Raw genomic sequence first — 67,500 nt, 5'->3', positions numbered from 1 at the left:
CTTAACATCTACCTAACTGCCTCTACCATAACGCCTACCTACCTGTCTCTACCATAACACCTGCCTACCTACCTCTTCCTTAAACCTACCTATCTACTTTAGTACTCCAAGACTTAATCTACTTACCCGCTTACGTACCCTCTGGTCTACCTTCTTCTTTACCTATCTACTGCCTACTACAACACCTCCCATCACTACATCATAACACCACTACGCATCAAACCAATACCCACCACAACTTCTACAATAACGCCACTACAACACCATCCATTACCACACTATCCACCACACCACCACTTACTACAATACTCACCATCACACACCACACCACCACACATCACAACACTCGCCACCACATACCACAGCACTCACCACCACACATCACCCATCACACCACCACCCACCACACCATCCACCACAACACTCACCAACACCACAATACATCACACCATCACATACCACAACACCACATCCACCACCACCACAACACCCAATACAAACCACATTATCCACCACAACACCACATCAATACCCACCACCACAACCCACCCCGACACCCACACCCAATTCACTCTAACCAAAAGTAAGCCTCCCATCTCTCCACCATGTATACTGAGTCACAAGAAAAGATTAACACTAGAATACGCTGCTAGTCAAGAGGAATGAAAAAACAGCCTAATAGTAACCAGGAAAAAACATATAAAAAAAATAAGATACGTATTTTTTTCAGAGGATACGAAAATAGGTGATCCCAGGGTAAAATAAATGTGTCCAAGTCAGAAAAAATATAAGTTACGTATCGTCCTCATAGGAATAAACATGAATTGAAAGTTGTGTTCAATTTATTATTATTATTATTATTATTATTATTATTACTACTACTACTACTACTACTACTACTACTACTGTACTATTATTATTATTATTATTATTATGATTAGCCCACTTTTAACTGAGACTGGGAAACGAACGAGGCTAGGTACATCATCCATTGTGACGTGTGGAAATGTTGAGAGAGAGAGAGAGAGAGAGAGAGAGGTTAGAGCTTGAATCTTTAATCTCTAACGTTTACGGCTACACACTCTCTTTAAATGGTATCCTGTAAAGCCCAAAACGTGAGAGGAAATCAAGGATTCACGCTCTAACCTGTCTCTCTCTCTCTCTCTCTCTCTCTCTCTCTCGAACGAGATTATCTTTTCAACTGTTTACCAAGAGACATACTTCCTTCAAAGAAACAAAACAAAACAACAACACTAACTTCTATCTCTCCCTGTCTCTTGGAATATTAACATTAGTGCAAAGAAATAAAATCGCTTGGAATGAACAGGTAAGGAGGCGACCCGACCAATTTTACCTGGAACATATTGGCTGTCTGGCCATATCAAGAGGGCACCGTGCAAGCTCTCTCTCTCTCTCTCTCTCTCTCTCTCTCTCTCTCTCTCTGTGTGCTCGCTTCCTATCGGGTTCACATTTCAGACGAACCCGGGACCACCACCACAACAACAAATAACAACAACAACAACAACAATAATAATAATAATATAAATAATAATAATAATGAGAATAAAATCGTCCGGCGTTAACTGGCAATACTAGAGTTCTCCCTACCATTTACTGGCAACATTTTCGCTCTAAGTCCATATTAAGGACTGACGGGGAGGCATCAAAGTATTTCCCACCCCTTCCCCCCTCCTCTCTCTCTCTCTCTCTCTCTCTCTCTCTCTCTCAAGGGGGCGCCATCCCGACTTGAAGCCTATTTATGAAGGTTAGGAAGGCCACGTCTCTCTCTCTCTCTCTCTCTCTCTCTCTCTCTCTCTCTATGGGTGTTCTCCCATCCCTCCCCCTACCTATATCTATCTATCTATCTATCTTTCTATCTCTATATATATCCACTCATTTATCACTCTGCCTATTTGTGGACGTGTTCTCCTCCCCCTCTCTCTCATTCTCTTTTTCTGTGTGTGTGTGTGTGTGTGTGTGTGTGTGTGTGTGTGTGTGTGTGTGTGTGTGTGTGTGTGTGTGTGTGTGTGTGTGTGTGTGTGTGTGTGTGTGTGTGTGTGTGTGTGTGTGTGTGTGTGTGTGTGTACTTAAGAACGCAGAAACTGTCCTAAAAGTTATCTTAATTCATACTGCAATATCTCCTACTTAACGCACACTTACCTACTTTGCATGAGACTCTGCGGGCATTAAGTAGACACAGTACGAAATTATCTATTGGCTACTTACGTCAATTGTAGAAAGTACTTACAATAATATCTTTTAAGTGGGAGTTGGAGTGATGATGATGATGATGATTATTATTATTATTATTACTTCCGCCAAGGAGGTTATGTTTTCACCTCTGTCCGTTTGTTTGTTGGTTGGTTTGTGAGCAAGATTACACAAAACTACTAGACGGATTTTCACGAAACTTGGTAGAACAATGGGTCTTGGGCCAGAATACACTCCATTAAATTTTGGAGCCGATCCGGATAAAGGTGCGGATCCAGGATTTTTTTTCACTTTCTTTAAAATTGCGAGACAGGGTGTTTTTCGACATATTCGTAAATTTTTCAGTGAATATTGTATGCATGTCGATGGCGGGGGTATGAGCTCTACTGAGTGTCATTCTAGTTATTATTATTATTATTATTATTATTACTCATCGATATCTGCGTCAACATTATTAAATTCCCTGTATATACGTCAAAGCTGTTATTAACTAGAGAGGTTATGTATGGCTCAGTGGTATTGTATTCGCCTCCCGACCACCGCGTACCCTGAACCTAGGATTGAACCTGAGCTGTGGCGGATAACTGGTGGATGGAGTACGTGAAGTCGTTCCTTCATATGCTAACACGTGTACGTACCCCGTCGTTTATATGCTGGAAACACACACACACACACACACACACACACACACACACACACACACACACACACACACACACACACACAGAGTTACGAGTACATTCAAAGCTTCGTCAAAACATAATATAATTTTTTCTCCGTAAGGTCGGTTTGTCTTTCCTTCGTGCTATTAAAAAAAAAAAAAAAACACCATTCATTACTTACTTTTTCCTGTCGGCTGTACAGCAGCTAAGTGAAGTAAACCTGGGAGCACTGTAGTTCCCCTTACCTGTAAAGACAATAATAATAATAATAATAATAATAATAAATGTCAGGACTCCATATTATGATAATACAACTAACAGACAGATAGATAGATAGACAGAAGCACCAGCCAGGGTGTGAGACAGGAAGTGTGTCAGCGAGAATCAACCAAAAGGAAATGAGTTCAGCAAATACTTAATCAACATTATGCCAGTGGGCACCGGAAGCACTACATACACACAGACATACAGGGTTCTAGGAGCTTCCACGACAATGCAGCCCACGTGACACGAGCCCTGCCAAACGAGAATGTAGGAAATAGAGATCAGACAGGGGCAAGCCATAGAACCGACAGCTCGTGGCGAGAGGAAATAAGAAGATAGGTCGACGAGACTTGGTAAATTACGTCCCTGTGTAATACATACTCTGCTCAACTTAGACTTTCCTTGAAGATAATAAATCAAGATCAACTCCCTGTATTCAATTTTAACTCCTCCTGCCTTCGATTAGCACAATAACCAAAACTCAAGACTTACATATTACAAGACCAAAGAATCACAATAATAATAATAATAATAATAATAATAATAATAATAGTTATCATCATACATGGACGTAATAATAAAGTATGAAGACGTCATCGTACTGAAAAAGTTAATAAATACTAATAAAAATAAATAAAAGTTAATAAACACCAATAAAAATGAATAATGGAAATTAATACATACCAATAAAACACAAATAAAAGGTTAATAAATACCAAATAAAAATACTAAATACCAATACATAGACATCTACGTTAATAAGTACTAATAAAAATAATACCAATGGAAATACAAATGAGTTTAATAAATACCAGAATAAATAATAAATACCACTAAAATTACAAATACTACAGGTTAATGAAGAATAATAAAAATACAAATCCTAGAGGTTAATAAAGATCAATAAAAAATAAATAATCATCCACGTGTCCCTCTAAATAAACAGGAAATAAAACGCAGTAAGTAATAACACGAAAAGGATTAAAAAATAAATCACATTCTCCGTCTCACGATTAAATTGGGCTTGAATGGAAACCTCTTGTGAAAAAATAGTTTAAAAAAAAAAGACTAATATATGGAAAAAGGAGGTATATTAAGAGTTCAAAATGAAACACACACACACACACACACACACACAAAGAATACATTGAGAAAAAGGAGGAGGATACTGTGCAGAAAAATGTGAAAAAGAAATTAAAAAAAAAAAAAGGGTACATATATAGAAAGAGGGGGGAATATTGTGAGGAAGAATTTACAGTAAAAGGAAATAAAAAAAAGAACATGTACAGGAAAAAAGATATATACAAGAAGAGAAGGTACTGAAGGTAAGGAAAACAAAGAGAATTACTAAGAAAGGGGTATGCACAGAAAATAAGCAAGGAGTATGCATAGAAAATAAGCAAGGGGTATGCATAGAAAATAAGCAAGGGGTATGCATAGAAAATAAGCAAGGGGTATGCATAGAAAATAAGCAACGAGTAGCCTTAAAAAAAATAAGGACGTGTGTTAATGAGATGATTACAGAGGAAACAGAAAGCAAAGAGCATGAGTTAAAAAAAAAAAAATCTCTTGAAGTGAAGGTCTTTAAGAGAAAACACGAAGCAAGAGGACACATGAATTAAATATCAGTATTGAAAAAGGGTGAGGCCTCTAGCAGTAAAGGGCTTCAACGAAAAACTCAGCCAGGAAAAAAATAGCACGAAAAAAGCAAGAAAAAAATACGAGACTAAGACCTCTTGTCGTAAAGCGAAATATAATGGAAAGAAAATGCATTTAAAAAGAAGAGGAGCATAAAAAATAAAATGTGGGATGTGTGTGTTGCCCTGTTTGCGTAAAGGGAAATTGAATGAGAAACCTATGCATAAAAAAGGGGGGGAAAACATAACAAAGAAGAAAAAAAGGAAAAAAAGGAAAACATGTGGGGTGTTTGTGTTGCGCTGGTGTAAGCATAAAGGAAAATGCAATGAAAAAATTATGCGTTTAAAAAGGGGAGGCAATCCTTAAATAAATGAATGAATAATGAATAAATAAAGTGTGGGTGTTTGTGTTGCCCTGGTGTGAGCGTAAAGTGAAATACAATGAACTGAGTATGCATTTAAAACGGGAGTGGGGAACCTTCCTCCTATTAAGGGCCATTAGGATAGTTTCAACATCATTCGTGGGCCATACAAAATTATCAACTTAAAATCAACTGTAGCCCAGTACATTATATATATATATATATATATATATATATATATATATATATATATATTCGTTCATGAGTCTATGAAACTGCATTTATGAATTACCTCGCGGGCCTGATCAAATGGTCTTGCGGGCCTTATACGGCCCAGAGGCCGGATGTTCTCCACCCATGATTTAAAAAGAGAAGCAAACTATAAATGGTAAAATAAATAAATAAATACACATAAATACATACATTCACACACACGAATAAATAAAAAAAATAAAAATAGTACAGGTGTTTGTGGTGTCGTGGTGTAAGCTTTCCAGGTGAGCTTACGGGAGCAGCATCCCCGGGGAGATGAGAGGGATCAGGGCATCATCAGGTGGTGGGCGGAAGCTTACCTGAAGACTACGCACCCCCTCCCCCCACTCCACCCCCCCATTGTCCACCTCTTCCACCCCTTTTCTCCCCCCACCTCCCACCAACCCCTATCCTCCCCACCAATCTTCCCTTACCCCCTCCTCCCCATCACCACCCCTTTTCTCCACTCCCTCTACCCTCATTATCTCCCCCACCATCCCCCTTCACACTTCCCCCCACTCCATCCCCAATATCCCCTCCCCCCACCAACCCTTATCCTCACCACAATCTTTCCTTACCCCCTCCTCCCCATCACCACCCCCCTTCTCCTTCTCCTCCACCCTCATTATCTCCCCCACCATTATCCCCCTTCACCCCTCACTCACTCTACCCCCACTGATCTCCCCCTCCCACCCCTTCTATCCCCCCCCTCCTCCCACCAACCCTTATCCTTCCCCCAGCCTTTCCTTACCCCCTCCTCCCCATCACCACCCCCCTTCTCCTCCCCCTCCACCCTCATTATCTCCCCCACCACCCCTCCCCTCTACCCGCCTCATACTAAGGGCCACGTCTTCGTGGGCTTGGGAGACTCACAACCCACCTCTTCCTTAGCGAGTTCTTTCTTCATCTTAAGCTCATTTTACTTAGCACAATCACTTAGTCTATTTATTTCTTTAAATTTTCATACTTCACTCAGCACTAACAACTTCCTTGGCGTTTTTTTTTTTTTTTTGCATAATTTACTAGGTATCGTCTCTCTCTCTCTCTCTCTCTCTCTCTCTCTCTCTCTCTCTCTCTCTCTCTCTCTCTCTCATATTTCACCTGGCACGTGTATCTTTCTAAACAGATTTTTATTTTTTTTAGTCTGTTACATTTCACTTGATCTTTAAATACGTGGGGGAAAAAGAGAGAGAGAGAGAGAGAGAGAGAGAGAGAGAGAGAGACAGCAACAAACTGAATAATCTAACAGCAACAACAACAACAACAACATCAATAACAACATCAAGGCGGGAAGATCAAAGGCTAAGAAATATATCTCATCCCTCACCTATAAATATGAGAGAGAGAGAGAGAGAGAGAGAGAGAGAGAGAGAGAGAGAGAGAGAGAGAGAGATGGGGAAAATAATTAAGAAAAGGATGAGAGAGGGATGAAAGACAGAAGGGTATGGATGAATGAACACAGATAATTGGATATAGATGGACAGATAGACAGACAGACAGATGACAGATAGAATGATAGATAGACAGATATATAGATACACAGACAGACAGAAGAGATGGACAGATAGACAGATGATAATTACAGATAAGACAGACTCAGAGAAAGAGACTGATAAGAAGAGATATAAACAGATAGATATAGAGGCAGAGAGAAAGACAGAAATAGATAAACAGGCATATAGGCAAAGATGTTTATAAAGAGTAAGAAAGACATAGTTAATTAAAGAACAGATAAGAATTGGTCATGTGGAGAGGATGGAGGGTGAAAGACTGACGAGGAGAGTGTATGTGAGTGAGGTGGAGGGGGGAAGAGGGAGGGGGAGGCCGAGGATGAGATGGAGGGATGGGGTGGAGAGGTATATGAGAGAGGGGTGTGTGAGTTGGGAGCAGGGCAGTGAAATGGCGGGGGACTGGACGACGCGGAGGCGATTTGTTTGTGGCCACCCCAAACGGGATTAAGGCGTCTGGCAATAGATAGATAGATAACAATTTACAATAAACAATAAAATTAAACACTCACAGACCATAATAAAGAAACAGAATAACTGACAGGAAAATAAAGGCGAAATGGGAGAAGAAATAATGAAGATAAAAGGAGAGATAAAGATGAGATAAATGAATGACGATGAAGAGAGATAAATGAAGGAAAATGAGAGATAAATGAAAGGAGATGAAGAGAGATAAATGAAGGAAAATGAGAGATAAATGAAAGACGATGAAGAGAGATAAATGAAGGAAAATGAGAGATAAATGAAAGGAGATGAAGAGGGATAAATGAAAGAAAATGAAGAGATAAATGAAAGATGAAGAGAGATAAATGAAAGAAAATGAGAGATAAATAAAAGATATGAAAAGAGATAAGGAATGTGAAAGACGACGAGAAGACAGATAAATGAAAGAAGATCTATCTATCTATCTATCTATCTATTGCCAGACGCCTCAATCCCGTTTGGGGTGGCCACAAACAAATCGCCTCCAAGTCGCCCTGTCCCCCGCCATTTCACTGCCCTGCTCCCAACTCACACCCCCCTCTCTCATATACCTCTCCACCCCATCCCTCCATCTCATCCTCGGTCTCCCCCTTCCTCTTCCACCCTCCACCTCACTCACATACACTCTCTTCGTCAATCTTTCACCCTCCATCCTCTCCACATGGCCAAACCACCTCAGTGTGTTCCTCACAACGCTTCCTATCACATCCACATCCACACCACAACGCTCCTTTATATCCTCATTCGTCAGCCTGTCTCTCCACGTGACTCCACAGGCTCCTCTTAAATAACTCATTTCCACTGCTCTCACTCTTGACTTGTGTCCTTCCAACAATGTCCAAGCTTCACTTCCGTACGTTAGAGTTGGTATCACAATACTGTCATGTAGTAACTTTTTTACTTCCATGCTCACTTCCCTGTTTTCTATCACTGCTTTTATGAGGAACCAGCAACCTTTCTTCCCTGCTGTACCCTTCAAGCACTTCACCCCTCCAAACCTCCATCCTTACTCATCACACTACCCAAATACTTAAACGTACTCACATTTTCCACCCTCACCATCCAACCTCGCTGTACATTCACTGACTTCACCTCTCTCAAAGACCATCACTTTACTCTTCCCTACATTCACCTTTAGGTTCCGTTTCTTACACACTTCTCAAACTCATCCACCAAGCCCAAGTCTTTGTAGCTCCCTTCGTCTTCACTCAACAACACAGTATCATCTGCAAACAACAGTACAGGAGTTTCCAAACACTATCCCTTCTCTCACCAGGGCCACTCCAACATCCACTACCCTACCTTGTACCTCTTTATTACCCCATCCATGTACAGATTGAACAACCATGGAGACATGACACATCCCTGTTTCAAACCAACTTTCACAGAGAAAATTCACACTTAGTTCACCATCCACACGCACTGCAGCCTTCAAAATTCCACCATCTTACATACTCTTCACAGCATTCAACAACTTCCCATCTACCCATATATTCTTAACACTTTCCACAATCCTTGTCTATCCACCCTGTCATATGCTTTCTCCAAATCCAGGTTGAAAGCCGATACAACTTCTTTCCCTTCTAGAAACTTTTCCACACTAAAGATCTAAGAATGAATATCTGATCTACACAACCTCTTCCCTTCCCTTCCTAAAGCCTCCCTGTTCTTCTCCAACTAATTTCTCTGTTCTATCTCTAACTCTGTCTATAAGTAACCTACAATACACTTTTTCCTATAACACTAAGAAGACAAATGTCGCTATGATTACCACACACTTCTTTTTTCCCTTTCCTTTTGTACAAGGGAATAATTATACCTGACTTCCAGTCCTCCGGGACTCTACCAATCTCCCAGACCAATCTGCACATCTTCCACATCCACTCTACTACTATCTCTTCCCCATGCTTCAGCATTTCATCACACACTCCATCAACTCCTGAGGCTTTCCCCATTTTGATTTCTTCATTGCTTCCACAACTTCCATCCTACTGATTTCTTCCTGTCTTCTCACCTCTCCCTCCTTCTCCCAGCCATTCCCCAGCCACTTATACTGCATTACTTCCATCCTCCACGTTCAACAATTCTCTTGGCAAGTGTTCTCTCCATCTGCTCACTTTTTCTCCCTTCTCCACTAGTAATCTACCATTTTTATCTTTCTTTCACTCCCCTGCTAACTTCACTTCCACCCTGTCTTACTCTTTTCACTTCTCTCCAGAACATTTTCTTACACAGTCCCTCCACTTTACTCAAATTCCTTCCAAATTCCTCATCCTCTCTTCTTACTCTCTTCTTACTAATCTTTTCACCTCTCTCTTCCTTTCCACATATAACTCTCTTCCGCCTTCAACTTCTTCCACGCCCCCTATTTCTCATCCATTCATTGTATGCTTTCTTCTTTGTGCCACAGCCTGTTTCACCTCTTCAGTCCACCACGCTGTTGTTCCTTGCATTTCCCTCCGTCTTCTTCTTCCTTCCACACACTACATCACATGCTGCACATATTTCTTCTGTAAATATCTTACACACACCTTCCACGTAAACTCCCCATCTGCTCCAATTCATATTTGCCCAATCGCTCCTCCACTTCTATACTACTTCCGTCTTTTTCTCATCCTCTCAGAACCTTCCACTCTCCTTGCAACTACTCCTTCCTCTCGTCTTTCCTTCTTCTATTCCTCCATCTTACTTGCAACCTAATTCTGGCCACCACCAAGTAGTGGTCAGAAAGTCCACTCCCCAACCTCCTATACACTCTTGCATCCTTTTACACATCTTCGCATCCTTTCATCCACACACACATAATCAATCATTGCCTTTCCTTTCATTCAGTTCACCACCCACACCCTTCCTCATCACTCGCCATGTATACCTGTGGATCATTTTATGCCTGAAGAGGGTATTGGTATTTATTATTACCAACTTCCCCCCTCCCAGCACAAATGTCCACTAGCGCACTCCCATTCTCATCTATCTCAGCAGGCACACCCCACTCACCAACTATTCCATCCACCTTCACATTACCAACTTTACCATTCATATCACCAATCAAAAACACTCTCTCACTCCTTCCAAACTTTTCCATGCACACTTCCACATTTGTCCAGAACTCTTCTCTCACTCTTCTAGCACGATCTTGCGTTGCGCATACACACACAATAATCGCTCACATTTGTATTCCAACTTTCAACTTTACCCACACAATCCTTGACCCAACTGATCCATACTGTCTTATGCTCTTCTTCCATCTTTTTACTCACAACTATACACTCCTTCCTTTGCCCTCTCATTCTCATCTACTCCTGCACATATACCCCATCCATACTCCCATTCTCTCACACTTTCTCCTCTCCATTTTGTTTCAGTTATTCCACATACATCCACTTTCGCATCCTCAAGCACCTGGGATGAGGTAAATGAAAGAGAAGAGATAAAGATAAGAGACATAAATGAGAGATAGGAAGAGAGGTAATGAAAGAAGATGAGAGATAAATGAAAGAAGATGAGAGATAAATGAAAGAAGATGAGAAGAGAGATAAATGAAAGATAAGAGATAAATGAAAGGAAGAGAGAGAATGAAAGATAAGAAGAGATAAGGAACGTGAAAGAAAATGAGAAGAGAGATAAATGAAAAATATGAAGAGATAAAACGAAAGAAGATGAAAATATAAAAGAAAGAAAAGAAGGATGATAATGAAAGATAAGAAGAGAGATTTATGAAAGAAGATGAAGAGAGATAAATTAAAGAAGATGAGAAGAGATATAAAGAAGATGAGAAGAGATAAAGAAGAAGAGAAGAGAGATAAAAGAAGATGAGAAGAGAGAGAAATTAGAGTAAAAGGGAAAAATGATAAATGAAAGAAGACGAAAAGAAAGACAAAAAAATAAAGTTAAAAAAAAAAAGAAAAATCAATAGAGGAAACGATGGTGGAAAAGGCTGGTGCTAATTGGACTTATTGAGAGAGAGAGAGAGAGAGAGAGAGAGAGAGAGAGACTAAAAAGAAGAGAAGTGAAGAGGCACGAATGAAGAGAAAACGTAGGAGGAAAGAGAAGGAAAGAGGAGAGGAAACAGAACAGGGAAGGAAAGAGAGAAAAGGATGAGAGAGAACTGGAGAGAAAAGAGGAGAGAGGAAAGAAAACCAGATAAACAAAGGGAGAGGAAACAGAAGAGGAAGGAAGAAAGAGAGGAGAATCGAATCAAGAGAGGAATGGGAGGAGAAAAGTGAAGGAGAGAGGAGAGAAAAGAGGAAGAAAGAGGAGTGCGAAGAGAGAGGTGAAGGAAAGTGAGGAGAGAAAGTATAAAAGAGGAGGAAAGAGGAGTGGGAAGAGAGAAGTGAAGGAGAAAGGAGGGAAAATATTGGAGAGAAGAGGAGGAAAGAGGAATGGGAAGAGAGAAGAGAAGGAGGGAGGAGAGAAATATAAGAGCGAAGAGGGGAAAAAGAGGAAGAAAGAGGAATGGGAAGAGAGAAGTGAAGGAGGGAGGAGAGAAAATATGAAAGAGGAGGAAAGAGGACTGGGAAGAAGTCAAGAGGCCAGCTATAATATTTTCAGGAACATTCATGGCACGCGAGGCTAAAATAATTCACGGGCGAAAAAGACAGCACCAGAGAGAGAGAGAGAGAGAGAGAGAGAGAAAGAGAGAGGAAAAGATAAAAATGTTCTCAGAAGGGAAAAACAATAAAATAAGAAGGAGGAAGAGGAAAAAAGAAAGAAAAAAGAATATCAGGAAAATAAAAATGATACTAATGAAGAAGAAGAACAAGAAGCGAAGAAAGAATGCTAAACAGAAACCAGAATTCCACTCAGCACAGCCACACATCACCCACAAGGAGCAATAACTGAACAGGGTGCTTCTGGTACACCCTGCAAGGAACTCCAAGGAACTCTACGCTTGCTAATCTCCATATTTCTAGGACTAACTGAAACAAAACAAACTCTACGGTGGCTGATTTCCATATTTCAAAATACTCTACGGTGACTAATCTCCATATTTCTAGGACTGACTTCAGGAAACTACGCTAGCTGATCTCCAAATACTTCTAGGATCGACTTCGAAAAACTCTACGGTGGGTATTCTCCATATTTCTAGGATCGGCTTGAGAAACCCTGTACTATGTGTCTAGATTACGATTTGCCATGAACTGTGCAAGTATTACCAATTGGTTAGGGATCCGGGGGCTGGAATGGTGTGTGAGTGAATGTGTGGCCTCTCTCTCTCTCTCTGCAGTAGGGGCCCGGGGCTAGGTTACTCAGTCCCGACATTTAAGGCAAGAATGACCAGTACATAAAGTAGGGATGGAAAGCAGATAATTAAGGTAAGAAAAACAGGAAAGGAAAAAACATGGAAAAGAAACACAGAAATTTTGAGGAAAAGAAAGAAGGGAAAAGAAGTGGGTAAGAGAAAGAGGAAATAAGAAAGGAAAAATGGGGGAAAGAAAACATGAGAAACAGGGGAAACTGAAGAAAGGAAAGAAGGACGAAGTACGCAGGACTGAGAGGAAACAGAAAAGGAGAAGAAATTGGAAAAGATAAGAGGAAAGAACAGAAAGAGGGAAAGCTGAAGAAATATGAAAGAAGGGTGAAATGAAAGGGAAAGACACGAAGTATATAAAATACACTGGAACAGACCGCTGAAGATGAAATGGGGGGAAAGGAGGAAGGATGAATGTTAAGAGGGAAGAAGGTTGAATGTTATGAAGGAAGAAGGTTGAATGTTATGAAGGAAGAAGGATGAATGTTATGAAGGAGGAAGGGTGAATGTTATGAAGGAAGAAGGATGAATATTATGAAGAAGGATGAATACTGAGAAGAAAATATTAATGGATAGGCTAACAAGACAACTGAATCCCTTCTACTCATAAAGGGGTCAATATTAACACTCTCAGGCTCCTATGACTCACTCTCAGCTGAATATAATCGTCTTGGTTGTAATAAGAAAAAAGGAAACTATTTGAAAGTTAATGGACAATCTGAAAGGAAAAAGAAAGAGAGAGAGAGAGAGAGAGAGAGAGAGAGAGAGAGAGTATATTGGAATCAGACTGAGAGGAACGTGTAAGGCATGCAAAAGGGTTAGAGAGAGAGAGAGAGAGAGAGAGAGTATATGTGTATGTGTGTGTGTGTGTGTGTGTGTAAGTGTCCGTGTGTGTGCTACGTTACAAACCACACAAACCCAAGGTCCTTGCTACCTGCTCTGGCCTTCCTACCGGTAACGTACAAAGAATCGTATCATTATCGCTAAAACGGAGTCCGGAAAGGTATGGTCAATTCTCCAACTAATTAAAGCCAATTTCTGAACACCTGTGGGTATAGGTGAGAGTAGGGCCCGTATTCTGGACCAAGGAGGCTCCCTGGCACCTTTTCCTTAGCGATTTATTTTACAAACTACCCATTAATAGCACGTTTTTCTTTTTCTTTTCTGTTTCTCCTTGTATCTCATTAGTGTCGACACAGATGGCATGAATAACACACAAGAATACAGTAACGGGGCAGAGGCAAAAATAAATCGGTAAGGAAGAGGTGTTAGGAAGGTCAAACTTTATTTATTTTTATTTTCCATCATGTTTCCGTTGTTGTTATTATTATTATTATTATTATTATTATTATTATTATTTCGAACTTGTCTTCCTCTCCCAGTCTCCTGTTTTATATAATGTCCAATACTCTCAACAGCAAGTATATTTTCATTGAGGGAACTGGCCCACTACCACAACCAGTACACTAAGTCGCGAGGGCATGAAATCTACAAACCCTTAAGGGGTAGGAATAAGTCTCCTTGGTTACAGGTGAAATTAACCCTCTACTCTGGGAACACCTGTGGCCTTGAACCGGACTGCAAGGGTCTAGGGATCTCTAGGCCAGGTGAGAGTAAAGATGATATAATTAGAGAGGTTGGACAATTATAATTAAGAACAGGATAATAAAATAATAAATTAGTCACCCATAAAGCCAAGGATAATAATAATAATAATAATAATAATAATAATGTCACCCATAAAACCAGACTCCCAGAAAACGTAAACACACACACACACACACACACACACACACACACACACACACATACAAAATGGACACGGTTGTAAGGGAAACTATTATAAAATCGTATCGGAAAGAAGTCAAAAAAAAATAAAAAAAATAAAAAATAATAAAAACGAAGAACTGACAGGAAAAACAGACCCGAGGAAAGACGAACGGTGGAAGAAAGGAAATAACGAGGAAGAGAATAAGTGAAGCGAAAGATGGAGATATATATGAGACAGAAGAGAGAGGGAGAGAAAAGAAGAAAGAGGCAGAACGGAAAAACTAAAAAGAAAAAGAGGAGGGAAAATACGAGACAGGGGAGTGGAAGATAGAAAGGAAGGAAAGATCAAGGAGAAAAAATAAAGGAGAAACGTGAGAGAGAGAGAGAGAGAGAGAGAGAGAGAGAGAGAGAGAGAGGGAGGGAGAGAGAGAGAGAGCACAAGACGGAGAAAAGTCAAGGAAGCGGAAAAACAAGAGGTAAAAGAATGGGATATTCTCTCTCTCTCTCAATTTGCCATCCATTTCTTAATATTAAAGCCAGTAAGTCATGTGTGATCTGTGTGACTCTCCTCTCTCTCTCTCTCTCTCTCATTTACGCCTTCCGTGCCTGTCTGCCCTTTTCACTCTCCTAATTCCTACCTCCCTCCCTCCTTCTTTTTCCTCTTTCCTCCCTCCTCTCCTTTCTTCCCAATTATTCTTTCTTCCTACGTTTACTCCTCCCTTTCTTAACATCCTTTCTTTCTTTCATTCAGTATATTTCCCTCTTTATTCTCTCTCTTCTTTTCCCTTTCTTTTCTTCCTATCTCACAATACTTTCTCCTTCTCACTTCTTTCCCTTGATGCTCTTCTCTACTTTCCTACTTTTTTCCCTCCTACTTCTTCCCCACCTGCCTTCCTTCCTTCCTTCTCCCTACCTCTTGTTTCTTCTCTCTCCCTCCCTCCTTCCCTTCCATCATTCCCCTCATCTCCTGTTCCGCCTTCCTTCCTTCTCACTCTATTCATATTCTTTACTCTCTGTTCCTTCTTCCTTCCTCCCTGCCTTCTCTCTCTCTCTCTCTCTCTCTCTCTCGCTCTCTCTCCCTATCTCCTTCGCCAAGTCCCCCCCAATCCTCCTTCATTACAATTCTCCTTCCTCATTTCGAATTTTCCTCACATCTCTTTCAAGACATATCTGGACTCCCTCCCTCCCAAGTCGAGCGTCCTTGCGTTTCTCTTCCCTCCTGCTTTCCCTCTATCTATCTATCCATCTGTTTATCTACCTACCTACCTTCCTATCTATCTGTCCATCTATCTATCTATCTATCTATCTATAGCCAGACGCCTTTATCCTGTATGGGGTGGTCACAGGAATGCCTCTTTGTCACCTTAACCGCTGTCTCCAACTTATTTCTCTCTCTCTCTCTCTCTCTCTCTCTCTCTCTCTCTCTCTCTCTCTCTCTCTCTCTCTCTCTCTCTCTCTCTCTCTCTCTCCACCCTAACCCTCCACCTCATACTGTCTCTCCCTCTCCCCATCCCCCTCCACTTCACTCACATACACTCTCCAAGTCAGTCTTTGTTTCTCTTTTATATCCAAGTCTCCGTTTTCCCTTCCTCTTTGTCCACGTCCCCTCTCCCTTCCCTCTCCCCCTCCTCTTAGACAAACGCCCGTCTTCCTCTTTCCCCGTAACTTCCTCTTCCTCTTCCTCTTCCTTCTTTCAGTGTCCTTTCTAGCCTCTCCCGTTCCTTTCTCCAGTCTCAAGGCCTTCTATTGCCACTATTTCCACTACTATTACCATCACAACCACCATCACTATCACCATCACTGCTACCAATATCATCAGAACCACCATCGCCACTACCACTATCATCACAACCACCATTACTACAACCACCATCACCACCACCATCACAACCACTGTCGCTACTACCATCACAACCACCATCACCACTACCATCACAACCACCATCACAATCACCATCACCACTGGCATCACAATCACCATCACCACTGGCATCACAATCACTATCACCATTACCACTACCACCACTATCATTACTATATCTACCACGATCACCACAACCACCATCACAACCATTATCATCACTATAAAGGACAAACACACATACCATTACATATATATACTGTATACGGTATACTATTTCCCCGTTCCTCATCTTCCCCTCTTCCTCCCTCGTCCCTCCCTCCCCTTCCCTCCCTCCTTCCTCCGTCACTCCTTCACTCCCCGTCCCCCCTTCCATCCCTACCCCATTCCTTCCTTCTTCCTCCACTCGCCCATCTTTCCCTCCTTCTTCCTTCCTGCCCCTTCCTCCTTCCTTCTCTTTTCCTCCCCCTCCCTCCTTCCCTCCCATGTTTCTCCCTTTCCCTCCTTCCACATCCCTCCTTCACTTCCTTCTCCCTGCCTCCTTCCTCCTCCGCCGGCAGAAGGAAGGCGGATATTCAATAACATCCAGACAGGAGCACCAGAAATCAAGGAGAGGAGAGTTGGAGAGAGGGACAGAATGAGAGACGGTGTGAGACAGGGGAGGAAAGGGAGTAGGGAAAGACTGAGGAGGAGAGGAAAGAGGGGGGAAGGGGAGGAAGAAAAGACGAAAGAGGGGAGAGTATGGGGAAGGGGGAAGAGGAAACAGTGGAAGGATGAGGAGGAAGAAGAGGAGGAAGAGGGTAGAGTGAGGAGGAATGGGGAGAGGGGAGAGGAAGAAATGGAAAAGAAAAGGGAAGAGTGGAGGAAGATGAAAGAGACGGTAAATGAGGAAGGAGGGGGGACGGGACGACAGTGGAGGGGTGGGGAGGAAGATGAGGAGGGAATGGAGGATGAGGAAGAAAGAGGAGGGAAAGGAGGAAGAGGAAGAAAGAAGAGGGAAAGGAGGAAGAGGAAGAAAGAGGAGGGAAGAGTGAAGTACAGGAAGAAGAGGAGAGAAGAGAGATTGAGGGGGTAGGAAGAAGAAAAAGCAAACGGGGAGAAAGAGGAAGAGTGGAGGAGAAGGGAGTAAAGGGTGAGAAGGAAAGGTGGGAGGGGGAAGGGAGGAAACCGTGGATGGATGGGGAGGAAGAAGAGGGAAAGGGGTACACAGTAAGGAGGAAAGGTGGGGAGGAGAAGGGAAGAAAGGGGGAGGGGGAGGAGAAGAAAGACAGAAGGAGGCGGGGCGGAGGAGAGAGGAGTGAGTGGAGGGATGAGTAGGGGGAGGGGGGGGAAAGGGAGGAGAGATGGGAAGGGGGTAATAAATTAGGATGAAAGAGGGGGGAGAAAGTGGCAGAAATGAAAGAAAGGAATAGGAGGGGATAGATGAAGAGGAAAAGGAGAATGTGGAGGAGGGAGAGTGGAGGCAGGGAGAAAGAAACAGGGGAAGGGAGAATGGGGTAGAGAGATGAAAGAGGGGAATAAAGGAGGAGGAAGTGGAAGAAGGAAAAGAGAGGGGAAAAGAGGACAGAGGGAGAAGGAAACTGAAAGTCGAAAGGAAGAGAAAAAGGAAGTATAGAGGAAGGGGATGGGGGGGGGAGTGAAAGAAGAAGGGAAAATAGATGAGGTAGGAGCTGAGGGGGAGAATGGAAGAAGGGAATGGAGGGGGGGAGAGTTGAGGAAGATGAAGGAGGAGGGAAGGGAGAAGAGTGGGGGAATGGGGGGAGTGGAGGAAGGGTAAGGGATGGGGGTTGGGGAGTGGGTGCAAAACAATCAATAAAGCCTGTTGATATCCTGTGCAGCCGAAGCCACTACGCACAACTAAGAATCCCTGCACGAACCCTCTTCACCACGACTTCAGAGGCACCCCGGCACCCCGCAAGGGCCGTGTTCTCGTGGGTTTAGGAGGCTCCCAGGGCATCTCTATAAACTGAAGCAGTGAACCTTCCAGCAAGTCAGTACACAGGTCCCAACCCTGTGTGTGAGGATGTGGGTTCGCTCCATCTTGTTACGGGCACATTGAAATCTCCCATAATTACAGTATTCTGGAAGCAACAGACTTCGGCAATTTGTTGATACAGGCTTGTACTTAATCTGTTGCCAGTCACTCTTCCGCAGCAGTTCACTTATGCTGATGGCACGTTAACACCCTTGGCTCGATGGCGTCAGGGTTCGAATCCTGGTGTGAGCAGCTGACCTCACTCGACTCAGGTTTGTTTGTGGATTGATGGGGAAAATGATTACCTTGGCTAACACCTGGTGGAGGTAACTGTGGTAACCTGGATGATGCAGTGGCCTGCTATCCCAGGACACTGGGTGAATAATCCGCCACAGACTCAAAGGTCCAAGTTACAGAAATGAGCACCGTGGCTAAGTGTGTCACGGCGTCTACCCCCCACCCTTACCTTAACTATTATACTGTAAAGTTCATTCAGTTTAAGAGACTAACAGCTTTTAACAAAATCTCACCTACACTGAATCAAGTCATCTGGAGATACCGTAGCAAGAATAAAATAAGAAAAGCCGTAACTGCAGTGAGGGAGTAACTGTCCTCTTGCACGCGGTCCATGCATGCCAGACAATTTTACGCCCTTTCAGCTCCTGGTTCCTTCTGTCTGCATAACGAAAGACACATAATTTTAAGAGACGCAATATCCGAGTTCAGCGGTCTTAGTACCTACGCTGGGCATCTATTGGGATATTTGCCTTACACACTAACCCCGACCCACTGAAAAGATATCACACGCAGAGTTATAGGCATTTGATTGGCGTAAAAACTATTAAGGATTTACATACATAACATCCGCCTTGTTACAAAATAATAATAATATAAAATTATAGTAATAATGGCAGTAGCATTGTTATCATTATTATTATTATTATTATTATTATTGTTGTTGTTGTTATCATTATTATTATTATAATTATAATAATAATAATAATTATTATTATTATTGTTATCAATAGCAGTAATGGTAGTAGTAGTAGTAGTTATTGTTGCTGCTGTTGTAGTTAACTGTAATGGAGATTTGTTAATGGTAAAAACCGTACGATCTTTTATAACGTTTACGATAAAACCTGGATACGATAATCTATAACAACCCTGACCTCATCCGCCTTAGTACCTCCCTTCAGTACTTCTCAGGATACTTTCCTTACACAGTAACCCCGACCCACCCAATGGAAAACACTCATAACATTCTCTAGTGCTCGTAAAGTGAAAAGAGTACAAAGTTACGTAAGCAGGCGGTACTGAGGAGGGGGGAGGAGGTGCCTTGCTACTGCCTACCGCTAAAAGAATACCTGTTTGTCTGTCAATATACCTGTCTGTTTACTTACCTGTCTGTTTCTGTGGATGTGTTATTATTCATGGTCATCTTCCTCCCTACCTACTTATGTCTGTCTCTGTATCTACCTGTCTATTGCTTCAGCCTACCTACCTTCCTACCTGCCTGTCATCCTGTCTGTCTACCTACAGTATATACCCACCTACCTATTTATGTGTCTATATATATCTACCTGTCTAGTGCTTCAACCTACCTACCTTTCTACCTGCCTGCCATTCTGTCTACCTATCTTCCCACCCACCTACCTACCTACCTACCTACTTCTACCTGAACCAGCCATCTTCCCTCTCGTTATGCCCTTATTAACCGTTTCAACATAATTACGCTTTTTTCGACCTTATACACTTGCTACTTAGAGACGATTTTACTCAGGTCACTCGTACTGAAGGGGTTAAAGAGCTTATGGTAGTTTCTTCAGTACTGTGATGTATTCTGTGTTTTATTTTTGCTACTGCTGGACTTTTTTTTATTTAACTGCGAGAGAGAAAGAGAGAGAGAGAGAGAGAGAGAGAGAGAGAGAGAGAGAGAGAGAGAGAGAGAGAGAGAGAGCAATATGCTGTTTTGTCCGACGTTTTTTCCCTTTCCAATCCCTTGAGTTTTCCACAGAGAGAGAGAGAGAGAGAGAGAGAGAGAGAGAGAGAGAAAGAGAGAGAGAGAGTGAATATCTCATACCTAAGACATAAAAAACAATCGCAATTAACTGTACATCACCGTATTACTACTACATTATTTTATTTTCCTTCATTATCTCTCTCTCTCTCTTACTTCTACATTATTTTATTTTCCTTCATTCTCTCTCTCTCTTACTTCTACATTATTTGATTTTCCTTCATTTTTTTTTTCTCTCTCTCTCTGGCTCGAAAGGTGTGATCTGTTAATGGAGGCGTTAACATGGCCAATCACAGTCGACACCTCTGATGCTTCTGACTGACGGAGGGAAAACAGAGGGAAGTGGGAGGAAATGGGGCCTCTCTCTCTCTCTCTCTCTCTCTCTCTCAGCAGAAAGTGGGAGAAATTGGGGCCTCTCTCTCTCTCTCTCTCTCTCTCTCTCCTTTAAAATTCAGGGGAGTGGAAAGGAAAAAACGACGGAGTACAAAACAGCCTCTCTCTCTCTCTCTCTCTCTCTCTCTCTCTCTCTCTCTCAGTACCAAACGCAGGCAGAAAAAAACACTGAAAACACACAGACCCATTTGCGACAGAGAAACAACACAGAGAGAGAGAGAGAGAGAGAGAGAGAGAGAGAGAGAGAGAGAGAGAGAAGGTCAAAGTTATCATAAAGAGAGGTTTTTCATGCCTGCAGCGCCTCCTCCACAACATTAAGAGATTGAGGGGCCGCGTTCTCGTGGGATTAGGAGGCTCCGTAGCACCTCTTCACCTGCGATTTATTATGTGGACAGGACCGTAAAATCTCCTGTATTGAACGTTATTTGTCCTCATGGGTTTAGAAGTCTCCCTAGCACCTCTTCACCTGCGATTTATTATTTACACTGCCCCGTAAATTATCCTGTACTGAACGTTATGTCCTCGTGGGATTAGGAGGTTCCCTAGCACCACTTCACCAGCGATTTATTATGCAGAATGGATAGTAAAATCTCCTGCACTGAATGTTATTTGTCCTCGAGGAATCAGGAGGCTCCCTAGTCACCTCTTCACAAGCGATTTATTACGTATACTGCCCCGTAAATTCTCATGAACTGAACCCTATTTATCAACATATCTAATAAATTCTTTAGTTGGATTAAAGTTAGCAAAATCGCCTGAAGGTAACAATAACAAACTTTAATCTTAAAAATGGAGGTCACGGGATTGAAGAGAAGAGGGAAGAAGAGGAAGGCTACAGGGTGGGTACGGACGGAGGAAGGCTACAGGGTGGGTACGGACGGAGGAAGGCTACAGGGTGGGTACGGACGGACGAAGGCTACAGGGTGGGTACGGACGGACGAAGGCTACAGAGTGGGTACGGACGGACGAAGGCTACAGGGTGGGTACGGACGGGGCCCAAGGCGATACCCGGCCATATTAAAAGCTTGGAAAAATATAATTACGCTAGACCCCAGGGTACTTAGAGAGAGAGAGAGAGAAAAAAGGAACTCATCATTACCCACCCCTCCAGCAAGAGGCAAAATCCATTCATATTAAAACCAGAAAATACAGCAATTCTATGAAGCTCCAGGGTACTCTAAAGAAAGGAGGAACTCTACATTATATATTTCTTTATTTCCTACAGAATGGGTGAGCTGGGGGGGGGGCCTGGGAATTAAAGCTTATATCTCCAGCTTCTTCAGTATGGGAGTGGGTGGGGGTCTAAGGATATAAGCTTACCGAAGGCTTGAACTGTAAGTGGGTGGGGGTGTGGTTCAGTTTATTGGGTAGTTTGAGTTTATGGTTTTCTCAAGTTTTGCGTGTGTGTGTGTGTGTGTGTGTGTGTGTGTGTGTGTGTGTGTGTGTGTGTGTGTGTGTGTGTGTGTGTGTGTGTGTGTGTGTGTGTGTGTGTGTGTGTGTGTGTGTGTGTGTGTGTGTGTGTGTGTGTGTGTGTGTGTGTGTGTGTGTGTGTGTGTGTGCGCGAGGGCGTGGGTGTTTGTATACATGCTCGTCTCCCATCCTCTCCACCCTCTCTGTCCAGCACTAACTTCATTACCCCCTCGGCCACCAGCGCCCCGTCCTCGGCCCACCTGGGAATGCGAGGACGACAACACACGAGACCAGGCGTGTGTAGGGATCCGCGAGAGTCACAATGTATTGCCCATTTTAATTTTCTTTCTTGTTTTCCCTCTGATCACTCTTTCTATTCTGTCTTTCTTTCTTTCCTTCTTTTCTTTTTTCTTTCTTCATTGACTGACTGAACGATTTTCTTTTTTTTCCATCGTTCTGTTTGACCTCGCATAACTGCATCAAGTGTTGCTCATTTATTTCAGACTTCTTTCTTCTCTTTCTCTTTGTTGACTGATTGACTGCCTAATTAACTAACTGACTGGGTAATTAAGTGACTGACTGATTGGGTGATTAACTGCCTGGCTCATTTTTCCGACCAGCGCTATGTCTGGCTCCACGTAACTCCCTTTTTTTCAATACCTCATTTTCTCTCTCTCTCTCTTTTTCATCCTTTGTTTTTTTCATTTTTTCATGTATAATTTATTCTGGAAATCTTGGTGGCTCGGTGGAAACGTTTTTGCCTGCCGATCTACATGTGTCCCTGAGTTTGCGGCCCGGAATACAAGCCATTTCGGACTTCCTCAACTTCCATCTCATCCCCTTTCCCTATCCCTCCTTCCATTCTCACAACTATTCTTCTTCCCCTTTCCCTCTTTCCTCTCTCCTATCCACCTTCCCCAACTGTCCTTCCCTTCTCAAAACTACTCTCTCTCTCTCTCTCTCTCTCTCTCTCTCTCTCTCTCGGTCGCTTCGAGCATCCTCCCCTTCTCCTTCCTTCCTCCCTATCCCCCACCCCCTCCCCTTCCCTCACCCCTCCCCTTCTTTCTCCTCCCCTCCCCCTCCTCCCTCCCCTTCTTTCCCCTTCCCCTCCCCCCTCCCCTTCTTTCTCCTCCCCTCCCCCTCCTCCCTCCCCTTCTTTCCCCTCCCTCTCCCCCCTCCCCTCCCCACACACCAGTTGCCCTGCACTTTAATTAGGTGATAATGTGACAGGATGAATAGGGCAATAACAATGAACTTCGCCTCTTTCCCTAGTGTCTCTAACCCCTACTCTCTCTCCTTCTCTCTCTCTATCTATCTATTATCACACACACACACACACACACACACACACACACACACACACACACACACACACACACACACACACTTTACTCCTGTCATTCCCCCTATCCTCATTCACCAGAACACCCACCTCCTCTATTCCTGCCAGATAAACAATGGGTGGGGGTGTGAGTGGTGGGGTATATTGTGGCCTGTCAGTGCCATCCCCCTCACCCACACCCTCACCGTCTTGAGCCCACAGCGTCTTGAGTGCACCCTACCCATTCCTGGTGGAGACGTCCAGCCCGTGGTCCAGCCTCTTCATTCATCACAACAATCTCTCTCGTGTTTATATATATATATTGGTCTACAACTATCCTAACTTCGCGTCTGTCTGTAAAGTGAACTCTCTACGAAGCATCAGGTAAGAACAGTACAATAAACTCCAAAACCAAATGTTGTTAGGGAATCGTTTGAGTGTGCTAAAATAAATAAGTAAATAAATAAGTTAAGTAATGAAATCCAGAAAAATCACACTATGCCCTCTAGAAATTTAAAATAAAATAACAGTCAAATACAGGGGGATGACTGAATATCTGAACGTTCTTTACAGCTGTGAACCATAGACCCAGGGCAAAGGTTACTCAGACAAAAAGTGTTGTTTTGTTTTTTAGGGGTTACTTTTGCCATATTTAAGGCTGTGGCCATGGCAAAGCGAGACCAAGGGCTTCTCGTGTGTGTGTGTGTGTGTGTGTGTGTGTGTGTGTGTGTGTGTGTGTGTGTGTGTGTGTGTGTGTGTGTGTGTGTGTGTGTGTGTGTGTGTGTGTGTGTGTGTGTGAGAGAGAGAGAGAGAGAGAGAGAGAGAGACCCCTATACCTGTTACCTGGTCACCTGTGCCGCCCTGCCAACAAGCCAATATACAGGTTAATGACAACGTTTACATCACACCCGACGCAACACCAAGGCCCGTTTCGATGAACCGCTGGGCCATGGGTGTGTGTGTGTGTGTGTGTGTGTGTGTGTGTGTGTGTGTGTGTGTGTGTGTGTGTGTGTGTGTGTGCAATAAAAAGACAGCAATAGTGTGCAATGGGGAGCAATATTGCCAATAAAATCACGGGTGTGGCTATGGGCCCTTTACTCGACGACTTAGGAGGCTCCCAGCTGAATTTTCCCTCATCTGTTATTTTTGTTTTTATGTACTTTAATTATCTGAAAAGGGAAAAATGAAAAGGGTACTGTTTTAATTTCATCACGTAACTGTTAAGGACATAAGCCTGTATTTCGTTTCTTAGTGACCAGCGACGGAAATATTATACAGAAAAGTTGTTTGAAAATACGAAACAAAGTCGTAGAATGCATCAAAATAATCGAGGGATATTACGGATCAAAGCTGAACGTTCAAAATTCAAAACGTTCTAGAGACAGACTTCGGGTGCTCTTTTTGTCCAGGATATTAATTCCTTTGTTTAATTATTCATCTTTTTTGATCGACAGGTTGCATAAATAACACAGACGAGAATGCCAACGTCCCATATATGAAACTGAAATATACGTAATCTAACTTGCGCCACATTTTCGCCCATTTGCAGCTTACGTCACACAGGTCAGTAGCAGAAAAAGACAATGCTACTCCTCTACATCCATTCCATAGCACTTCTTCGTAACGAGCATCATATTCCAGTGTTGTCTTAATTCAGCTCAGTATCCAAGATGGCGAGACTGTAGGCCAAGTTAGAGTTAAAGTTATATAGCAGACAAAAGGTTCTACACAGCCTCCTAAGCCCACGGGAAACCAGCCCTGTGTCGGTGAAAGGTCTGACCCCACATACACGCCACACCACACAACCCCAGCGTGTGAAATAGAGCTTACAGTTGTCCACGATTTCATTACGTAGTGACAACAGAATCACGCGTGTGGTTGCGTCTGGCACTGCACCCACATATGCATACACACATATACATACATTTACTCACATTTATACATACATACACACATTCAAGACAAAAATAAAGAACTATAACATACACACGCACAAGGTAAAGATAAATTACTATCTCACACACACACACACACACACACACACACACACACACACACACACACACACACACACATACACACACACACACACCATCCTGAAACAAAGCCGACATTTTACACAGGATTTTCGGGAGAGTGTTGACTTTTTCCTCTCGTGCCCCTTCGCTAGGATGTACAGCTCCGTTTTCTACACCGTCGGATTGAGATGGAGGGGGTTGGAATGGAGACGGTGAAGGGGGTGTGGGGAGGGTGAGGTTTAGGGGTCCCGCCTTGTCACCCTTCCTTGAAATATGGAGGGGGTTTGAAAGGAGAGGATGAGGTGTGGGGGGCAACCTTCTTTGTCACCCTTCCTGTGTATATAATTCTTTCGTCCTAAATCGACCCAGATTTTCGTCCTTTATCCGCTAATTTCACGCAGCTCAACAGACGAAAAAGATAACATACACGCAGCTCAACGAACGAAAAAGACAGACCATACATCCTTTCCATAGCACCTCTTCGTGACTAGCATCATATTCTAGTGTTTATGTATTGTTACAACCTAGTTTTCAAGACGGAGAGATGACAATTTTAGGCCAAGTTAGAAAGATAAATAGGAACAGTTTTATAGCAACATAACACACAGCGTAGGGTTAAAAAAGTGCTAATATTTTCTCTATTTTGGTTGTGAATAGCCTGGTAAGAGAGAGAGAGAGAGAGAGAGAGAGAGAGAGAGAGAGAGAGAGAGAGAGAGAGAGAGAGAGAGAGAGAGAAGCAATCTTATAACATAGGACCGTATTATATCGGATCGTCGCAACTCAACCTCAGTGATTCATTTCATTACACCCTGCCAAACTGCTCTTGCTATCCTCTCCATGGGCCAAATAGTACTGTATATTATGCTACGTATTATTTAGCAGTCCCATGTGTTAATTCTTAGTCCGAACCTCCTTTATAAGATACACAAAATCGTATATCAAGGGACAGGGAGAGGGAGGGGGAGGCCAAGGATGAGATGGAGGAATGGAGTGGAGATGTGTATGAGAGAGGGGGGTGCGAGCTGGAAGCAGGGCAGTGAAATGGCGGGGGACAGGGCGACATGGAGGCGATTTGTTTGTGGCCACCCGTTACGGGATTAGGGCGTCTGGCGATAGATAGACAGATGGATAGAGAGAGACCAGGCGTAAAACAGATAAGGTATCATCGTTGTGAAGGGAATAGTGGGGAATGTTTTTAACCCCTTCACCACCAAAAATCTGTACGTTAAACAGGTATTTAAAAAAAAAAAAAAAAAAAAAAAAAAAAAAGCATCCACAAAGAAAACCAGAACAATCACGAGACGGGGGCCAACCGTCAGCTTGGGGTGTATATACCGGAATACATTGAAAGAGAGATATTTTACTCCAACCCACGACCTCCATGCTCGAACCTGACCTAGATATAGTAACACACACACAGACACACACAGACACACACACACACACACACACACACACACACGACAAAAAAAAAACACTGCCTCTCTTCTCCCCTACACGCTCTGTCAAACGTCGCCATGGTACTGAAAGAGTTAAGAATATCCACCTCCTTCAGCCACCTTAAACTGCTGCCTTCCTCACCTGAGCCACCTGGTATGTTTGCAATGTAACTTAAACTACTTCCCATGCCTAAATCTTTCTCCTCATACTTCACTTACCTTCCGAAATCTTTCCTCACAGTTCACTTATCTTTCTCCTCACACTTCGCTTTTCATTCTCCTCACACTTAACTTATCTAAATCTTTCTCCTCACGCTTCACTTATCTTCCCAAATCTTTCTCCTCACACTTCCCATACCTAAATCTTTCTCCTCACACTTCACTTACCTAAATCTTTCTCCTCACACTTCACTTATCGTCCAAAATCTTCCTTCTCACACTTCCCATATCTAAATCTTTCTCCTCACACTTCCCATACCTAAATCTTTCTCCTCACACTTATCACTTACCTAAATCTTTCTCCTCACACTTCACATACCTCTCTCTGGTCTTTCCGCTGTCTCCACCTCACCCCTTCTCCCTTAACCCCTTCACTTCGATTATTTTTTCTTCCTGCTACCACTGGACGATTTGATTAGGCTCAGGAAAGAGGTCTAACAATGAAGGGGTTAATAAAGGCTACATCTAATCCCTCCAGTTAAAAAAAAAAATCTCTCCTAGGGGTTTAATGATGTCTCTTTTGATCTCTCTCGGTCGAAAAGTCTCTCCAAGTTGAATAAAATCGTCAAAAAAAAAATGCCAACTGTATTTTCCTCCAATTAACACCAGACGATTTTATTCAGCTGGGAGTGATAGTCTTAGGAATCTGTCAGTTTTTTTTCTTTTTCTTATTTTTAATCTTCTCTTCAGTCTCTCAATGTTTGCATCTCACCAGCATGTCTCTTTAGCCTTGTTTGCTCACACTGTTTACTAATCTGCCCTCCTCTCTCTCTCTCTCTCTCTCTCTCTCTCTCTCTCTCTCTCTCTCTCTCTCTCTCTCTCTCTCTCTCTCTCTCTCTCATCGCCTTTACACCCTGCCTTTTAGCTTCTGTTTCCTCTTCCTCTTTCCACTCGCCCTCTTCTCCCTCCCTCCCTTCCCTTCATCCCTCCCTGTATTCTCTCCCTCTCCCTTCTCCCATTTCCTCCCTTTCAGGCTGGCCCGTCCTGCCTAACCTCTCACCTTTCATTTAGGGACACTGAGAGAGAGAGAGAGAGAGAGAGAGAGAGAGAGAGAGAGAGAGAGAGAGAGAGAGAGAGAGAGCGTCCCCTACTCCAACACAAACCCTCCTCCCCACTCCTGCATCAAACACACCCTACTCTCCATCCACTCTCAATACAATGTCAGGTATAGGGAAATTCCGTAATACCTCTTCCTCAGCGATTTATTCAACAGATTACCTTTCACTATCCCCTTGTATGTTACTGATTAAAACTATGTAGATATCAAAACCGTAAAATTAACATAGGAGAGAATGATAAGGTGCGATGTGTTCTATAAAAAGCGAAAGAAGAGGTGGTAATGTGCTATCGATAGTCAGGATAAGGATCTGAGTTAGTAGTAGTAGTAGTAGTGGTAGAAGTAGTAGCAGTAGTAGTAGTAGTAGTAATAGTAGTAGTAACAGTAGTAGTAGTACCATTATTATTACCGGATTATTATTATTATTATTATTATTATCTATCTATCTATCTATCTATTGCCAGACGCCTCAATCCCGTTTGGGGTGGCCACAAACAAATCGCCTCCAAGTCGCCCTGTCCCCCGCCATTTCACTGCCCTGCTCCCAACTCACACCCCCCTCTCTCATATACCTCTCCACCCCATCCCTCCATCTCATCCTCGGCCTCCCCCTCCCTCTTCCCCCCTCCACCTCACTCACATACACTCTCTTTCCCTACTAATTCTTTCGTCCCTTATACACAGACTAAAAATGAAAATCCAAGGACAGAAAACAAGGATTCCAGGTTTATATCACAAAATTCTCTGGAAATTCCCACCCACATTTCACTCGTCGGGAGAGAGAGAGAGAGAGAGAGAGAGAGAAAGGGAGGGGGGGGGGACATGAATAGGTACCTGCCTGTTCTAATAAAGTGCTTCATAATCCACCCCCCTACAGGCTCTCTCTCTCTCTCTCTCTCTCTCTCTCTCTCTCTCTCTCTCTCTCAACATTGTTATATCGACTCACCGTCAACTAACATTCGCCATCCTCTTTTCTTTACCGCCCGCCTTTATTCACTTTTATGCTCCACATGGTTTTCCTTTCATCTGATTTACCCTCACTCACTCCCACCTCTCTCTCTCTCTCTCTCTCTCTCACACACACACACACACGCACACACGCAATCCAAAATTCCACGGAGTTCCACGTAAACTTTTCATATGATTCACAGGAAAATCGTGAAAATGTCTCTGCTAAGCCTCACCAACTCTTTTTCTTTCTCTCCCCTCCTCCCACGCACGGACGTCTGGCAGGGGCGCGGTACGACAACGCGGGCGATGGTAAACAAAGCAGCGCTGTGGTGGCGGGCGTAGGAGGTAAGTCAACGCCAGGAAATTAGTAGTGTTTTGTTGAGGATTAAATATTTCCAGTTGCTGCCGTGAATAGCTGATTACCAATACGTCAAAAGGCGATGTTAAGCTGTGAGGTTTTCAGTAATGCCGATGATTTTAGCTCAGATTTTTAAAGTTGCAACTCATTTTCGTCCTCCTTTCAGGTGGACGATACTTCAGACGCGTGTGGGAGAGGAGGGAGAGGTGTGAGGAAAGGAGAGGGAGAGAGTAAGGAAGGGGAAGGGAGCAATAGGTGAGGGAGGGGGAGTCAGGGGGTAGGAGGGTGAGGAAGGGGTAACTGGAGGGGAAGGGGGATAGAGGGGTAGAGGAAGTGAAAGGGAGCGGGAGGTGGAAAGAATAGGGAGAAAGGTAGCGAGAGGAAGAGTGGAGGGAAGCAAGAAGGGGAGCTAGAGGATAAGGGGGAAAGAAGGTCAGTGGGGCGAGAGGGGAAGGGTGTTAGAGGAGAAGGGAGAGCTAGGAGAGGGGGAGAGAGTGGAGGTGGGGTTAGGACTGGGGGGAACCTAGTGAAACGGGGCGGGTGTGTCCTGTCTGGTGGAATATTGAACCTCTGGGCTTTTGAAGGTTGGAGTTTATTTAATAAGGGGCCCGTGCCGAGGGCTGTGTGGGCTTGGGTATATGGGTCGGCCACAAAGGAGTCTGGTACTGCGATGAGTGTGTAGGCTTCCGTAGATGGGTTGGTTGTAGAAAAATCTTAGTAGTGATGTATATGATGTGAATGTAGGGTTTTATGTACGGAGTGGACATAAAAAAAACTCTAGAACCAATGTAAACAGGGATGAGGAAGAACAGTTTAACATCGATAAGAACTACAAAATAATAACTAAAAGAATACGGATCACCTTGTTTTTAGAGTAACATAATGGCAAGGAGATAGTACGGAACAGGTAAATTTCAAAGAGTAACTAACACGAGAGGTTGAAAAATCAGGAAAAAATAATAAACCGCAGCCGGACAAGGTTACAAAGGCAAAAAAAAGTAGTAGAGGGGGAGGAGTAAGGGCGGTGAAGGGTAGGGGAGGACTGCAAGAGGCTCCTAAGGTCTGCCAAAGCTACCCGTACGGATCACAAGAAGCATCAAGACGTGGATCAAGGCGGCTGGCTGAGTACTGCAAAGAAATTCTAAACTCTCCACCCACCAGGCGTCAAAAAGCATCAAGAGACCAAGTAAGAGAGGAAGGGCTTCTGAGAACGGAAAAGGAAAAAGAAAAAAGACCCACACAAACAAGAGGAAGTGGACCAAGGGCTAGAGGAAGGCTGCCAGGTGGTCTACTAGGGGGTCTGCTGAGGGCTACAGGAACCTCCACCCCCTAGAACCCACTTCAAGAGGTGGACTAAGAAGATTCAGGGTGTGGGCTGCTAAGGGAAGGTCAGGGCTTCAGGGGACTTCAAAGGGGCTGGCAAAATTACAAGGAGTGGTTGTGGTAGGGGGTAGGGGAGATAAAGGGAGGGGCTACAAGGGCGTGGGTACAAAGGGTGGTTGTAGGAGGGGGTAAGGGGGATACAAGGAAGGGCTACAAGGGCGTGGGTACAAGGGGTGGCTGTGGGAGGGGGTAGGGGGGATAAAGGGAGGGGTGTCGGTGGATGGAGCTGTGTGGGGGATGCTTCACTAGAACACCTGACGGGCGGCCACTCACAGCCAAGGGCGACATGAAGGCCAGACACTTCGCCAGGCGCTTCTCTTTACAGGTAAGTTTATTTTACCTTTATTACCACCTTTTTTTGCTCTACAGGTAACTTTATTTATTGTCTATACAGGTAATTTTATTAATTGTCTACACAGGTAACTTTATTTTTGCATTATTACTGAGTCTTTCCGTAACAATGAATGTCTTTAACCACTTACGGTAACCAGTATAAGTAGGGCCACATACTTATAAATCACCCTACATTACCTCTCCATCCAATTTGGTGCCCCAGTAAATACACAGATGAATAAATAGATAAATTGTTGAGGTAGATGGAGTCCTTGCTTAACAGATAATAGAACAAAAATGGATGCTATATGCCCTCCTTTAATGGCGAGTAAATACGCACAGGTAGACAGGTAAACGACGGCGCTTTACCTGGCTGTGGTGACCGCCGTGAATCATAGAGTAGGTCAGCATGAAAGAGAGAGAGAGAGAGAGAGAGAGAGAGAGAGAGAGAGAGAGAGAGACAGACAGACAGACAGACAGACAGACAGACCTCTCTCTCTCTCTCTCTCTCTCTCTCTCTCTCTCAGAAGAAGGCTTTATTACAGTACCTCGCTCTCTTTCAGGAAGTCTAATTCTACGATACTGACACGCAGTTAGATTGGCAGGTAGACAGAAAACGTGTGTGTGTGTGTGTGTGTGTGTGTGTGTGTGTGTGTGTGTGTGTGTGCGCCATATATCAGTGACTGATCCCTCCCCCCATTAATAATAAGCTAGTAAGAAATGCGATGATGATGATGATGATGATGACGATTTCTTACTCTCCCTTTTCGAGTTCTAAACTGGGATGGAAAAAAAAAGGCATAATAATAATAATAATAATAATAATAATAATAACAACTCTCTCCCTCTGTCCCCACCAGCCAGCCACCAGCAGCAGAGACGATGGCGGCGGCGGCGGTGGTGGTAGCGGTGGGATCACAAGAGACACCCCGGCACACAGTCACGGTGCCGCGGCGGGTACGAGTAACACTGGAGCCACGGGTGCAGGTACGTACCGGTATTATTTTTATATTATTTTCACGCTTATTAATGCATTCTAAAGAGGTCTGGGTGGTGGTGGTGGTGGTGGTGATGATGATGATGACGATGATGATGATGATGATGATGATATACTTTTTTTGGGGGAGGGGTCGTTTTAGGCTAAAGTTCCTCCACCTTGACCCCTTCTCTCACAAAATACTCTTATTCTTGCTACCTTCAAACAATTTCATTTACAGCTTGGGGCAGTCTTTTCAAACAAGGGGGGGAGGGGTAGATATATACTTCATCTGTATCCTTAACTAGAGCTAAATAAAATAGTTGAATAATATTGTCTAGAGGTAGTGTAATGAAGATAAAAACATGTCATTGGTTTGAAAAGGTTAATGATGGAAAGCTTCGTCAAATTCAACAGCAGAATGGGACAATGCTACGACTCTAAATGCCTTCCATAACACTTCTTCGTGACTAGCACCACACTCAACTGTTGAACTCTTATCTGCAGGACCGTATTCATGAAGTATCCTGGCAAATTTCTACGGTAAACGAGTCCCCTGAGCAAATAATTATGAAAAGATGTCATTATGTTTCGTCTTTTTCACGTTATCATTTATTCTAATATATTTTTGAAGTGTTCGGTAGGTGAAGAAGTTGAAATAAAAAATGGCCAATACAACATATCCAAGAAAGTTTGTGAATACTGGGCACAGGTATTCAACTTCCTTTGTCTTAATTAGCAGGTGTTCCTTAGTCTTAATGAACAGGTGTTCCTTTGCCTTAATTAATAAATGTTTCTTTGTCTCAACAGGTGTTTCTGTCTTAATTAACAGATGTTTCTTTGTCTTAACAGGTGTTCCTGTATTAATTAACAGATGTTCCTTTGTCTAAATTAACGTTTTCCTTTGTCTTAATTAACAGGTGTTCCTGTCTTAAATAACAGGTGTCTGTTTTAACAGGTGTCCCTTTGTCTTAACAGGTGTTCTGTTTTAATTAACAGGTGTTCCTTTATCTTAACATGTGTTTCTTTATCTTAACAGGTGTTCCTGTCTTAATTAACAGGTGTTCCTTTGCCTTAATTTACAGGTGCAGAGGAGGAGACGCCCAAGAGCCGTCGATATCGCGTGGTTGTGATGGGCGCTGCTAAGGTGGGCAAGACGGCCATCATTAACCAGTTTCTCTACGACTCCTTCACATATAAGTACACCAGGACCGTGGAGGAGATGCACCACGGCGAGTATGAGGTGAGGAGACAGACAGATAGATAGATAGATAGACAGATAGATGGCTGGATCAATAGGGAGAAAAATCATCAACCAGTTTCCTGTATGTCACCTTTCGCACACACCTGGACCGTGAAGACGTACACCACAGTGAGTATGAGAGAGAGAGAGAGAGAGAGAGAGTCGATCCTACCACATCCACAACACACATCCAAGAATCAAAGTCCACATATTATCACACATTCCACCCAATATTAAATGAATGAAATGTCCCCACTTTTTTATCACTCTCTCTCTCTGATCACGGCTGACAGAAAACTAATTTATTCCATCTCTCTCATCACTCGAATTTCAATGCATTTTTCTCCTCGATCATTTTTTTTGAGTTATGAATTTTCCTCTTCACTCTGACTTCATTTTTTTTGGTCACTTTTTCCCCCTATACTCTTTCTCCCTCTTTATTCCCTCTCTCTCATCACTCGAATTTCAATGCATTTTTTCGTTCGATCTTTTTTTGAGTTATAAATATTACTTTTCTTTTTTTTCTTACCCGGGCCCCAATTTTTTCACTCTTTTTTCCCCTCGTGGTCTTTCCCCCTCTTCATCCCTCTTTCCTTTCTTGAGTGGAATGTCCTCTTTCATCCCTTGTGTGTTTTATTTCCTCTCGTGTTGCATATTCTTGTTTCTTTCCCTCTCATCATTCTTATAAATTTCCACTTTCCCCTCCTCCCCCTTCGTGTTCTTTCCCCCTCTTCATTCTTCCCTTTCTCGGATCTCTTGTTTTTTTTTTTATCATGTGTGATTTTTTTTTCTTTTTTCCCCCCAATTCCTCGTCCTCTTTCCTTCCTCTTCATTCTTCTCATTCCTCCTCCTTCTCATCCACGTGTTTCAATTTCCTCTGGTGCTATTTACCTATTCCTTCTTCCTCATTATTACAGAACGCTTCATTTATTTATCTACTATTCTTTTATCTGTTTATCTGTCCATATCTACCAATCTATCTATCTGTCTATTCACCCATTTATTTATTTTTGCCTCGTCATTTTCGTGTAATAAAATTTTCCCCTTTTCCCCCGACCTCTCGTATTTTTTCTCCCTCTCCATTCCTCTCCCTCCTCGCGAGTGGAATACCTCCTTTCATCCCAGGGCTCTTTAATTCCCTCCCCTTATTTACCTCCTCAAAATCAAAATGCCGAAAATACCTTATCAAGATTTTCATTTAATATTTAACCCCTTCTGCCCGAAGATATATTTTTCATTGCTCGCTAGTTAATATTCTGGTGCTCTAGAGGGACGCCTTCATGTGGTGGCACTGATATAACCGTGTAACTCCATTGCCCGGTTAGCCTATATCCCCTGAAAGGACGATGGTGGACTGCAGGAGGAGGGTAACTTCAGCCTGCAGTTCGCTGGGTTTCCGTTTCCAATGAGCCTGGGGTTACTACTTCTACTATTACTACTACTATTATTATTATTATTGTTGTTATTATTATTATTATCATTATTATTATTATTATTATTATTATTATTATTATTATTACTACTATTATTATTATTGTTATTATTATTATTATTATTAGTAGTAGTAGTACTACTACTACTACTACTACTGCTGCTGTTACTGCTGGCTTGTATCGAAAGGTTAACACTGGAAAATGGCGGTAGTCATGAAGAAGTGCTATGATTAGGATATAGAGGTGTATTCTTCCCTTTCTGCCAATGAGTTACGTGGAATAAGATGCAAAAGGACGCAAACCTGGGCCAGGCTAAGGTAAAAGGACTATAGTTAAATTAAAGAGTAGAGTAAATATAAACCATCTCAAAATCATCTCATCACGACCCCTATTCAGTAGTCGGCCCACAACACGAGAGGATTCGAGGACCGAGGTTGCACAGGATTGCAGAAGGGATATGCAAATGAGAGGCCTGAGAGAGAGACAGACAGACAGACAGACAGACAGACAGACAGACAGACAGACAGACAAACACACAGACAGACAGACAGACATCAGGGGGGAAAAGGCAAGGGGGGAAGGAGAAAGTAGGGAAAACAAAGGTAATGCAAGGAAATAAAGGAAATGGGAAGAAAGAAGGAAATGAAAAGGAGAGGAAAAGAAATGCAATGAGGAAACGGAAAGGAAGGGAAAAAGAGGAAATGAAAAAATGTAAACACAAGAAGGAAAGTAATAACAAAACAACACAACGAAATGAGGAGAGGAAAAACGAATTAATAAAACGGATAAAAAAACAACGAAAAGGCAAGAAAATGAAAAGGGATGAGAGACAGACAGACAGACAGAGACATAAAGAGAGAGAGAGAGAGAGAGAGAGAGAGAAAAATGAAAAGAAAGAGAGAAGGGGCGAATCCCAAGCCTCCAAGGGGTCATAAACTCACTGAGGAATCCGAAATCAAGGAGAAAGGTCAAGGGTCATAAAAATATCACGTCATAAAAACGTCACAGGTCATTAAAAGGTCAGAGGTCATTAAAGAGTCACATCACTAAAAGGTCACGGGTCATAAAAACGTCACAGGTCATTAAAGGGTCACATCACTAAAAGGTCACAGGTAATAAAAACGTCACAGGTCATTAAGAGGTCAAAGGTTATTAAAGGGTCACACTAAAACGTCACAGGTCATAAAAGGGTCACACTCATATTTTTGACAATACTGGCATCTCAAAAGTTTAATTACATATATATTACAAACACCCCATACTTTAACTGGACCATATGAAGAGGTCAACTGCCTCATATAGTCAGCCAATTACCTTATTTTGGGGGCCTGTGGGCATCTCAAAATTTCAATTACCTTTAAAGTGGCGAGAAAAAAGTCAATGAAAAATCCAAAACCAGAAAAAAAGGCCATACGTCATATATATAATGAAGTAAAACAAAAACAAAAAATCAATCTTGGGCTTCTTCCCGTCTCAAAATTTTAGTTATCTTAAAAATGGTTCATAGATTCATTGGAGAATTAAAAAGCGGGGAAAATCATCAAGGGTGAAGAAATGGTCACTCGTGTGTGTGTGTGTGTGTGTGTGTGTGTGTGTGTGTGTGTGTGTGTGTGTGTGTGTGTGTGTGTGTGTGTGTGTGTGTGTGTGTGTGTGTGTGTGGTTTATTCTGCTGTGTGTTTTACGTTTCTTTAATTTCCTGTGTGTGTGTGTGTGTGTGTGTGTGTGTGTGTGTGTGTGTGTGTGTGTGTGTGTGTGTGTGTGTGTGTGTGTGTGTGTGTGTGTGTGTGTTCTGCCGTGTATGTTTTATGCGTTAATAATTTCCTCTGTGTGTGTGTGTGTGTGTGTGTGTGTGTGTGTGTGTGTGTGTGTGTGTGTGTGTGTGTGTGTGTGTGTGTGTGTGTGTGTGTGACATATAATCAAGGAGGCAGCAAAGGTCACAGGTCGTAAAAGGTCACATTCGGACTAAAGCCTCCTAAAACTCTGGGATATATTTTCGGCTCAAATATCAAAGGAAAAATATAAAAGAAAAGTAAAAAGAAGAGAGAGAGAGAGAGAGAGAGAGAGAGAGAGATAGATAGATAGATAGAGAGAGAGAGAGAGAGAGAGAGAGAGAGAGAGAGAGAGAGAGAGAAGAAAATACAAAGAAAAAATGTATTGTCTGTCAGAGTTTACTTTCATCATATTTATGCTTTTTCCCTTCACCATTATCATCATCACCATCATCATCACAATCCTCCTCCTCCTCATCATCATCATCACCATTCTCCTCCTCCTTACCATCATCATCATCATCATCACCATCCTCCTCCTCATCATCATCATCACCATTCTCCTCCTCCTCATCATCATCACCATCATCATCATCATAACCTTATTTCCACTCATTATATTGGGTGGGCAGGTTTCACACACATAAATAAATAAATTAACAAATAACCAATAAATGCAACAGCTCTATTATTAAAGTACCCTGATAATTCTCTCTCTCTCTCTCTCTCTCTCTCTCTCTCTCTCTCTCTCTCTCTCTCTCAGGTTATTCATTCTTAAAACTTCTGCAATTTGAGATTAAGTCTTCTTATTAATATTCACGCCAGACCACTTGGTAAAGACCGTAAAAACTGTGTGGTCTGTACCTGTGTAACTTTCTCTCTCTCTCTCTCTCTCTCCCAATGTACATCTATCTATCTATATATCTATTTATCAACCTATATCCATATCCATCCAATCATTCAAATATCCATCTGTCTATCTATCCACATCCATCCAATTATCTATCTATCAATTTCTATCTATCTCTCATCCACGTCTTGTCTCTCTGCTAATTACGTTTTCTTTAGTTCTTTCTCATCACATTCCCTGTCCATTTGTCTTACACGCTCTCATTTCCATCCCTTGTACACCTCCACTTCAATCTGATTAGTTTCTCTCTCTCTCTCTCTCTCTCTCGTTCTTCCACTTCAATGATTAATTTCTCTCTCTCTCTCTCTTTCTCTCTCTCGTTCATCCACTTCAATGATTAATTTCTCTCTCTCTCTCTCTCTCTCTCTCTCTCTCTCTCTCTCTCTCTCTCTCTCTCTCTCTCTCTCTCTCGTTCATCCACTTCAATAATTAATTTCTCTCTCTCTCGTTCTTCTCCAATGATTACTTTCTCTCTCTCTCTCTCTCTCTCTCTCTCTCTCTCTCTCTCTCTCTCTCGGTCCAATTTTCTACCTGCTCGCACTGACCACTCTCTCTTCCCCTCTCTTACTTTTTCAATTTTCTGCCTTTGTTCTTCTCTCCTCTTCTCCTCCTCTTTTTACATCTCTCTCTCTCTCTCTCTCTCTCTCTCTCTTCCAGTCCTATACCACTCAGCTCTTCCTTCCTATTTTTCTCCATTTCCCACCTCGTCTCTGTTCTCTCCTGCAAATAGTGCTTTTTTTTTTTTATTCTCTCTCTCTCTCTCTCTCTCTCTCTCTCTCTCTCTCTCTCTCTCTCTCTAACAAGGAGCATCCAAGCCTAATTCCCCTTTTACGATTCTCCCCCTCTCTCTCTCTCTTTTCTTTTCTTTTTTTTTTTTTTTGCACATCCTCTCCTCTCCTCCTCCACCTCACTCTTTCTTACTTTCTCTCCCTCGCCTGCCCTTTCCTTTCTTCTCTTCCTTCCCTCTCTGTTCCTCTTTTCAGCTCTTCTCAAATCTCTTCTTTCCAACTCTCTATTTCTTTCTCACTACCTCTTACCTCTCCCCTCTCCTCCAATCCTCTCTTCACTCTTTTCTACCCTGTCCCCTTTCTCTCTTTACACCACTCCCTCTCCTTTCTTCGTCAGTCCTCTCCTTAGGTCCCTTCTCCTCTCTTTTTCCCAGCGTCCCTCTCTTCTCCCTAACATTTCCTCTCCTCACTTCTCTTTTCTCTTCTTTGTATCCTCCTATTCTACCACTCTCTTATCTTCTACCATTCTTCCCTTTCCTATTTCTACCATTTTATTCTCATTTCTTAAGCTACCCTCCCTCTCTCTCTCTTTCTACCACTCTCCTCTCTTTTGTTCTTCAACCCTCTCCTCTCTTCTCCCTCTCTCTCTCTCTTTCTAACACTCTCCTCTCCTTTCTTCTTCAACCCTCTCCTCTCCTCTCCTCTCCAAGCCTGCCTCTCATTCTGCCATGGAGTCCTGAGCATCACACTATATGCATATCACACACGACAGAATACTGACGACCACTCTGCCTTTACCCCCATCCAAGGCACAGGGGAAAATAGTCTTAGAACTACATCAACTCTCTCTCTCTCCCTCCCTCCCTCTCTCTCTCTCTCTCTCTCTCTCAGCTCACAACACTCCACCCCCTCCATTCCACCTTATCCTGCAATTCCCCTCGCCTCATTCTCCTGATCCTTCTCCTTTTCTCCTCCTTCCCTCACTCCCTCAAGAAACGCGGTTTTTGAGAGGAGCCTTCTCACTAAGGTATTAAGTGCTGTCTAAGGTCTTGAATATTTTACTAGCTTATGGATTTTACCTCTCTCTCTCTCTCTCTCTCTCTCTCTCTCTCTCTCAACAATCCTTCACAACACACTCACTCTCCCAACAATGCCATATACGTACAAACACACACACACACACACACACACACAGAGGTAGGCAAACAGACACAGACATACAGACAGACGCAATAACATGGTACACTTAAATATTCGCCTCATATATTAAGATGAATTTTAAACCTCTTTCCTGGGGTGGGTTTCTCTGAGCCAAATCATCCAACGCGGGCAAAAATAAAAATAGATACATAGATAGGCAGACAGATAGATAGATAGATAGATAGATATGTAGACTGGTAGAAAGACGGATAGATACAGAAACAAGATGGGCGAGAGAGAGAGAGAGAGAGAGAGAGAGAGAGAGAGAGAGAGAGAGAGAGAGAGAGAGAGAGAGAGACAGACAGACAGACAGACAGAGACAGAGAGACAGACAGACAGACAGAGACAGACAGACAGACAGACAGAGACAGACAGAAGGAGAGAGAGAGAGGGGGGTGCAGATATACAGACAGACAGACAGAAACAGAGAGAGACAGAGAGATAGAGAGGCAGATAGACAGACAGATACAAATAGACAGAGATTCATATACAGGTAAATACCACGTTAATCCTTCCACCTGAGGCGCTAATATCACCTATCAAGGGAGGAACCGCCATGTTATGCTGTGTTGAGGCTGGAATTATTACTGTTTGTACTCATGTATATATCTGGTAGCGTTTAATGGTGAGGCAATGCACGGCTGGTCTAATTTTGATATACACAGGCCTTGGGTTCCTTCTTCCCTTGCATTATAAAAAGAAAATGATGATGGGTTTGCTGTCTATATTTCCTGCTTCTGTATGCTACTCACCCCATTTGTAGTTGTGGGTAAAGGAGGAAGAAGACGAAGAAGAAGAAGAAATGATGATGAAAATGGAGAAGAAGAAAATGAGAAGATGATAAAAGAAAAGGAAGAGAAGAGGGAGGAGGAGAAACAAAAAAAAAAAAAAAATGGTGATGGTGATGCAATGCTATACCATTTTTGCTTCCTGCCTTCCCCCATTTATTTTTGATGGGAGAAATTGAAAGAAAGCAGGCAGCTCTCCCCATTTTCTCTTCCCGCACCACACGTTCCCATTTTCTCTGAGGGGCCGGACAGGTGGAATTAGGGGGTGACTCATCCAGCCCTCACCACCCCAATCCCGCCCAGACTCTCCCTGCCAATCATTCTTCCTCGCAGCTCTTTCATATCCCGCCTCCCTACGGTGTTTCGCTTGGATATTGATTTTCAGAGATAAATGGAAGTATCCTTTTCACGGCTGCGATGTCGATCTAATGAATAAGATGGCCTGGTTTTAGTCTGAGTGTAATAAATCATCATCATCACCATCATTATCATCATCTAGTTTTGGTTTGAAATGAATAAGCAAGAAAATATAATCATCTTCATCATCACCATCATCTTCAGTCACAAATACTTTTCTTTACCACATGACATGTAGATAATACTTTAATAATCCACCGACTCCACAAGATTGTCTATTTTTTAAAACTGAATGAACTAGTTGCCTACGAGCATCTATCTATCTGTCCATCTATCTATCCATCAATCCATATAAAGAATAGTTCAGCAAAATACTATTAATACATGTACAACCTTCCCTCCCTTTGCCCTTTAAACTCTCAATCCTTTCTTCCTACCTACCACTCTCTCTCTCTCAATGCACCTCCTTCCTCCCATTCCTTGCGCTTCCCTTTCACCACTTCCTCCTCTCCTCCCTCCTCTTACAACTACCTTCATACCTCGTTATTCTCAACCTTCAATATCAGTCTCTTTCAATCTTCGCACCCGCCTCCCTCTCTCCCTCCCCTTCCTTCCTCCTCACTAGTTACCTACTCTCACCAATTTACTTACCCACTTTCCTCGCTTCATTTACACCCCCCCCCCCTCTCTCTGTGCACATATATAGAAATCGATATATAGATAGATGGAGACAGAGATAATACACAGATCTATCTATGTATCTGTTTAGCGACATATCCATCCATCTCTCTATCTATCTATCAGACTCTGCTTTCCTGTCCTATTATTGGGAAAACACCATGCTGAAGCACGGGGAAGAGATAGTAGTAGAATGGATGTGGAAGATGTGCAGATTGGCCTGGGAGGAAGGTAGAGTCCCGGAGGATTGGAAGTCAGGTATAATTATTCCCTTGTACAAAGGAAAAGGGGAAAAAGAAGTGTGTGGTAATCATAGGGGCATTTGTCTTCTTAGTATAATAGGAAAAGTGTATGGTAGGATACTTATAGACAGAGTTAGAGAAAGAACAGAGAAATTAGTTGGAGAAGAACAGGGAGGCTTTAGGAAGGGAAGAGGTTGTGTAGATCAGATATTCATTCTTAGATCTTTAGTGGAAAAGTTTCTAGAGAAGGGAAAGAAGTTGTATGCGGCTTTCATGGATTTGGAGAAAGCATATGACAGGGTGGATAGACAAGGATTGTGGAAAGTGTTAAGAATATATGGAATAGATGGGAAGTTGTTGAATGCTGTGAAGAGTATGTACGACGGTGCGAAGGCTGCAGTGCGTGTGGATGGTGAACTAAGTGAATTTTTCTCATTGAAAGTTGGTTTGAAACAGGGATGTGTCATGTCTCCATGGTTGTTCAATCTGTACATGGATGGGGTAATAAAAGAGGTACAAGGTAGGGTAGTGGATGTTGGAGTGGCCCTGGTGAGAGAGGATAGTGTTTGGAAACTCCCTGTACTGTTGTTTGCAGATGATACTGTGTTGTTGAGTGAAGACGAAGGGGAGCTGCAAGGCTTGGTGGATGAGTTTGAGAGAGTGTGTAAGAAACGGAACCTAAAGGTGAATGTAGGGAAGAGTAAAGTGATGGTCTTTGAGAGAGGTGAAGTTAGTGAATGTACAGCGAGGCTGGATGGTGGGGAATTGGAAAATGTGAGTACGTTTAAGTATTTGGGTAGTGTGATGAGTAAGGATGGAGGTTTGGAGGATGAAGTGCTTGAAAGGGTACAGCAGGGAAGAAAGGTTGCTGGTTCTTTGAAAGCAGTGATAAGAAACAGGGAAGTGAGCATGGAAGTGAAAAAGTTACTACATGACAGTATTGTGATACCAACTCTAACGTACGGAAGTGAAGCTTGGACATTGTTGGAAGGACACAAGTCAAGAGTGAGAGCAGTGGAAATGAGTTATTTAAGAGGAGCCTGTGGAGTCACATGGAGAGACAGGCTGACGAATGAGGATGTAAAGGAGCGTTGTGGTGTGGATGTGGATGTGATAGGAAGCGTTATGAGGAACACACTGAGGTGGTTTGGCCATGTGGAGAGGATGGAGGGTGAAAGACTAACGAAGAGAGTGTATGTGAGTGAGGTGGAGGGGGGAAGAGGGAGGGGGAGGCAGAGGATGAGATGGAGGGATGGGGTGGAGAGGTATATGAGAGAGGGGGGTGTGAGCTGGGAGCAGGGCAGTGAAATGGCGGGGGACAGGGTGACTTGGAGACGATTTGTTTGTGGCCACCCCAAACGGGATTGAGGCGTCTGGCAATAGATAGATAGATAGACCAGCAAAGTATCTATATTAAAATCGTAAGGCTGCCGTGGTGTGTGTATTCATGAATCTCTCTCTCTCTCTCTCTCTCTCTCTCTCCAGGTGCCCATAACATTATTCACGCTTGACTTCAGTCGGCCTTATTAACCTTCCCTGCCTTCCGAACATCCCTTTCAACACCACTCTCCCTCTTCTCTCCATCTTCCTTCTCTCTCTCTCTGTCTCTCTCTACCACTATCTTCATTTCAGTCTTTTTTATCCCTCTCCACTATTTCCAATCTTCTCCCTCTCTTCTGCTTTTCCTCTCCTCCACTCCTACCCATCTCTCCCTTCTCTCTTCTTACTCCCCACCTCTCCCACTTCTCCCTGTCTCTTCTTTTTCCCATCTCCACGTTACTCCTCTTTCTCTCCTACCCTCTAACTTTCTCCATTTCTCTCATTCACTCCTGTTTTACTATCCTTTTCCTAGACTTCTGTAATTAGATGGAACCGTAAGGACTGATTGGTCTGTTTAACTATGTAACTTTATATAACACTTCATTTTCCCCTCTCTCTCTCTCTCTCTCTCTCTCTCTCTCTCTCTCTCTCTCTCTCTCTCTCTCTCTCTCTCCCTCCCTCCCTCCCTCCCTCCCTCCCTCCCTCCCTCCCTCTCTCTCTCCCTCCCTCCCTCCCTCCCTCCCTCCCTCCCTCTCTCTCTCTCTCTCTCTCTCTCTCTCTCTCTCTCTAAGTAACATGGAACATCAGGGCCGAAATCTCCATTTACGATCTTTCTTCTCTCATTCTCCTCCTTCTGTCTGTCTGTCTGTCTGTCTGTCTCTCTCTCTCTCTCTCTCTCTCTCCCCCTCTCCCTGGTGGCGGGAATGTCCAATATATAGGGCATCTGGGACACTGTCTGGACGATACCACAGCTCCTTCCCTTAGTCTACTTTCTTTAATCTCTCTCTCTCTCAATCTGTCTATTTATACCTCTATCTCCTTTACTCATTCGTTCTTAACTTTGTGTCTTCCATCCCCCCCCCCTCGCTGTCTCTATCTATCTACCTATCTGGCAATTTATCTATCTATATCTATCTCAATCCTTCATCTCTGAGTATCTATCTATCTAGCTATCTATCTACCTACCTATCTAGCTATCCCCATTCCTACCCTCTCTTCCCCTTCCTCTCCTCTCTCATCCTTACATCCCATCTGTCCCTGCCCTCTCCCTCTCCTCTCTCCTCTGTCTCTCCTCTTCCTTTTTCCCTCCTCCCTATCTCAAGTCCTCTCCATTTCTTTTCCCTTTACTTTCTTTACCGACCTTGCTGTTTCCATCTCTCTCTTCATTTCCTCTTCTATGTTTTTTTCCAACTGCTCATTCAGTCTTCCCCTCCCCCCATCTCTCTCCCTCCTTCCCCCCCCCCTCTCTCTCTCTGTTTTTCGCGTATGTGTTGGGCCACGAAACACAACGAAATCGGTAAATCTATACTGTGAATTATTCCATACTTCATTATCACCTTGTGCATATGTCTTAGCCAGGTACAGAGTTTAACAAATAAGGGAAACATTAAACAAAATACATCCACATTCCATCGCTGTCTTTTTTTTTTTCCAGCGTTCATTTGGCGAGTTTTCCACACAAGCAAGGTAAATGTCTGTGGAACTGTAAATGAAAAGTTATTTGTTTAATACGTGGTTCTCAAGACGATGAAGTTCAATAAATATTTGCATAACTGCTGGAATACTCTTTGTAAATGAAGAGATAACATTTCTGAGGCTATCAAATGCAAAACTTTCTTGTCTGTGAAACCAGTATTAGCATAAGGTAATGTTAGGAAATATATTTTCTCTAATGTTAGGAGATATATATACTTTCCGACGATTTTTTTTTCAAGAATATGCTATCAAAGGAAAAAGAAATTCTGTAGGAACGCTTTTTCAAAAATTGAATTTTGACTTCGTTTCCTGTACCACACATAGAGGGCCTCACAGGGCCTCCACCTCCTTCCCATCCTCCCTGCCCCTGGACATCACCCCGTGCGTCCCCCGACCTAACCTAAAATAACCTAACTTTACTTAATATTACTTAACCTAGTGTAAAATTATCTAACCATTTTTATCCACCCAACAGAAACTAACCGAGTCTAAGCTAACCCAACCTAACCTAACAAAATACAGAGCAACCCAAATTAACTTAACCTACTGTCTGGAAAAACAAAACCTAATCTAACTCAATACTCTCCCTCTTTCTCATACACATACTCCCAGGCATCAGGCACGTCCCTCACGCTGTACATTCTGCTTACATCAGGGTTTTACGAGTTCCTATCTAACCAAACTACCCTGACATAATCCATCCAACTCCAACCAAACTTACCCCAATCAACCCAACGTTCCTCTCGGTCTATGAAGTGTCGGGAATCTAACCAAACCTAACCCAATCTAACCAAAGTCTCTCTGTCTTCTAGGTCTCGCCATCTAACCTAACCTAACCTAACTGACTCCAATCTCTCTTTCACACAGTGTACCACTTGTCGGGCATCTACCTGACCCAATCTAAGCAAAATCTCTCTCTTCTAGGTGATGGGAATTTAACCTAACCTAACCTAAACTAACCTAACCTAAACTAGCCTAACCTAACCTAATCTCACCTAAACTAACCAGACCTAACCTAACCCACTCCAATCTCTTTCCCAGGTGTCCGGCATGTCCCTAACGCTGGACATCTTGGACACGTCAGGCTCCTACGAATTCCCAGCCATGAGAGAGCTTTCCATCAACACAGCCGACGCCTTCATACTGGTGTACTCCATCACGGACGCGGACTCATTCGAGGAGGTGGGCAGGGGAAATAAGGGTAATGGGGAGTAATAAGCTGGGTGATTGGGGAGGGGGGAGAGAGGGGAGGAAGATGGGGAGAATGGAGAAAAGATGGGAATGAGAGGAAAGATAGGGGACAAGTGAGGAAAGATAAGGGGAAATGGAGGAGAAGGGGAGGAGAGGAGAGTGAAGGCAGAAGGAAGGAATATATGGGAGAATGGGGGAAAAGGGGAGGAAAGATAGGGAAAGTAGTAGTAGTAGTAGTAGTAGTAGTAGCAGTAGTGGAAAAAGAAAAGAAAAACGAAGGAAGAAAAAGAATAAGCAGAATGAAAAAAATATTAAACGTAAAAATCTAGCACTAAACCAGATTTCTGAACATTAATCTTATAACCATCTTGATCCCATAGCAAAGAGTCCCATCCCAGGAATATTACATCCCTTCGGTACTGTGACGTCCTGAGTTGGGTAAGAAGGTAGAGAGAGAGAGAGAGAGAGAGAGTCAAACCCCTTCACTACCAGGATCTTTCCATTTCTCACTCTTTTCTAGTTCCTCTCACTTCCCTTCCCTACTCTCCATTTTTCTTTTATGCTCTCCATCGTATCCTTCTTCTCACTACCTCTCCTGTATCCTTCGCTCTTTTCACATACATTTTTTGCATATACCAAGTTTGTCTCAATTCATTTTTTACTGCCATTTATTCCTTTTTCTTTCTGTTTTGTTTTATCTACCTCTCGTATCCTCCCTCTTGCAGCATAACCATTATCAAACTGTATTTTTCACTGATGCAACTCTTGTGCTTCTATTCTCCTTTCTTTCATTCTTATTTCCACTTATATTATTCTCCTACACTTCTGTTTTTTATTCCTCCCTCTCTCTCTCTCTCTCTCTCTCTCTCTCTCTCTCTCTCTCTCTCTCTCTCTCTCTCCCCCTCTCTACGTCCCCTGTAGTCACTGATACTCCCTCTTCACTGACATTCCTTGCTCGTGTCTCGTTTTTCTCTCAACTTTTTTTTTTATTTCGCACTCCCTCCCTCTTTCTCACTTCCTTTTTTATTATCTCTTTCTCACATCTTCCCTCTTTTTACGAACCTTTTATCCTCTGGTGCTCTCTCTTCAATGACGTTTTTTTTCATGTCCCTTTTTTGTCTTTTCTTCCATCATTTTTTTTTCTTTTTTTGACTCCCCTTCCATTTACTGTTCTCTCCCTCCCACCCTCCCTCCCTCCCTCTCTCTCTCTCTCTCTCTCTCTCTCTCTCTCTCTCTCTCTCCCCTTCATCACTCTCCTTTCATATCTTCTCTCTCTCTCTCTCTTCATCACTCCCCTTTCAAATTCTCTTTCTCTCTCTCTCTCTCATCTTCCACATGTATTATTTCCTTCTCCCCAGCCCAGCCCTCCACCCAAATCTCCTCCGGTCTCCTCCTTATCTCTCTCTCCCCTCCCCCTGATCCTTAATAGCATTTACTCTCACTGAATAACCCCCACTCAATTCAGTCCTCTCTCTCTCTCTCTCTCTCTCTCTCTCAATGATGATTTTTTACTCTTCCCTCCTTCCTCCCTTTTTTTCTTCCCTGCTCTCCCTACTCTTCCCTCCTTCCTCCCTTTTTCTCCTTCACTGCTCCCCTTCTACTTCCCTACCTTCTCTCCCTTTCTTCCTTCCCTGCTCTCCTCAATTTTCCTTCCTTCCTCCCTTTGCTTCGCTTCCGCCTCCTCCTTTTCCTCCTTCCTTCCTTCCTTTTTCCCTCCTTCCTCCCTTTTTCTTCTTTGTTTCCTCTCAACCTTACCCTTGCTTCCTCCTTGCCCCCTTCTTTTCCTCTTTCCTCCTTTTCCCCTCCTTACTCTCTTTTTCCTCCTCCCTCCTTCCTCCCTTTTCCCTTCTCTCTTCTTCTTTCTCCCTCCTTCTTCCCTTTTTCCTCCTGTCTTTCCTTCCTTTTTCCTTCTCTCTCCTTCCTCCCTTTTCTCTCTCCCTCCTTCTTCTCTTTTTCCACCTCCTTCCTTAGGTCCTTTTTCCTTCTCCCTCCTTCCTCCCTTTTTCCTTCTCCCTCTTTCCTCCTTTTTTGCTTTTCCCTCGTTCCTCCCTTTTTCCTTTCTTCCTCCCTTTTTCCTTCTCCCCCTTGCTTTCTCCCTCGTTTCTCCCTTTTTCCTTCTCCCACTTCCCTCCCTTTTTCCTCCCTCCTTCCTCTCTCTTTCCTTCCCCCTGCTTCCTCCCTTCTCCCCCTCCCTGCCTCCCTCCCAGCTAATCCTCCACCTCATCCTCAGGTCCGACAGTTACGCGAGTTCATCCTCAAGACCAAGAAGACCTCAAGTGTCCCTATAGTGGTGGTGGGCAACAAGGTGGACCTCGAGGACGACCGCCAGGTGCCCCTCGAGACCGCCGAGACCATCGTGCTAGTGCGGTGGGAGTGTGGGTTCCTCGAGGCCAGTGCCAAGGACAACCTCAACGTGCTGCATATCTTCAAGGAGCTACTCAACCAGGCCAAGATCAAGTGAGAGAGAGAGAGAGAGAGAGAGAGAGAGAGAGAGAGAGAGAGAGAGAGAGAGAGAGAGAGAGAGAGCATCTTCAAGGTGCTACTCAACCAGGCCGAGATAGAGAGAGAGAGAGAGAGAGAGAGAGAGAATTTCTGAGTGACAAGGAGACAGTTGGGGGAGAGGGGAGAATGTCAAGATGGCAAATGAGTTGGAAGGGAGAAGGAAGGGTGGCAGGAGAGGAAGGAGAAAGAAAAGAGAGTGAAAGAGTGACGATAAGGAAGGAAAGGAAGAAAACGAAAGAGAGAAGGAGAGAAATAAGAAAAGAAATGGATGAAGGAAGGGTGGCAGGAGAGGAAGGAGAAAGAGAAGAGAGTGAAAGAGTGAAAATAAGGAAGGATGGGAATGAAGAAAGTGAAAGAGAGAAGAGAAATAAGAAAAGAAATGGATAACGGAAGGGAGGAAGGGAGAGGAAGTAGGAGGAGGGAGAGAGAGAGAGAGAGACGGATGGATGGAAAAGGAGTAGAGTCAAATGGAGAAGGAGAGGAAGAAAAGAAATGGATGAAGGAAGGGAGAGAAGGAGGAAGGGAAGAGAGTGAAGGAGAGATGATAGGCAAGGGTGGAGGGATGAGAAAGGAGAGAGTGAAAAGAAGGAGGGCAAGAAGCAAAGAGATGGATGAAGAAATTGGTGAAAAAAAAAAAAAAAGGAGAGAAGAGGAAAGAGAGGGAAAAAGAGAAAGAAGAGGGAAGAAAAAGAGAAGAGGAGGGAAGGAAGAAGGAGGAGTAGAATGAGGACGGAGAGAGTGAAACGATGAAAACAACGCAGAGGAAACAGAAGAAGAAGATGAGAAAAGTGTGAAGTAAAGGAAGACAAAGGGAGAAGAGACGAGAAAAAAAAAGAGAGAGAGAAGAGAAGGAAAGACGGAAAGAAGAGAGAAAAGGAGTAAAAGAAACGGAAAAGGAGAAAAAACCGTGAGAGAGAGAATTAGGAAAGAGGGGAATGTATAAAGACAGAAGAGGAGGAAGCGAGGAAAGGGGACAGAGAAAGGGAAAGAGTGGAAGGGGGAAAGAAAAGACGAAGAGAAAGAGAGCTGGAGAAAGGGACGGGGAAGAAAGGAAAGGTAAAGGAAGGGTGGATGAGAGGGATGGAGAGAAGGGAGAAGAAAATGGAGAGGAGTAAGACGGAAGAAGGTAAAACGGAGACAAAAGACTAAGGAAAAAGAGAAGATATAATAAATGACAAGGACACAAAAAGGGAGAGAGAGAGAGAGAGAGAGAGAGAGAGAGAGAGGGAACAGACGATATAATGAGTGACAGGAAGACAGTTGGCGAGAGGGAGTGTGAAGATGGCAACTGAGCTCTCTCTCTCTCTCTCTCTCTCTCTCTCTCTCTCTCTCAGGAAGGGTGGGAGGGGGGAGGTGCAAAAGAAGAAAAGGGTATCAGAGAAAGAAGAGTTGGGAGGAAAGAAGGAAGGGTGGATGAAGAGAAGGAGAGAAGAGATGAGAGAACAAATATGAAAATAAAATGAAGCAAAAAAAGAAGGCAAAAGGAAAGCTAGGAAAGAGGAGCAGAACACGATATGAATGGGTAAGAAGGGAAGAAGGAGGAATAGGAAAGAGGAAGTAAAAGAGCAAAAGAAATGGGTAAGGGAAGAAAGACACAGGAGTAGGAAATAGGGAGAAAAAATTGCAGTGTATGACACAAGAAAGAAGGATGACGAGGAGAAGGAAGGGTATGAAAGAGGACGCGGAAAGAGTTACATAAAAATAAGTGTGGGGGGGGGGGGAAAGGAGTAGGAAGGAAGGGAGAATGAAGGATAGGAAAGAAGTGAAGAGGGTTGCAAAATGAATAATATACAAAGGAGAGTAAGAGAGAAAAAAAAAGGAAGAGGAATGATAGAAACGAAGAAGTGGAGGAAGCTTAATAATGAGTATGTGAATAAAAGGAGAAAAAAAGGCGAGAAAAGATAGGAAAGAGGATGTAAAGATTGGTACAAAAAGAATCAAGAAAGAGAAAGAGAGAGAAAAAGATAGGAAAGAGGATGTAAAGAGAAGTACAAAAAGAATCGAGGAATAGCATAAGTAATAAAAAGAGGGGGGGGGAGGTGGTCAGGAGAGAGGAAATGAAGAGAATTATAAAACGAACACGAAAAGAGACGCAAGGAAGAAAGGAAGGAAAGTGAAAAGAAGCAGGTGAAGAAATGCAAGAAGGGAAGAAAGGAAGGAGAGTGAACGGGAGCAGGTGAAGGAACGCAAGAAGGAAGGGAAGAAAGGAAGGAGAGTGAAGAGCAGCAGGTGAAGGAACACAAGAAGGAGGAAAGGATGGAGAGTGAAATGAAGAAGGGTCAAAAAACATAAGAAAAAAGGAAAGAATTAAATGACAAAGAAAAGGAGCAGACAAGAAACACAAGAATGAAGGGAAGAAAGGAAGAAGAGTAAACAGCAGCAGGTGAAGGAACATAAGAAATAAGTGAAGAAAGGAAGAGGGGAAAAGAAGGGTAAAGAAACAGACGATAACCGGAAACCTGCTTAGACCCCAAATAAAATTATCTTCCGGGAAAAACTAGTTAGGCAGATCTAACCTTCACGTGTGAGGGAGGGGAAAACAGCAGAAAATATAATACGATAAAGAGCGGCTGTAAAATTTCTCACAACATTTCAGTACCGCCTCGTAATTTTTTCTTTTATTCTCCATACCTCCAAACGATTTTTTTTTTTAGTTTAAACATTTCACATGGGTTAGTGTTTATTTATTTATGTATTTCTTTTTTTACATTTCATTCTCTGCGGAAAAATACAGTAAGGTAAAGAGCGCCTGCAAAAATTTCTTAAAACATTCCAGTACCGTCTTAGTATATCAGGTTAACGTTAAAAAAAAAGAAAAAAAAGAAAATGGCCAAGGATGGAGCTCCCGTCTACTCAACAACAGGTGAAGGGACGCGAAGAAAAAAAAAAAAAACAGGACAGAGTAATGCATTAATACTGAATACCGTAAAGAGGTTTTATGTCAGTAGCGCAGCATGTGTTCAGGTGTGGATGGATGTCAAGTGAGAGGTTCAGTATTATGCTGGTTATAAGACACGTCAAAGCAAGAGATGTGGAAGTCAAAGCAAGAGATGTGGAGGTCAAAGCAAGAGATGTGGAGGTCATAGCAAGAGATGTGGATGCCAAAGCAAGAGATGTGGATGCCAAAGCATGAGATGTGGAGTTCAAAGCATGAGATGTGGAGTTCAAAGCAAGAGATGTGGAGGTCAAAGCACGAAATGTGGAGGTCAAAGAGGTCAGAGCAAGAGATGTGAGGAGAGTGCACTGATGCTGGTGATTAAAAAAAATGGTTAGGGATGGCATATTTCAGCCTTGATGTATGTAGATGATGATGATGCTGTGCTGCTTGTTAATAGTAAACAGGATTTGCGAAGGGATGGAGTGGAGAGGTATATGAGAGAGGGGGATGTGAGCCGGGAGCAGGACAATGAAATGGCGGGGGACAGGGCGAGATGGAGGCGATTTCTTTGTGGCCACCCTTTACGGGATTGAGGCGTCTGGCAATAGATAGATAGATAGACAGATTTGTGCCAACTAGCTCAGAGTTACGCGGATGTTCGTGGGCCGCGAGGGGTGAAAGTAAATGTAGATGAGGGCAAAGGGATGGCTGTTAGATGAAAGCAAAGTGATGGCTGCTGAGAGAAGGTAATTTGCTGAGTGCTGCGCCAGTGAAAGGAGAACACACTGCTGTCAAATACGATATGAGCATTACAGAGTTTGCATTATACGGGAGACGGATGCAGAGCGATACATAAACGAGGACAGACAGATACAGGACGATACATGACCGAGGACAACAGACACAGAACGATACATGACCGAGGACAACAGACACAGAACGATACATGACCGAGGACAACAGACACAGAACGATACATGTACGAGGACAGACAGATACAGAACGATACATGTACGAGGACAGACAGATACAGGACGATACATGTACGAGAACAGACAGATACAGAACGATACATGTACGAGGACAGACGGATACAGAACAATACATGTACGAGGACAGACAGATACAGGACGATACATGTACGAGGACAGACAGATACAGGACGATATTACGAGGACAGACGGATACAGGACGATACATGTGCGAGGACAGACAGATACAGAAAGATATATATACTCTCGGCTCTTCGAGAAAGGAATCCGTAGAGAAAAAAAAAAAAAAAAAACTAAATGCGTTAATGGTGACTTTCTAATGGCGACAGACATAAGTGATAGTAGTAGTAGTAAGCAGTAGTAGTAGTAGTAGTAGCAGTAGTAGTAGTAGTAGCAGTAGTAGTGGCAGTGGTGGTGGTAATAGTATAGTAGTAGTAGTAGTAACAGTAGTAGTAGTAGTAGTAGTAATAATAATAACAATAATAATAATAATAATAATCAGCTTTTTTTCCCAGGAAGGCGTTGGACCCTGAGGTGATGAGGCGGCGGGTTTTATGAAGACTCGTAAAATCGATGGTCATAGATCTAAGAGGAGGAGGAGGAGGAGGAGGAGGAGGAGGAGCAGGAGCAGGAGGAGGAGGAAGATGGTAACGATGATGACGGCGATGATGATGATGATGATGATAAGGAGGAGGAGGAGGATGGTAACGATGATAACGACGATGATGATGATGATGATGATGACTATGACGAAGACGACGACAATGATGCTAATGATGATAATGACGACGATGACGATTCCTGGACGACTTTTTAAACCGTTCTAATTAGTTTGTTTGTCCCCAGGTACGCGCTGAGCCCCGCGGTAAAGAGGAGGCGACAGTCCATGCCAAACGTGGGAATGCACATCACGCCGGCCCAGCTGTCACATCTCCAGCACATCCGGCAGAAGAGCAGCGGAAAGCGAAACTCGTGCGTGCTATCGTAATTCGCACCCGTAACTCGCACCATCGCCACACTACACGGGACTGCGAAATTCATGTGTGCTATCGTAAACACGGCACTGCGAAACTTGTGTGCTAAAGTAATTTGGATCATCCCCACTAACACGGCATTGCGAACTCGTGTGTGCTAACGTAATTTGGATCATCGCCACTACACGGCATTGCGAAACTCGTGTGCTATCGTAATTCGCACCATCGCCACTACACGGCATTGCGAAACTTGTGTGCTATCGTAATTCGCACCATCGCCAGTTCGCCACTATACACGGCAATGCGAACTCGTGTGCTATCGTAATTCACATCATCGCCACTATACACGGCATTGCGAACTCGTGTGTGCTATCGTAATTCGCACCATCGCCACTACACGGCATTGCGAAACTCCTGTGTGCCATAGTAATTCGCACCATCGCCAGTTCGCCACTATACACGGCAATGCCAACTCGTGTGTACTATCGTAATTCACATCATCGCCACTATACACGGCATTGCGAACTCGTGTGTGCTATCGTAATTCGCACCATCGCTACTACACGGCACTGAGAAACTCGTGTGTGCTATCGTAATTCGCACCACCGCCACTGTACGGCCTTGCGAAGCTCGTGTGTGCTATACGACATTGCGAAACTCCTGTGTGCTATCGTAATTTGGATCACCGCTGCTACACGGCATTCCTTAGCTCACTATACACATTTAACGGTGGCTAGAGTGAACGGGAAATTGATTTATAGACTACGCTAAAAAAAAAAAAAAGTGAACAGGAAAATTTTAGACTAATAATTATGCTAAAAATAAAAACAAGTGAACAGGGAAATTACTCACTTGGTGGCTGCAGTGAAGAAGAAAATTATCCCGACTAATTATGCTAAAAATATAAATAACGAAATTAATAAGCTAATTATGCTAAAAATAAAAATAAATCGTCCGCAGAAGGCCACAGTAAAGAAAAAGTTATAATCAAAGTACGGATTTCATGGGCTCTATAATCCTCTCATTACAAGACTGCACCTCCATACCTACAAAATAAACAGAAAATGACTAAATAAATAAAATCCTCGAAAAGTGGTCAAAAAAAAAAAAAAAAAAAAGAGACCCACAGACGTAGGGTTATTTAGAGCAAAATAAAATACGTCCTTGGACTGAATGGTGTAATGGAGATTCACTTCACTACAAAACCCTCTCCCACGCCATAATAATAATAATAATAGTAATAACAACAATAATAATAATAATAATAATAATAATAACAAATTCTCAATGTGAATAAAATAACAAGGAAAGGGTTAACAAGAATCCAACCCTTTCACCACCAAAAGTGATTCCTTCATTAAATATAACCCTCTATGGAGGTGGCCAGAATATGGAGGGAGAGATGATGATGATGGGTATCCTGATTCCTTCACTGCTTTGGATAGTTCCTTTAAAATATACAATCGTGTGGGGATAGCCAAAGTAAAAGAAAAAAAAAAGAAAAAAAACGAGTTAATGCATATTTTTTACTCCTTCACTACGAGGTGCTGTCTTTGCTGAAATACAAAATCAAATGGTGGCCAGAATATGAAAGAAAACTGGCAGGTGAACTGAATATGGAAAATTAAGTCTAACCTTTTAACAATACATTTTTCCAGAGCTAAGAAAATCACATGATAATGACCAAGAGGAAAAAAGAAATGGGAATCATATTTACAAAGAAAGTGAAATTAGTTCCTGGAAATTTCTAAACCCATTCCTTACGAGATCCTTGGTTAGAAAAAATAAAATAAAATAAAAATGCCGCCTGAAGGTAGCCAAAGTAAAAAAGGGAAGTGATGGAAGCGAAGGGTAAATGAAGCCTTACACGAGTGGTCCTTCGGGGAAAAAAAAAAAAAAAAAAAAAAGTTGTGGCAAAAAAAAAAAAAAAATAGAAATGAAGGGCCCTTTACTATAATAACTCTCTCCGAAAGTTTGAAAATCCCCTGAAGGAGACTACATTTAAAAAAACAAAAAATTGACCCTTCACTACAAGAGGTATTTGCAAAACTGATCAAGATGTCTAAGAGCAACTAGAAAATAATGAATGGATCTGGACAAGAAACACAGATTTTCGCACAGGTATTTATCCTCTAATCATATACCTGACTAAAGTGAAGGACAAAGAGGTGAAGAACAGAGATTATCGTTCCGTGAGTCCATAACAATGATCCGTGAAAAACTACATGAAAAACTTAACAACAACTAATATATAGCTGAACAAAGACTAGTTATGTTAGGAATTTAGAGAAAGATGACTGAACAGAAATATGCTTATCTTTAAATACGCCAATTTTAACCCAAGTGAAGTACTAAAGAACACTAATGACTTAAGTGATAGAAAACTGAACGTCAAACTAATCAGTAGCACCCTATATTTCATCCAGTTTTAACGTAAGTCGTGATGGAAGTATGTAATGAACTGATGCCTTCAAACAGAACACATACTAGTACATAAGACGGTCATGAAACAAAGATATATTAATGCTGAAGGCAATCTGAAAGTCCTGAAATAACAGTTTACAAATATCCAATGCAGTATGAAAACAAATATTGAGTTTATTAACATTACAGAATTTGAAGCCTCGAAGCAAAAGACACAAAATACAGTAACAATGAAAACAATGTAAAGACTAAAAACATATCTTACAGCAAAATTAAAGACAGTTTGAACGCTTGAAGAAAAACACAAATATCAGCAAGTTTCCTCTCCTCGCTCCAATTATCACATCCTCACTGAAACCAGCAAGGAACTGAAACCACGTGAAAACTATATTCTGTTCACTATACTCATTTTACTCTAACCCGGCCTACAAATACCATCACTTCATCACAAATGCTTAGTTGTAACAGTAGATGAACACTAGAAGATGGTGCCAGTCACGAAGAAGCGCAGTGTAAAAGATGCTAAGCCGTAGTGTTTGTCTTTACCACTGAGCTACGTGAAATAAGCTGCGAAAGGGCGAATATCTGTGCCAAGTTAGAGTGAAAGGAGTATAGGCGCAACTGCAATCTCTTATCTTGAATACTGAAAAAAACTCCGCCCAGTTAAAATGAATGGGAATGTTGGGTATCACTTGCTCTCCTGACGTAAACAATATACACTTCATGACGTCTGATAATATAACGTGGTTGTCAGATACGCTGAAACTATCAAAAGTGAGATATTCAATTTTAATGCAACATATATTTACCCTCCAAGCCGTTTTGGTGGGAACTGCTGAATTTCTGTCTACTACCTATTTTACTCCACCACTCATGTTTGCTTTTTGTGTGTGTGTATGTGAGTGTGTTTTGTTTATAGGTACGTAGAAAATAAACTGCAAGATACCTTTAAAAATATAATACTTGCAAGTCTCTAGACAAACGAGTGCTACATCAAAGAAAACGCATAAGGACAAACTATTCTCTTCTACCTGAACTAAGACCTGTAAAGATTTCTCCCAACCTTTGTGTCTGATATTTCACGAACTTATGAAGTGGGACATTAAAAGGAAAATACAAAGAAAGAAAACGGGCAACAGGATGCGTCTTCGGATTTGAAAAATTGAAAGAAAATAAATTACCGCATGAAGAGAGATACACGTGAAGATATTTTTTGTACATTAAACGTTATTATTCCCAGCTTAACTGAGAAGAAAAACGAAAATAGAGGAAATTTGACGACTGAGGGGAAAACAGCGTGTGTGTGTGTGTGTGTGTGTGTGTGTGTGATAACGAATGAAGTGGAGCAACAAGAGTGAACAAGGTAGGAGATAAAGGCCTGATAGAGACAGTAATATAAAACAAAAGAGTCAGTTATTAAATCCGAATTAATATGCGTAAGAAAAGATTATGTGTGTGTGGCACTATATAATAACGAATAAAATGGAAAAACGATAAAATTATTTTTAAAAAGTGAAGTCTCGTGGGGAAAGTGATAAAAAAAAAAAATGCAGTGGTATTAAATCCGAATAAAAAAAAAAACAAGAAAAGTATGAGTGAGAATGAGCTCAAAACCAAGGTACATTTGAGTGACGTTTAGGAAAATATAAAACGTTAAAAAAAATGTTAAGATTAAGGCAAAGTTAAAAACCAACGATGTTATACTAATGGAATATAATCATGCAAAAGTATGATAAAATACACTGTGTGAAAAGAGAAACAAATACGGAAATGGAAAATGAAAATATGATGAGTGTAAGAAGAAACTGTACCCAAATGGGGAGACAGGAAGCTTAGAAATGAAAAGCACCACGCAACATGAGAAAAATGGAGTTCCCCCGAGCTAAGCCCTGTAATGGACTATATAGCCCCGCTAGGGTTACAGGAGCGAGCTACCACTCCCAGCACGGACGCAACATGAGAAAAACATAACAAAGGCAGCACAAGATGAAGGAAAAGTGAGACAGAAATATGTGAAAAGACAGTAAGTAAAGGATGAGAAACGCAAAGCATATAGTGAAAAAAAAAAAAAACTAGATACAAAGAAAAATAACTGGTATGGAAAGATCTTTAAAAAGGTAAAATAGCCTATATCAAGAAAGAAAAAGTATGCAGAAAGTACATGAAGAGATAAAAAGGTATTAAACGCATCAAGAAAGAGACTAAACAGGAGAGACCAGAATGTCCATCAAGGAGAAAAATGGGAAAGAGACCTCCAATTAAAAAAAAAAAAAAAAATGCACCAATAAAAACAAAAAATGTGCAAAAAATTAAGCCACGTAAGTAGACCAATATATCGAGGAAAAATGAAAAACAAAATAAACACATATCAGGAGAATTATGAAGAACAAGCTATAAAACAGAAAATACATGAGGAAAAAGCAAAAAGAAAAACGTGATACAAAAAATACATGAGAACTCCCAGAAAACACATAAGAAAAAGGTACAAAAAAGTAAGAGAAAAAGTACATGAAACCCACAAAAGACATCAGAAAATAACAAGTGATACAAAATTTATATGAGATCTCCCAGAAAACATACAAAGAAGTGATACAAAAAATATATGAGATCTCCCAGAAAACATACAAAGAAGTGATACAAAAAATACAGCAGACCTCCCAATGCACCTCCCATACACTTTAAAACAAGCTACACAACAGGAAAAAAAAGGGGGATACAAAAAATTACTTGCGACCTCCCAGAAAATACATAAGAAAAACGTAAAAAAGAAAAAAGGTGAGAAAAAAAAAATCCGTGAACCTCCCAATGCAACCTCCCCTCCATTTTAGGGAATATATGCACCACCTCGCTTCTGCTTCACCATCAACTTTATCCCTCACATCTGGATCCTGATTCACACGATCAAATTCATGTCGTAACTAAGATCTATTTCTACTGGACGGATATGAGGATGTGAACAGTTCAGTGTAGGATCTTTGGAAGGATATGAATGGTTGTGTAGGGTCTTTGGACGTGGATAATTTCGTAAATGAGCTTTTTATGTCTTTCTACAGGTAAAGTAAGGAGAGGATAGTTTAGAATACTGAGTCTGTTTCTAGAGGAAATATAAGGATACATGTGAGCAGGGTCTTTACATGTCTCTTTGTTACTGAAGGAAGGACAAGGTATAGAAAATATAAACCTGATCATATCTTGGTTTTAAAAGAATGCAAGTGAGGGGCATGTCTAAAGCAGGAAGTAATAAGGAAAGTATAATCATCCTCAATCTCCTTCTCTTCCTACAAAAACAGTTCTTAGTTACAACAGGAATATTACCGCAAGTTACTCTGTGAATCCCAGTCCTGGATGTGTGGCGTTACTATCTGACTTAAGTGTGGGAGAGGAGAGACTGCGGGTTTGTGGATATTTAGAGCTATGAATGGCAATAGTTTCAAATGTTTCCTAGAGTTACCCCTGTTCCTTGAATCCGTTTTCTGTTTATTCTCTCTCTCTCTCTCTCTCTCTCTCTCTCTCTCTCTCTCTCATACGCCAAATCCACCCCCGTTCTTTATTGCTCCCCCCCCCATCTCTCTCCCTACCTACCTTCCTATCTACCTATCTATCTATCTGTCTATCTATCTATCTGCCACCCTAACCACATTCTCTCCTCCCCATGCAAATTTTTTTGTCGAACTTTACGCTACGCTTCACAATTATAACTTACATGCATATATAATCGTGTCTGTCTGTCTGTCAGGGTGATGAGGGCAGAGGGTTAAATATCAAGGAGCAGTATTCTCGTGGACTTAGGAGGCACTGAACCTTCTCTCTCTCTCTCTCTCTCTCTCTCTCTCTCTCTCTCTCTCTCTCTCACCAATAAATTACTGTATGAGCCATGTTAATCTTTTGCATGTTATTTATGGGCACTATTAGCATTTTCTTTCATTAATCAGAGAACGTTACCCCATTTTCTTTGCGATTTACAGAGAGGTCTAACTAACTGAAAACCACGTGGAGGTAACAAAACCACCCGTAAACAAGACCTAATCGTAGTGAAGAGGCGAATGGAGACTGCTTGCAATTCCGTAGCTACGAGAACTATCCCTCAAACTTCATTACATTTACGTCCCCTCATTTATTTTGTGAGAAAGAGATCAAAATAGTTAAGATGATGTTATATGCATTTTCTTCAAGGCTATTACGATACAGTATTAAAGTTTTATATCACCAAAGGGGGAAAAATAACGTGCCATATGAAAAAAATGACAGACACTATACTCTGTTCACTTTAACTTGACGTAAGACTGCCATCTCTCTCACCTCTTATTTTTTTGTGCTGAGATGTAACAAAAGATTAACACTAGACTATGGTGCTAGTCACGAAGAAGTGCTTTGACAATAATGTGCAGCCACTGTATCGTCTCCTGCCACTGAGCTGCGTGAAATAAGCTGCAATGGAACGAAAACCTTGGCCAAGTTAGGGTGAATGACCTATAGGGGATCTCTGAAGCCCAGGAGAGCACGCCCACCTCCCCCCAATTAACCCCTTCACTATGATGACGTCTTGTAGTTTATTCTTGCCCCTACCAGACGATTTATTAAGGAAAGCCACTTGATAGAAGGGCAGTCGTGGGAGGATGCATCAAACCCCTCCAGTCCGAAAATAAATAAATAAATCCATAAAGTCTTCTAAGCTCAATAAGATCGTCCATAAAAAGTGTAATAAGGAGTAAAAGTAAAGATGGCATCCTCGGCATGAGTGTTTAGCCACGCCACTCTGATGATGCATTTTACATTTCATTCCTTCCTCCAGACGATTTTCTTGTTTTGTTTTTTTTCCAACTGGAGGGGTTAGGTACAGCCTTCACTAAGCCATTCAATGCTAGAATTTTTTCCTACGTTGAATAAAACTGTCCGTGGGTGACGAGAATAAAGATCCACGTCAGCGAACTGAAGGGGTTAGTGCTTGTGTCTGTTTGGATGGGTGTTTTATCGTGGGTTCTGTGTATCTATTTATCCACAGGAGGGATTTGTATGCTTCGTGTTTTATTATTTCTCTCCTGTTCTGTTCTCGGCTGATAAATATAGCATAATTATAGCACAGTAATAACAATACTAAATGGTATACCGTATAAGGGGACTTTACGCTAATCTCACTGGTGATTGTTGTTAGTACTGATATGACTGAAGTAGGAGAGACATTTTACAGCAATGGATAATACTGCCTCTATCAACACCATAGTCATCATCCATATCATCATCATCACAATCATCGTCATCATCTTTATCATCATCATCATCATCACAATCATCATCATCGTCATCATCATCATCATCATCATTATCATCATCACCATCTTAGCCTACTCCCATTATTATAGAAGTGGTGAGCAGGATTCAGAAACAGGAAAAAGGACAGAGCTAATGCTGTTTCCACTTTCATATGTAGCAAGTAAATACAAAACCAGGAAAAGGGAAAACGCATTTTTTACCCACACTGATCTCAAAATTTTCTTAAACCTCTTCCGTATGTGGTCACCCTTACAATGAAAACAAAATTATTAAAAAGCATAGCTGTAGTAATAAAAAAAAAAAAAAGAGAGAAAAAGATGGCGCCACTGTTTTAAAAGGACTGACAGCATTTAATCTCACTCCGAAAGTCCTCTCAAGGTGAATTATATCGCGTGACGGTGACAAGAATAAGAAAAATAGCACGTCGCTGTAATGAAGATGTTAGACGGCTTTTATCCTGGGGCGTTCAGCTGAAAAGTTAACATTCCTCGCTGTTGATGAGGAGGTGAGTTTCTGAGGTAATGATTTTTCTCCCATCTGATTTTCCTGGTGTTTGATAAATGCTCTGAATAATAATACGGGGACCATTATAATGAATGATTTATATACACCATTACGTCACTGCAGCCCGTGTTGTGATGCGGTGAGAGTCTGGTGTGGTGAGGAGTCTGGGCTTGGGTGTGGTGTGGTGTGGTGTGGTGTGGTGTGGTGTGGTGTGTTAAGGAGGTAGGAATGTGGGCCTATCCACAGCGATCTCCAAACTAACACGATATTTGTAGCACAGTGTGAAGTTGTGGTGTACTGTGGTAAGAGAGGGTGTTAAGTGGTGAACGTGTGGTGTGGCAAAGTGTGTGGTGACATTTGACGACAGGGTGGCACTGATTAGGGTCCATACACACATCCACCTCCACACTACCATGATAACTGGAATGCAGTGGCGGTGAAAAGTGAGAGGTACGGATGCGATGTAGTGTGATGTGATATGGTGTCGTAAAGTATGATGAAGTGTGACAGGCAACAGTGAAGGTGGTTGTGATAAAGTGCAACTGTATTCAAACTCACTCAAGATATCCTTAATAACTACGGTGTACTGTGGTGAGGGTGTGCTGTAGTGTGGTGTCAGGCGGCAGTGGTGTTGTGTAGTGTGATAAGCGTGTGACAAAGTGGTGTGAAGGTGTGGTGTAGGGTGGGGGGTGGGGCTGGGAAGTGTGGTGCAATGTGATAAGGGTGTGGTGTGGTGTGGTATGGGTGAGACGTGCTTAAGACTGGTAAGAGTGTGACATAATGTGGTGATGGTGAGGTGTACCTTGTTAGAGATGCGGTGCAGTGTGGTAAGGGTAAGGGGTGGTGCGACAAAGTACGCTTGGTGCTATGAAGTATGGGTGTGACGTAAAGCAGTGGTGTGTGTGTGTGTGTGTGTGTGTGTGTGTGTGTGTGTGTGTGTGTGTGTGTGTGTGTGTGTGTGTGTGTGTGTGTGTGTGTGTGTGGAGGGGGGGTAGGGTCGTGGGAGTGTAATAATCCTTTTACTCTAACTTTGCCTAAAATTGCAATCTCTCATCTTTAATGCTGAACTATAACATTTTAACACTAGAATATGAGGCTAGTCAAGAAGTGCAGTGGAAAGGATGCAGAGCTGTAGTATTGTCATTTTTTTTTAAGCTCCGTGAAATATTCTACAAATGGATAAACTAAGTGCTATGGAAAAGATGTAGACCTGTAGCACTGTCTTTTTTCTACCACTGAGCTACGTGAAATAAGCAGCAAAATGACGATAATCTAGGCCAGGTTAATGTGAAAGAACTATTGTAATGTATGCCAAGCTACGTGAAATATGCTGGAAAGGGACAAACGATCCCATGAAAGAATAATGTAGAGTTTTAGCACTGTCTTTTTCTGCCACTGAGCCACGTGAAATAAGTCTCAAGTGCGTGAGAAAAAACAAAGCTTTAGCATTTTCTTTTTCTGCCACTGAGCTACGTGAAATAAGCCGCAAAAGGACGAAAATCTAGGGCAAGTTAATGTGAAAGAACTATAGTAATATATGCCCGTATAATCCTACTCACAACCCCACCACCAGCAGCATCATCATCCTTTACACCCACAAACTGCGAGGTCACTCCACCCGCAGCATTCCATACCCATGTCCCCTCTCCATACTCTCCTTTTATCTTATCTACCCTCCTTAACTCACCTACCCTTCTTTCTCTCCCCTCACTTCTCTTCATCCACTCCCCACCTTCATTATCTCACCTCCCCTTCCTTCCCCTTCCCTTCCCTCCCCTTCAATCTCTCCCCTCCCCTCCCCCTCCACTCCCCACCTTCTTTTTCTTCCCCTCCCCTGTCTTCCCTAATCACCACCACCCTTCCCTCCTCACCTCCATTCCCTTCCCTTCCCCAGGCTCTCTTCCCTTCCCACTTTCACCCCCTCCCCTCCCTTTCCCCTCTTTCATCACCCACCTCTCCTCACTCTACACCAGTTTACTCAATTATACTCGCATCACTTACAATTGCAAACACAACAACTGAAAAGAGAGAGAAAAAAAAAAAAACTCACCATCAACAAAACGACCGCTTCAGTATAATAACTTTCTTTTTTTATCATACTCCTGCCACTCACAATTCTATTCAGCTTAAAGTCAATATTATTCTCAAGTAATGTAGTCAATTTAGCGTTCCTACTGTTTACTGTATTTTTGCTACTACTGAATTATTTTGCTCAGTTTAAGGGATACCTCGTGGTGAAGGAGTAAGAAAGTGTCCATTCATCTCTTCCAGGTATAATTACTTTTTTTTTTCACATTCTTCATAGTCAGTCAATTTCATTCATCTCCAGCCCATTTCATTCATCTCAGGAGAGGCCTATAAGAGTGAATGAGTTACTTTTCTCCCAGTCCCCACCCACATACACACACGAATCTCCCAGTCTCCACACACACACACACACACACACACACACACACACACACGAACCTCCCAATCCCCATATACACACAAATAATTCATCCCTTTCATCAGCTATCCCGCTTATCTCACAGTTCTGTCGTAACCCCCTTTGTGTGAGGCCTCCTAAGCTTCATAAATCGTCTGGTGGTTAAAATAATGGAATAAAACTGACATCTAGTGAGGAAGGTAATGCAGGTGTGTCTAAGATTTTTATTTAGAGGTCAACAATAAGCTGAAAAGAATCGCTTAGATGTAGCAAGAATAACACTGAAAAGACACTAACGCAAGGGTCAAGGAGGTAATGACAAATCATCATCATCATCATCATCGTCATCATCATTCTTACCCTATTTTCCATCATTAGCTACATTTCCCATTAACATACAATAAGCAAAGGGTTAATCTCTCTCTCTCTCTCTCTCTCTCTCTCTCTCTCTCTCTCTCTCTCTCTCTCTCTCTCTCACACACACACACACACACACACACACTACTCTCTCAGCCTCTCTCACCACAAGAGGCACCAAACACCCTCAGTTATCACGAGACGAAGCACAAGCACTCAGCGCCACGAAATCAACACCCAATTTAAACCCCCCACTGTGAATTGTGGATAAGAGAGGGTGGGGGTGGAGAGAGGAATAGAGGTAGGGGAAGTCGAGGGATAGAAGGATGAGGGGAGGGGGTCGAAGTAGGAAAGGGGAGGGGGTAGTCTGTCCTGGGAATGCATCATCTGGTGGGTGCATGAATTTATTACACGTGATGGATTCGTACGGTATTTAAGGGGTTCAAATGTCCAGTTTTTTAACCCCACCATTAAAATGCCCTTAAATGTTCTTATATGTTGATTATTCTTATTTCCACTTCATTTGTCACCTATTTTGTGGTTTTAAATTGTCAACACAAATAAAACGTGACTGTTCCCTAAGCACTGAGGTTTATTCTCTCTTTTCTTTATATCTTTCATACATCATCACAAAGCACCTTCCATAAATAATGCAAGAAATAAGTATCAAATGCAGAAATAAATTAGCAACAGGGAGGTGGTAAGTAGGCTGCTAAGTCCACGCGAACATGCTTCTTGATCTGTACTTCTAACATTGATATCTAACTAATAGCTCTCTTTAAGAACTCCTTTTTCCCATATCTTCTGTACTGATAAGGACCTAATACTGTTGTGATCAGCAGATAATGAAATTTGACTTAAGGTATGTCATTTATCTAAAATTAGGGAATTACCGTAATAATTATATGATTGATAAAATAAGCTTACAACAGCAACGAAATCAATTTGAAATCTTTCATTCTATTGATTACATGTGTATATATCAACTATATTTATATCCTAAGAAAATGTAAATTGCTCCATATATACAATAAAATATTAACAAGTTTACCACTCCCTTCTTAATCCCTACACTACCCTCTCATGATCGATACAAGTCTACAGCATTCCATTCCAGCTACTGCCAGACGATTATATTCAGCTGAGAGATTACCCTTTGGAGGCCTCGAGCACTGCAGGAGGTAAGGCAATATCGTCTATCAACAAGTAATTAGCAAGAACAATATTAAATACGTCGTTGTGGCGAAGAGGTTAGTGTTGAGCATTCCTAACCCTTCAGTTTAAGGTTCTCTTCTAGGCCAGTGCTAATAATATCTAGACGGTACGAACAACAGTGTGTTAAAAAAAATAATAATAATAATAATAATAATAATAAATCTAGGCAATACGAAAACACTGTGGTTAAAAAAAATAAATCTAGAGGAAGAAGTGGTACAAAAAAAAAAACTAGGCAGTACGAAGAAAAGTGTGGTTAAAAAAAAAATCTAGGCAGTACGAAGAACACTGTATTGAAAAAAAATCTAGGCGGTACGAAGTGTGGTAAAAAATAAAATAATAATAATAATAATAAATCAAAGCGGCACGAAAAACAGGCGTGGTAATAAAACAACAAAGACCTCAGACTGGCCGGGGACATCATCACACGGAAGGAATTAAAATGCAAGGTGGGGTTTGGAAAAGATAAGTCGTCAGAGAGAAACATACGAGTTCCCCTTACATACAAGCCTTTTAACCCTTTCAATACGTTGACATCTATTTCACTACATTCTTTCTATCTTCAGGCGATTCTGTTAAGTCTAAGGGATTTTTTTTTTTTTATTATGGGGTTAGGTACAAGTTCTACTAAGCACTCCACTACTAGCGCACTCTCGTAAACGAAATGTGTGGCGCAAGAATGAAATATAAAGTGCGTGATACACAGTGAGGTGTGGGTATACAAGAAAAAAGGTGCGCTGGGTACAAACTGTGCAACTATACAACGGTACATCCTCGTACACCACACGGGAGGCTATATGTGCAATGAACCGGGAGGAAGGTGGGAGGGGGAGGGAAGACAGGGTTAAAAAAAAAAAAAATGAAAAAAAAAAAAAGAAAGAAAGAAAGAAAGAAAACAAAAGTGGCGTGGAAGGATAACGAGATGTGGAGCTGAAATTAATGACACAATGCCACTATAAGACAATAATGAAGTGACGCAGTCCTTCCAAACCGCGTTAGTATTACAAAGCGCTTGATTATTAATGATTATTTTGAAAGATCACAACAGGTTCTGACCCAATTTCGAGGCATCGTAAAAAAAAAAATAAATAAATAAAAAATATATATATATAAAAGGATCACACGTATTCTTATACATGACTAGTTCCATTAGTTTCTTCATGCTCTCTATTATACTGATATCAACACAAGAGAAGTAACACGGAGAAAATCAAGTTATAAGTCAAAGTCACCTTGCTTGAGGGCATTTTAGCTGATATATAATAGGAAAAAATAAATACCCATCAATCCAACCATGAATATCTGGTAACTGCTTTCTTTATAACCCGAAGAACTGTACCGGTACGTATGAACGGTGGAAATGTAGCGATACCCTGCATTTCCATAACTTAAAAAACTCAAACTGATAATAACAACCTATTTTTGCACACAGAATTCACTTTTCCCTTCCCCTCAATAACTGAATGAGAACACATGCACAGATATAAATTACTTTTTTCTTACATATTCTTTATTTACCATTAACTGCAAGCCCCAACACTCTGGAGAAAATTATCGTTGAAGGCCAAGCAGAGGCAAGTATAAAAAAAAAAAAAGCTAAGTTAAATATTGGCACACGTTTGGTACTAATTTAATTACCCATACTTTTCAATACTATAAAAACAGTAATTAAGGTGATGAGTACCTAGCCCTCAAATGAATGTAGTTTACCTGGTGTTATCCTTACCTAGGCATGATAGAAAACGGAGCTGACTTCATGATTACAAAATTCTACTCTTTCCATATCTATCCATCTATCAATCTATCTATTTGTCTTTCTGTCCGTCTATCTATTTATCTGTCTGCCCGTTTGTCTGTCTGTCAGTATATATCCTATCTCTATCTATCTATATATCTATGTAACTTTTTTTTTCTCTGCTTTCCTGCATCTTGTCCTATTGCTCCTTGGGGTATTAAATTCACAGGTAATGGCTATATTCAGTATCTTTCCGGAAATTCTCTGAACAGTAACCTCTACCCTCCCCTCCCTCTCTTCTGTCTGTTTACCTGTTTCTTTCTATGACTGTCTTCTCTCCATTTATCTGTCTATTTATTTATCCATCTATCTCACCTCCTATCAATGTCTATCTACCTATCAATCTATCCATCTATCTTTGTCACTTTCTATCAGTCAGTCTCTCCCTCCCTCCCTCCCCCCCTCCTCTCTCTCTCTCTCTCTCTCTCTCTCACACCAGCTATCAATCTAGCTATGTCACTTTCTATTAATCTCTCTCTCTCTCTCTCTCTCTCTCTC

General features: G+C 42.2%; 1 protein-coding gene across 1 annotated transcript; it reads left to right on the top strand.

Annotated features, from left to right (window-relative positions):
• Window positions 1-31,022: 31,022 nt before the first annotated feature.
• Window positions 31,023-53,025, top strand: LOC145403944 (ras-related protein Rap-1b-like). Its single transcript, XM_080275546.1, has 6 exons — window positions 31,023-31,127; window positions 31,996-32,122; window positions 33,197-33,354; window positions 45,516-45,656; window positions 47,896-48,122; window positions 52,884-53,025. Exons 1-6 carry the CDS (start codon window positions 31,023-31,025, stop codon window positions 53,023-53,025), a joined length of 900 nt encoding a protein of 299 aa, XP_080131672.1.
• Window positions 53,026-67,500: the final 14,475 nt, after the last annotated feature.

Source organism: Coenobita brevimanus, chromosome 62, assembly GCF_032717465.1.
Source record: "Coenobita brevimanus isolate Jiangsu-jjx chromosome 62, ASM3271746v2, whole genome shotgun sequence".
NCBI lineage: Eukaryota > Metazoa > Arthropoda > Malacostraca > Decapoda > Coenobitidae > Coenobita > Coenobita brevimanus.
Note: the sequence above shows the minus strand (reverse complement) of the source record. Positions and strands in the feature narration are given on the sequence as shown.

What these genes read in the sequence shown, in the direction of transcription:
- LOC145403944 (XM_080275546.1), top strand. Translation starts at nt 31,023, where the DNA reads ATGGAGCTGTGTGGGGGATGCTTCACTAGAACACCTGACGGGCGGCCA. An exon ending in CCAGGCGCTTCTCTTTACAG is followed by an intron (nt 31,128 to 31,995) that starts GTAAGTTTATTT and finishes TGTCCCCACCAG; the next exon opens with CCAGCCACCAGCAGCAGAGA. An exon ending in CTCAACCAGGCCAAGATCAA is followed by an intron (nt 48,123 to 52,883) that starts GTGAGAGAGAGA and finishes GTTTGTCCCCAG; the next exon opens with GTACGCGCTGAGCCCCGCGG.